Genomic DNA, 67,842 nt, shown 5'->3' with positions numbered 1-67,842 from the left:
TTCCTCTCCTGCTCCATGTGCACGTGCATGAACCCTCTCTCTGTCAGTGATTGGCTGGAGCAATGTTTGTTATGGTTCAAGTTATTTTTTAATTTACGGAAGCAGTGATATGTATGATGTATGTGTTTGTTTTTTTTTAACTGTTCCTGCAAATATCGTAGTCATTAGTTTTACGGTATTTAAAAAAAATATGTAGATATTTGCAACAAGTTTTTTCAAGAGCAGCAGGCTTGTGGAGCCAGCCATGTTTGGTGAATTTCTGGGAGGTCTTTGTCCAAGGACGAGCAGAACATTCAAAACTTTAAGATGACTCGTTCATGCTTTCGATCAATTATGCATATTTAATTCCTCTACATTCAGCCATTTCTTGCAGAGAAGTGAACAAAACCTCTTGGATTGGTCTTTTTTTATTATAGATTTGAAAAATGTGTTTCCATGGCAGTTTCTATTGAAAAAATTATATTAGTGTAAAAACATTTCAAGGATAAAAGGGAGTTTATTAGTATAACATTTCCTGTACACGACAATCTAAAGATCTTCACATAAAAAGATTTTTAAAACTGCATTAAAATATTTTAAATGCATTTAACAAATGAGATGCAAGAATAAAGGTTGTAGTGCATTGTGGGAGATTACTAAAATGCAGCAGTAAATAAAAAGGTTTCAGCACTCCTGATGCATTCTGGGAGTTTGTTCCACAGCTGAGGAGCATAAAAGCTGAACGCCACCTCACAGTGTTTTGTTCTAACTCTGGGTACAGAAAGTAGGCGTGACCCTGACGCCTGAGGCTTCTGGTTGGTTCGTACTGGACCAGGAGATCAGAGATGTATTTTGATCCGAGACCATTCAGAGATTTATAAACCAACAGCAGGATTTTAACATCTTTTCTGAACAGACAGGAGGCCAGTGTAAAGATCTAATAATTGGAGTTATATGGTCTCCTGGTCTCCTGGACCTGTGAGAACAGCGTTACAGTAGTTCAGTCTACTGAAGATAAAAGCTGGACAAGTTCTTCTTTTTTAAATATTTTTATCCCCTGATTTTTAGATTATGAGTACCAGTTCTGGGCATTGCTCCCCTCTACCAACCCCAGGAGGGCCTGCACTGAGCTCAAGTCTCCTCCTTACTTGAGGAGTGAGCAGGCCGCTTCTTTTCACCAGACAGGGTGGAGCTTCCCTGGCCAGACGTAGCGTGTGGAAGGATCACGTTATTCCAGCCAGATCCCCCCCCCCCTACCCCCCCATCTGGTGCCCCAGCTGGCCAGAGGGGGCAGTGTAGAGCCCAGGGTTTCTGCATGTTGTTGTGAGGGAGGGAACACGGGGAGAACATGCAAACTGTTCACAAACAGAAGGGCCCTTTCTCCAACACCACCTAGGGTGTGGGTGCTGACAACATGAGGAAGTAAACGCGCCCTCAACGCCCACAGTTTCCCTGGCGAGAATTGAACCCTTCTAGCCGTGAGGCCAGAGCCGGATTAAATAAATGGACTACACTAGGCAGACTGTGTTTTTTGGGCCCCCCTCCATCGATGTTATTTATGAATTGAAATCTTAAACTTACCAAAGTTACTAATAAAAGTTAATTCACATTTTACATAGCATAGTCATAGTCAAGTTGGTTCTTTGTATTCCAAAATAAGTCATGTGTTGTATATTAAACAGTCTCTCAGACTTTTTTTTTTATTTTTATTATTTATACGTTATTACACCGCTCTATTAAATGCTATTAAATTATCCTTATCTTATCGATTGCGAGTGTCATTGTTAAGGTATTAGTACCAGTAAATCACCAATAGGTGTCAGCATTGCTATGTAAACAGAGTAAAATAAGATAAATGTTTCAAGCTATTGCATTTTGCAGAAAATCTTAATAAAATGTGTTGATTAAATTGAACAGTTAAATAAGAAGTCAAATCTACAAAGACCAATAATATTTGCAGTAAGACAAAGTGTGCTGTAGTATGTATGTCTGTATGTGTATATGTATGTATGCGTATATATATGTATGTATACTAAATATAGTAATAATGCACATATGTGTATATGCCTTAGGTTTTTACCAGCATGGTATCAACAATAATATGTGTGCAGACAAAAAAAAAACTTTTTTTTTTCTTTTTTGTTTTTTTGTCCCTCTGTCTGGGCCCCTCCCTTGTCAATCGGGCCCTAGGCACATGTCTAGTTTGCCTTTGCATTAATCCGGCTCTGCGTGAGGCTGCTGCACTACCAACTGCGCCCCCCAAGTTCTTCTATGTGTTACTGAGACAGCAGTTTTTTAAACCTTTAGGTGATATGCTGACTTCACTACTGTCTTAATGTGGCTCTTAAAATTCAGGTCTCAGTCCACAATCATTCAGTTGAATAGTTATGGTCCTGAGATGTTACAGTTCATTGCATTTACTACTACTGCAAGCTCATCCAGCCCATGACAAAATATAAAGAAAGTATTTGTGCAAAACTGTTGATACGAAAGGATTTGGCCAATAATTTGTGAAAACTGTATGAACAACTCATTTCTGGAGGGATGGTCTTGTGATGCAATTCAGCCCATGATGCTGAGCCCTCTGGACCACCTCATAATAAAATATAAAATGAAAAATCAGTTTTATACCATTATATAAATACAGAAATAAATAAAATACCCAATGTTTTCATGATGATAAAAATATATATTATTAAGAAATAGTTCAACACAAAATTGAGGGCTTTCTTAATTTCAAATAATAATACTACTAGTACTACTAATAATAAAAATAATACTAATAATAATAATAAACGGTGTTACTTTCTATGTCATATGGCATTAAATGGGTTAAAAAATTGATTTCACTAGAAGTTAGAACCCAAAATTTTTCCAACTGGAGAAAAAACATTCTTCAAAGCAAATGTCTTTCACTGCTTTGAACCAAATCCATGTGAGCTGAAAAGGTGCTTTTGCTGCCAAAATCATGTGCAAAGTACCCTCTGATCAAAGAACAGATTCATGTGAAAGTTCGGTAGACAAAGGGGGGAGTTTCTGCAGCTTTTCAAAATATGATTTTTACAGGAATCCCTCACCATGAGCGTAAATACCAAACCCGTCTGCCTGGAACAGACATTAGTCATTAGACATCTCCGTCCAAGAAGACTTGCCTCACATGTCCCTCGAGTCTCTGTAGAGCGTCTTGTCGAGCATGTGATGCAGAAATTGTGACAAACGAGGTGTCCCGGTTCTAAAATTATTGCAGTTATTGTTTTTGCCTGTTGTGAAAGCTTTACTGTAAGGAAAACGGATCCTTTTGGTCCAGGTGGTCCTCTGCTGCAGCTGATCTTTGGGATATGAATCACCATCTCCATCTCTCCAACAGAAACCGCTATCAGAGCTGTGGTTGTAACTCAGCAGTGTGTAAGTGTTTATGCTTGCTGCCATATGCAGCTGATGAAATGCCAGGCAGCTAATGTCATCTCAGTATTTTTTAGGACCGCTGAAAACAAACAAATGAGTGGATCACACTTCATCAGTCTGCCAAGAGTGTTGTATTTTACATTACATGTGCTAATATGTACATAAGACAAGTAGAAATCAGTTTACATATTCAATGTTTGTCTTTTTACTTTGGTAAACCAATAACCGGGTCCATATCTGGTGGCATGTGGAGGAGCTGGGTGGACCTGTACTCTCAGCTGACAGATCTGTTTCATTCCATCAACATGTTGCTCCTCACATTTCACTTAATCTTCAGTATCACTTTTTCAGTCAAACATCAATGGAAACAATGAAACCTGCAACGCAACCTTTATTGCAAATTCAGTTTGATTCTCTTTTGCGCTAAAATGTCGCGGAAACGGGATGATTGTTTCATGTCATGTTCTGGGTCTCTTTGAAAGCACCTAAAGACAACTTGTATTGTACTGCCCACCCTGGCCAACTCCCACTGCCTAAACATGACTAGATCCATCCTCAAGGACACTGCACACCCTGCTCACCACCTGTTTAACCTGCTCTCCTCTGGCAGGCGCTACAGGTCAATGAAAGCACCCACCACCCGATTCACGAACAGTTTTTTTTCCCTGGGCCATACGATTACTAAATAACTCATAGCTGGTGGATACCTATGGAGCCAAATCAAGGCCAAAAGTTTTGCTAATTTGAAAATAAAATTTGAACCTGAAAATCATTTTTTACAGTTAAATTTTTTTTTTTTTCGGTATCAGATCTTTTTTTCAGTTTCAGAACTTTTTATTTCAGTGTCAAATCTTTTTTTCAGTTTCAGATCTTTTTTTTTCAGTTTTACATCTTTTTTTTCAGTTTCAAATCTTTTTTTTTCGTTTCAATTTTTTTTTCAGTTTCAGACTTTTGGCCCCGATGTGGCGTGGGGGGCGTGGCAACAACTGAGAGGGGCGTGGCATCATGAGTGACAGCAGAACAGAGAAGGCGGGGGACGTTCCTCAGTCATGTTGCCTTCAGGAAACGTAAGTTATCAGTAGAAGTATGATTCAACACTGTATATACACTATATTCACGTGATTGGCAGTGGAAAAAACGGATACTAGTGACACATTTCTGTTTAAAAAGCTGTTTTAGACCGTACTTGGCACCAATCGCAGTATAAAAGCAATAAACTATGCCAGACTGTACAGTTCAACAGCCACACTTTAAAGTTTGACATTTCCCACTTCCACATACTACCAAGTACGGTCTAAAACAGCTTTTTAAAGTGTTCCTGGATGGCACTGTCTGGACTTCATGGATGCAACTTCCTTGGTGGGATGGTTGTTCATCATTAATAACAGTAATTATAGTCTATTTATATTAAACAGCAAGAGTATTGTTGTCATGGCGAGTGTAGTAATAACATTATATGATGGCCACGCATATGTATCTCGTGGCCACGAGCGCGATGATGGAATGTCGTGGATGGCCTATGCTCAGTCATGAGCAATGGGCCTAAGCAAGAAGTAAGTAACATTGGTTATTGCTTTTATTTTTATCGAGTGAATAAATTAACTTTGGCATTACTATGCCCTCTGTTTCTGCTCCTGTGCATTTGCCAGGAGAGTTCCTAATTAATGGTAAGTGAGTTTGTACCCGGTGCTCCAACAATTGTAGTCTTCATTTTTATAATTATATGCCATATTTATACATAAATATAATGACAATAAATGTGAAGTATTCTAAAAGTATTCAAAGTATTCAGAATACCATCCTCTGGTTAGACAAAGTAACAGAATACATTACAAAACACATTTTAAGGCAAGTATTCAGTATTCAGTATTCATTGACTAAATACAATTTCAAAGTATTCTACCCAACACTGTGTATATCAACTCAACTCAACTCAACTCAACTTTATTTATAAAGCGCTTTAAAATAACCACAGCTATAACAAAGTGCTGTACATGAGAGGACACACAAGCAACGATAAAAGACAATAAAAACAATTAAATAAACAAATAAAATTACATAAAACCACTAAAAACAGAGCGAGGTCTCATACTGGGTTAAAAGCCAATGCGTAAAAATGGGCATATGTATGCTTTAATCTTCGTAGAAATATCTATGAGTAAGAATGCTTGTAACGAGTCAGATTGTTGTACAGTATGCTCTTATGTATAGATGAATACAGGCACTCAGGGTAAATATATAAATATACAGTGACATATAATAGCACATGACAATAATCACTCAGGTATCCAACAATAATATATTTATACTGTCTGAAAATTCTTACTATTAATATGTGTAACTTCTAAGTAGGAAAGATTTTTGATATCTGATAACAAGGATCCATCTGAAAACATAGTATTGAGTTCAAGGGGTAGGAGTTCATACGTTTTTTACTTCTTCTGACTCTTTTTAGAACATGTCAAGACTGTTGCTGCTACAAAAAAGGGTGTATCTTGCATTCCTTGTTTAAGTATGTTCAAGGACGTTTGTTACTTTACGCTACTATCATGTTCTAATTAAAACTTTTGAATTGATTCTGAATTGAATTGAATGGTTCATATGTCTTCATGGATATGGGCAGCTTTGATGTGAATAAGGTGCCTCTTTGCACAGTTGCTGTTCGATGTACCTCGAACAACTACTTTAAAAAAAGAGAGAGAAAGATCCCAACTTTCCCAACATTGATTTTATTTGTAATCAATCTCATTTTCTAACTAATTACTTCTGAAAAGACAGATTTGTGTGAAAATGTAGGCACTATTACGCTTGTATTTACAAATGCATTAAACGCATCTGAATCTTTTCATTTCAACGAGGTTGACTACGACGTTACTACTCTCTCTTTACATTCGTTCTCTACTCTGGATGAGTCTATCAGGAGTGTGCTTCACTGGCAGGATTTCTGCATTTGTTAACACAGTGTTGAGTGCTCTGAAGCATTCGTTGGCTCTAAATCCGAGTAATCTGAGTTTTATCTGACTGAAAAACAGAACATGAATTCACTAGAGAAGCTGGATTCCACATTTCAGTGCCAATCTTTCCATCATTTTGTATCAACTGTATTGTCTTTGTATTCACATCAGTGAGGTTTAACAATCATTACTGCATGTATATTACATGACAACCCCTGGTGTGATAACTGCCACTTGAAACTTGAGCTGTAGCTTGTTCCTGGTAACTTAGATGCATTCAGTTTCAGTCCAGAGATTCACCTAGTGGGAAAAACATATCATGCAGAGGTATTCATAGGTTTTTCCACAACAGCCAACAGGGTATTCATGGAGCCAAAAGTGAGATTTTATTTGGACAAGAGGAACTTTTGAAGCAGCGGTGAAGGTCCTCAAGACAGCAGACACATCTGGGCCTAATCCAGCCTTTTGGCTTTCATCAGTTACAGCACCGGCAAGTGAGCCACACGTGTTTCAAGTTCATGAACTGGAATGAAGTTGGGTTTTGGCATGTGCCATTCAAGCAACATTTGGTCCAAATTTCAGGTGCTGGTTTTGACAAGGTGTTTGCATTGTGAGGGCCACGTGTGGTCCAAAGGAAAGAAAAGGAAGAACTGGGCCATGTCTGGGGGACACGTGGCCGAGTTCAGGAGGCCACACTCACCTTGAGTCAGCGCTGTCAGTGAAAGCCGAATGTGGCCCAAACAAAACTGCAAATACAGGCCGGGTTCGGACCAATCATTCTTCACCACATTCAACATTTCTTTTTGAGTCCTTTTTAACTTAAAGAAATCACCTGGCTAAGAAAAATCAATATAAAAAGACATTTTAAAGAGGGGGATAATAATTGGTCAATAAATCAGCTGTGCACATACCGGTAATTTGAATTTGATCAGGGAAACTAAACTATCTTGGTAGCGTTGATAGATGTGACTTAAGAGTATAATGAGCTGTTCCTTTGTGGTTTTCTTCTTAAATGCTTTTGTGGCACTAGTGGCCTTTATTGAGAAGGTAGACAGGAAACAGGTAGGCATTGTAGAGCGACAGGCCGGGACTTGAATCTGTGCTGCCTGCACGAGGATTATAGCCTCTACAAATAGTGCCCATTGAGCTATCCAGGGCCCCCTTTGTTGTTTTCTTTATGAAAGGTTTGGATATTTATAATACATTTCTTAAAGGAGCTTGAGGCCGGATTGAGGCTGGATCTATGAAAAAAATCCGTATACATTTTAAGTTTTCTAGTAATAATGTCAGATGAAGCGTTCCAAACCCAAAAGAATGAGCCCTCTAGTGTATCTCTCCTTTTCCTTGAACAGGCTGTGTGCTGCAAAATGTGCTGCAATTTGGTCCCGAATTTCCCGCGCTGGGCTGCGGATGTGACGTCACATGACGCTGCATGCACGTTCTCCCCGTTCTCCCGTGCCGGCTTCACTGTTGGCTGCAGTACCCCCGACGGTCGTCGTGGCGAAGGGTGGCGCTAGAGAGTCTCATTTCTTAAAAGGAGCCTCAAGCTCCTTTAAGTTTTCCTTTTATCAAAAAATTGATTCTCGGTTGAGGTTTTTCTCTTTTTTCTGTCTTGGTTGTGATTTTAGACTCATCTTAACAGAGTGAAAGAACTATTGAACGTAAACTCTGATTTCATCAGATGTTTATTGCTGTTTATCTTTTTGTGCTCAACTCAGATTTTTTTATATGTATGGAGAGAGGGAGATGAATAATCTTTTTATTCAGATCACATCTTCATCCTGGTGCTCTCTTAAACGTTGCTAAGATCTACAGTATCACAAGGAAAAGTTTGAACATACAAACTCAGCATCTTTTTCTATTTCTGTATCATTTTAGCAAACTCGAGAGTGGAAAAACGACGCGTGTAATTTATCAGATGAGTAAAACGAGCAACAGAGCCATGAATGACTTTAGCAGAGCGGTGGGTGACTCATTAATGTTAGTGAAACCTTAGAAAATGAAACACTGACATGTTTTCCACTTTGAGCCTTACTGTTGAGTTCTTACTTTCCATGAATTTTAAAAAACCAATCTATCAGTCACTCAGAGACAAAAGCTTTGAAACTGTTTTCATCCAGCTCCAACAGGCTGTAACAGCTTCAGCTTTCTTGGATGAGCTGTTGAACACTTTTTCTTGACGTCACTGACCTTGAATTCGTTGCCTCATCTGTCTGGATCGAATCGGCAGCGCCTGCCTTCCTGCTGGAGATGCCGTCTTTATGGCACAGCTGGCAGCGTTTACTCCAGTCAGAGTTGCTAAGCCGAAGGTTTGGGCCAAGAGTCGAACATTAAGTTAAAACTTTCAAATGGACATCCTATTTTTTGAATAAAGGGTTGGACAGGCCTGGGTAAGCATAAACAGAAAACAGAAAACGCACCATTCTGCCATGAATCCAGATGCTCTGGAAAGCCAACAAGAAAGCAGACAAAGACCAGTGAAAGCAGCGAAGTCGCATTTAATCCAGGTGACATGGACTGAGGAGACTCATCTGCTCAAGTTTTCACTGCCAGCAAGAAATCTGCACCAAAATACGTCATTCGCTTTGGTTTCCATAAACTCGTCCTAAGGCTGTTGTTGCTGAAAGCTGGTTATTCTTCATCAACAAGCTCAAATGTTGGATTTTTTTTCTCATTTTTATTCCCCTCAATTTTATGATTGGAAAATCCCAAATATCATAGCCATGGAGGGGTTATTTACCATGTTCTGACTGCTGTTACAGCGACGGCAGGTTTCAATTTTGCATTCAACAATTAGGTCTCCAAAATCTTGTGTTTCTAGAAAACATATTTCCAGTAAAAAAAATACTTGTTTTATAGATAAGGAGATATTCTGGTATACGTTTACAGAAGTATCCAAGGTGGCCCAATAGTAGGCGGTTATCAAACAAGACACCAAAAGGTCAAATTACTAGTTTGCATCAAACAAACAGAACTACTGAGGAGATTCCTGAATCTACTAAAACTGGGTTAAGAACTGTCCTAGGTGTTATTAAAACATAGAATAATGGTGGTGAACAATCATCCTCCAGGATGAAATGTACCGTATTTTACAAAACGGTCTGGTAAGTCGAACTTTATTCAACTCATTCACAATAACTCAGAATATCGTTCAGTTGTAACTAATACAGAAAAATACTTTCACATTTTAAATCATTCGTCTTCAACTAATCCACCAATAAAAAGTGGCGGAGGTAAGCGTAGTACTACGTGCTATTCTCTGATTGGTTCATCGTTGCCAGCGATAGCGAACACCTGAAGTTAGTGTGAGGTTGGAACAGCGTTGTATTCCAACATTTGATTATAACTGGATTATGATATAGATTTAACAATTGGGTTTATGCTAAAAACATAACGTTGGATTGACGTCTAATTACAGTAAGGTGACGTTGACTAGATGCTGGATGATGGTTGCTTGCCAGTAACGACATAATTAGTTATCTAACATTGTCTGACGTTACAACCGATATCCAACCAAGGGCCGACTTTAATACATTGTACCCGTGTCAGCTGAACGGTCCGACCATCAATCAACCGGAGCGGCTTCGACGCTACCAATGTCACTAAAATATTTTGACAGATTTTAGGGTGCAGTGTAGCACATAAAATTTGTTCGAGGTCAGTAAGTACAACAAATACACATACATACATAAGGTGCACTGCAGATTTTGGAAAAAATGGAAGGATTTTAAGTAAATGGAGAAAAATATTGAACTATCACAGTCTGAGATTACGTAAATATTTGATTAAATGAAATGAAAGAAACTCATCAGTCAAACTCACAGCAATGTTTAATCAGGAAGGTAAAAACAGATCCGCGTGCAGTGTGAAGAGAACTCAAGGTATCAGGAATAAACAGCTGTGTAGCCAAAGAATAATTATTGTAACTGGAGAACAAAAAAAAAGAGAAGAAAAAATATTTACATTTTCATAAAAATACTTAGATTTACTTAGATGAAGTGATGCACCTGCTGAAACACGCCCACCTTACCTCTTTACCACGAGTTAACTATCTTTAGTGTAGCTTAGGTGACCTATAATGCTAACTAGCGTTAACTTCATTCATACTGAATCTGTCCATCCACTTTCAATTCAATTCAGATGTTGAAGCTAAACTGAAAACAAGTGCAGACTCAACTGAAAGGGAGCTCTGCTACGACCCTCGGCACACCACAGCCAACGAGCTGTTGGTTGATGGTACGGCTAGCCAACCTTGAAGGGTCCAGGCTATCCTGGAAGCAGCTTGGTGCTCTTCAGTTTGCTCGGATAGGAGCTTTTGGTCAGAGCAAAATTAGCTGCGGCTGGCTGCGTAGCCTCACGTTTGGAGCCTGCCCTAGTGGTCATTCAAGAAACTGCAGGTTCCACTACTTCCAACGGGCTCCAGATTAGAAAACTGGATGTCACTTGGGCAGTGCACATTAAGGCTCACTACTGCTAGTCCAGATACAACTGGGAGAAAGAAAAAGCTGCGTCTGTAACTGAATGGTACAGAATCCTTTTTAGAAGTTCATAAAAACCTGACAGGTTCTTATTCCCCTTTTCTCAGCTTTTATTGCAATATTTTGATTTATGTATTCTGGCACGGAAAATCTAAAAGCTTTTGTGAATATTGTTTGAATCTAATCAAACATCTGTTGGTTACAGCATATGAAAAAGGAGAGGGGAGCAGTGGTTTCAACAGGACGAAACACACACAGTGTGTGTTGTGTTTTAATTAGATTGTACGAACGACAACACCTTCTTTGTTCAAACACTGGAAGAAGTGTTGAAGCTGGCTGTCGGGGCGGCGGCTATGTCGGCCACCGTCGTCTTCACAGTGAGCTGTTGCAATAGTCTGATTGTGTTAAATGCTGTGGGAGTGTTGCCGTGGTAACAGTTTTGTGGAGTGTTTGTGAAGGTTTCCAGCTCCTGCAGGATTTGGAGGGGCTGTGTGTCTGTAAATGTGTGTGTGTGTGTGTGTGTGTGTGTGTGTGTGTGTGTGTGTGTGTGTGTGTGTGTGTGTGTGTGTGTGTGTGTGTGTGTGTGTGTGTGTGTGTGTGTGTGTGTGTGTGTGTGTGTGTGTGTGTAATTCAGAGTTGGCTGGAGCTGCCAGGGTGACCTAATGCACATCTGTGAGAGCTTGAGTGATAGACAGAGAGACTTTTTAAAGAGACTTTTCGAAAATTCTGCCTTAGTCTTTGCATTCAAGAGCAGAAAGGACCAACTCTCAACTTGAAACACAAATAAACAAACAGGAAGTAAACAAACAAGCTCAGTGCTGTGATGCTTGTGACTCCCATCGACTCCGATCGTGGCCTCCAGCTGCTGCTCCTGTTCTGAGCTTCCATATCTTATTCATAACCTGCAGAACAGAAACCAGATCCAACAGACTCATTAGTCCTCCAGCCTCACTCTCAGGCTCATATCTGTGTTTTAAATAGCTGGAGCAGGGAATTGCATCACTCCATCTCTGCTCATTAAAGCTCAGGTTTCCAGTGTGTTTATGACAATGCAGATTGTTTCATGTCATAATTTTCCAGATCCAGATTCAGATAACCTTAACAATCCCAGAAGGGAAATTCATCTGCAGCTCATTGCTATGAATGCCTCAGTCCATAAATAACATGCACTTGATAACAGTAAGTATCATTTAAAAGTACCATCATTAAAATAATAATTTAATTACCTGATAGCGGAACAAATAAAATATTTGACGTATTGATTAGTTCTCCTCAGAGGTACATGATAATGGCGGCCTGAAGCTCAGCGTACAGATGATCAGCCTTTTTAACCCCCTGATTCTTCTCAAGGGGAGACAAGTTTCTCTGTTTGGCTCTGATAATCCTGGGACAAAACTTCACAATACTTCCCAGGTTAGTCTTCTTAATCCTTAATGGATGATTCATTGAACCAACAGATAACAATGATGTATGATTAAAGTATGATTAAACCAAAACCCTAATAACTTTGACAGAATTCAGCTTAAAGCCTCTGTTGACCTTGTTTAATAGTGTGAATATCAAACTTCAGCTTCTACTCAAACACAGTCCCAAGATATTCAGATGACTTCACAATCTACACTTTTAAAAGAAAACGACTGTATGGACTGACTTGTGTTTGACATAAAGTTTTGTCTTTTCTGTTGTAAATGTTGAGGTAGCTGCCATGACACCATGTCAGTCATATAATTCTCTCAAGGAAAGGCTTTCCTGTTGAAAGCTTGAGTTTTGGCTGGGGAGGACGTGAGCTTTTAAAAGTGACAGTAAGCTGGGGCGAGAGTTCGGTCGTTAAAACTCAAATAATGCAGCACCATGACTGAACTCTGAAGGAACATGAGAACGACATCATCAGAAACTTAACATGTAGGTTATAGTGGTGATTTTGTAAGATTATTGTTACTATTATTGTGAAATATGTTGCCATTACATACTGTATATAGATTAGACAAGTCCCTTCTTTGGTCATTTTTTAGCCATTTTTTAAAATCTGCTATTGAGACCCACCTTTCTCTTTTGAGCTTTTTTACCATGTGTGAGATACTGATTTCATTGTTTTTACTCAGGTATCTATTAATATATTTATATTTATTCTGTTCTAACGCATTATATTCTTGTGTTCAGCACCTTGGTCAGTGGCTGCTGTTTCTAAACTGCTTTGAAGATAAAAATGGCTTGTCTTGGCTTCAAATTAAAATGTTTCCAGGTTTAGGAAATAATTTGTAGGTACAGATTAGGATCAGGGTTTGGTGGTGTCGGGGTTTCATCTCATGAAGTGGTCTGCTGGCACCATAAAGCGGGAATCTTCAGCTCTCACTGTTTTGCTGCAGCTGTGAAACAGTGGGAATGAGAATCAACACCTTTAAAATCTCAGGCCGTAGTTCTCAGAAAAGTCGCAGAATGTCCTCCTGTTCAGGTGAATGGGTGCACTGTGGGCAGTAGCTCCGACTCTGTGCCGTTTTTCTGTGGTGAAGAGTTGAGCCAAAATCTTAAATGCTTCCACAGATATTCGAGCCAGAATCAGATCCACGATATGGAAGTGGGGAGCACAACAAATCACTACAAGAAAGATTACAGCTGTACATCTCTGTCCAGTAAATACAGTATTATGTTCATTACCTGCTATTATGTAGCATTACGTGTCATGTTGTCTTTCAGCCACTGACGTTATGATGCATTGTTCTCTCTGTAATTGGCCATGTTAAAAGTCGTAGATGTGGAAAGTGCATTAAAATACTGAAGAGTCAGAAACTGTGTTTCAGATGCATTAAAGGATTCAGAAGTATGAAAAAAGTGGACACTTGCCAACTACGGTTACTCATGATGCTTGCACATGCACAAGCAAGTTTCCAAAACAATACAGTTTACTTATCACCGATGATTTAAACTCAGGAGTTTCTGACGTTCAGCTGTAGTCTTACTGTAAACCCAACAGCGTTCCAGTCCTTGTTTACAACTTTCCCTCACTACCTTTTAAAAAACAAAACAAAAAAAAAGGTTATCTGGCAACATCTTGGAAACAAAAGCAAAACCCTTACCCTTTAGGTACTGCTGCTGAACCTCTTGCTCTTGTGGATGTACTCCGGAGATTATGAGCATAAAAGGAACTTCTGCACTTTAATACACATTCAGTGATTACTCCCCACCATCCAATAGCTGCTCATCTCATCCTCAGCCCAGGCCCCCAGCCTGCCCATCAAAATGTGACAATCATTGCTGAAGCCAATCAGCGACAGGGGGAGGGCTTGTGTTCATACCCATGAAGGAGGAGCTAGTTCTCTAGGTTTTGTTTATGTTTCGTTTCAAATATCAACAGATGTGACTTCATCCAGAAATGCCTTACCCTACCTTTAAGACTGAGTGGGAAAACATGAAAAAGTATAATTCGGACACACGAAGTTGAATATACATTGTCCATTTGGTCTGACGAAGAAGTGAATGTTTACAGCAGAGTATTCTGTTTCAATTGTTCCGGTGGCGAAAACTGAAATGACCAAAGCATCTAACCGATATTGTGTTAGCCCAAGCTGCCAACTGTTTCACTAGGCTTCGTAGCAAACATGATGATTCATGAGGAAGTGATGATCAATAGCCATTGGCTGCCAATTAAATCCATATACTGTATAAATGAATACATGAATTTATTGCCTCATATAATTTTACCTAAGGTGGTACGAAAAAAATAATGACAAATTCAACTTTGATACACAATAAATCTGATGCCTGACTATGGAGGACCAAAACTGACATAATTAAACTATAATTACTACTACTAATAATAATGATGTCCAGATTTATAGCATATCTAAAGTAGTTTTTTTGTCTTTTTTATAATGTCCCTTTGACCACCCCAACACACCATAACATTGATAGACAAAAGGGTAGTGAGAGCAGCCTTATACATACACTTCAACGAATGGGAGGAGTAGGTATGTTTATCTAGTGTGTCACTGCCGGTTGTGCAATAGTCTTGATTTTGGCCTGATCCTGTTCCTTCCCATTTATTGACCAATAGCAGAGGAGCTGGACCAAGGAGGACAACCCTCCTCATTTGCATAGTGAGGCAGAAATGCATAAGGTCAAGTAAAAAGAGGAAATGAGGGAATGTAAAAACAAGGTATGCATGTATAATGATGAGGAAAAACTAAATATATATATATATATATATATATATATATTTCTGCTTTTATTTTAATTATGTCAGTTTTGGTCCTGACAGCGGGCATTTATTGTCTTACTTTACTGCATCTTGAGCAATTTAAACAAAAAAAGACCATGTGATTTCAGTATTGAAATCAGTTCGTTTTAATGTGTAAAACTTTGCAGAACACTGCACAACATTAGACTGTACACTATCTTTGTCTAAAGCAGTTTATGTCAGTGGTAAAAATTGAATATTTTCAGTTGTTTTCTTTGTAACCCAGAAGATAAAAACCTCATCAATCACCAAAAGCCAGCTTGACCTTTAATCCTTAACACACACGCTGAAGGGGATCTGGTGAAGTGTGAAGTTACACAACGATACATTTTAGGGAATTTTGTGACATAAATGTTTACACAGCCACAAATATGAGTCTTAAAATGAAAAGATAAACTCAAGAAATGTCCAAAACCTTTATTCAGAATACACAAAAAAGTAACAGATTCTTTATGCTTCAGCCTCTGATGGTCATAAGAGAGTCGGTACCTGAATGCACCAGGAACACAACCTCCACCATTACACTGCCAGCACAAAATACAACTCACATGCACACAATATTGTCACCAATCCTGTGTTATGATATCATCTTACATCCCCCTTGAGAAGAGTCACATGACCCCTGCTAGGATGAGAGTGGGGGTGTCAAAATGCTTCAATGAAAACCACATGGAGGGAGGGGAGCGCTGTGACTAAACAGAGAGGGAGAGGCCAACGTGAGCCGCAGAGACAGAAGTGGAAGGCAAGGAGAGCAGCTGCAGAGGAGGTCCAAGACTGCAAAAAACCAGGACCAAGATCAGATCCAGGACCACGGACCAGTACAGGATCAGCCCAGTCCACCATGTCAGAGTCCATCAAGAGACGCAACTCCAGCAGGCAGCTCCTGCAGAACCTCATCAGGTGAGAGGAAAATCCTTGTAACACAAGATTACCTCAGGTTCATTACCAGCAGGGTGAAAATAACAAGGAGCAAAAAGTTCCATCTAAAATACAGCTTTCATGCAGCCTGAGCCGAATAAAGAAGCACTGTTAAACCAGCAGTGGAGTGGAAATATGTTAAATGAAGTATATTTGCAGGTCACTACGTTGTTTTATTCTAATTTGTTCTCCACTTGTTAGTTTGGCAAATAAACACATACATATAGAATTGAGACCTTTGAAATTTCTTGCAGGAAAAAAAAACACTGTAGAAAAGAAGACACAAACACAACCAAGTTCTCTTAATTAATTAATTACTGATGAGTACGTTCTTGGGGTGGTTATGAAGAGGGTTTTGGGGTGGTTTTGGGGTGGTCATGAGTACAGTTTAGGAGTGGTTATGAAAAGGGTTTTGGGGTTGTTATGAAAAGGGTTTTGAGGTGGTTATGAGTACGATTTTGAGGTGGTTATGAGTACGGTTTTGGGGTATGACTGGGAGATTGCGTCAACTAAAACCCATCACTCTTTCTTTCAACCTCACATTCCTCCAGAATCTGGTGCATTTGCATTAATTTTAAGTTAATTTTATGTCTCCACTGAAAAAGGGTAATACTGCGAGACAAATCAAAAAGTATTACAAACATATAAAACCAAAATAAATACTGTTCTACAGTACATACCAATGGTTTAGTATTGATGTCGTAGTTATGGTTGGACTTTTTTGTACTGAAAGGCGTCTGATGATGAGCTTTTCCCATCCCCAGATTATTAAAAACACCTGTGAATGTAATAAAATTCCTAATAACACCAACAAAGACTTCAGGGTGAATTAACTTTAATGTAAGTTTAAAGTAAAACATGTTTGTGCAGATGTAGAACATAAAATGGTCATAAATAACTATGTTATAAATAGAGCTCATCACCTGCAGAAAACATGGTGTTAGTTTCTGCTCCGTCAAGCACTCTTTCATCTTTTAGAGCAAGAAAATGAACATTTGGAAAAACTGATGGAGGAAACTGTGTCATCATCTTGTGTGAATCATATCGACACCACACGAGCAGGTAAAATAAACATAAAGCAGAAAAATAGTTGGACCTGTGGGAGAACTTTATTTAAACAAAACACACATTAAAAATATGATCTGTGTGTGTTTAACACCATAATATAGAAAAATGCTGCTGCGCTATTGAAAATACACACATAAACACACACACGCACAAACATACACACATGCAGAAATTCCCACTTTTTCTTTGCTTTAGGGAGTTTTATGTCACTTTAGACAGTATGAACCAAACATATTTCTGGTTTTGTTTTCATATCAACTTTTAATTTGTTTCTACAGTAAAACCATGAGGCTTTTTTTATTACCACTTTGTAATGTTGTCATTCCTTCTCAGAACAGTTTGTAAGGTGTTCTGGCATTGAGGAAACAGACTGATGAAGCAGTTGTTATTTAGTGTCATTGTTCCTGAAAACCTGACAACTTAAATTGTGCATTTTCCATAAAAGAATTCTCACACAAATTCTTTTGGGGCAGGTCAGGATTATAAACAGTACCGTTACGCTTTTCTCACTCAGTTATATCCATGTAACATCTTCAGAAAGTGGTTTTGTATTGTTTCGAAGAAAAATGTAAACGTCTCTCCGGAAAAGATGACTTGTCGAAGGCCTTGTTGCTGAGGACATTCTGGGTGGTCCTTTATGCCTTTTTCTGGAGCCACAACACCTATTTCTTTCAAAGATCAGGGATACCGATTCACCTGGCCACACACGTTTCCACTGATGCAGATCCATCTGAGCCCTGAAACGTTGACACCGCCTCTGGACATGGTTAACGTGAGGCTTTATTCTTTGTACAGTAAAGTTTTAAATGATAATTGAGAATGTAACTCCAAATTGCAGTGCTTGACAAAGGTTCCTCCACAGTAATCCCTTGTTCATGTGGGTGTATCATCTACTGATAAGTGAAGGTTCTTGATGCAATACTGTTTAGTGTGTCCAGCTTAAACTTTCACCCTCGCTCTTTACACACTGGCATTCCTCCAGATTTCTTGAATCTTTTGATGATTTTATGTACTGTTTTGCTGTATGTATGTCTTTTTGATGTTTCTTGGATGGACCATTGGTTTTAAACATTCTAAGGTTTTTCTCATATAAATCTAGCACAAAAAGAAAGGAAATTTGTGTTTGATAGATAATTCTCTTTGTTGAAACAATGCTTCTTGGCAATACATCCTGTACAGTTGGAAACCCTGGTATTTCCCTTTTAAATGGTGCTGCATTTGTAAGGAACATGCATGTGTGGGATGAGCAGCATAGCTGAGTATGCGGGTTGCACCCATGAAAATTGTCAAATCTTCTCTGCCAATGCCAAACAGCTTATGTTGCTGTTGCTGTCGACTCTTGTTTTGAGTTTCTGGTACCCCAAGGTGCCAGCACCTGTGAACGTTGGGCCTGCTACAGTGGTCAGTAGGTTTCTGCTCCCAGAATCATCATGCCACGTTTGACTGATCTGCATAGGCCTGTGGCATCGGACTACTTCAAGCTGGTGTTCTGCAAAACCCAGTTACGGCATTGTTTGGTGTGAGCCTTGATACCATCTCTAAACTGATGGTCAAGTTACAATGGGGGATGTCAGAGACAGTGGGTGTCCCAAGAAGACGACACCCCAAGTAGACCCTCTCCTCACCCTGTCAGTACCTAAGTGCTGTAGTCTCTCTGGAACAGACTGCACACAGCCAATCTCTGGTCTGGTAGAGCTGCCAGGAGGCCTGCCATCAATGTCCCTCACCATCAGGACTATTTGCACATGTGGAGGAACATTATGTTTAGCGATGAGTCCATATTCTGCCTACAGCAGTTGGATCGTAGGGTCAAAGTGTGGAGAAGACGTGGAGAACGCTATCCTGATTGCAGCACCGATAGAGTAACATGTTTTGGTGGAGGCAGTGTGATGGTGGGGGGCAGCATCGCCCTCGCTGGAAAAAATTAGGCTCGTCATCATTGGAGGCAATCTCAATGCAGAGAGATATCAAGATGAGATTCTGCCAACGGTGGCAATCCCATATCTCCACAGTCTGGGACCGGAGTCTATCCTCCAAGATGACAACGCTCCTCCCTCACAGAGCAGGTTTATCAGAGACCTCCAGAATCTGGGAGTGGAGAGGATGGAAGAGCTGCCAGCTTCTGACCTCAACCTCATTGAACACTTGTGGGATCAGCTGGGGGGGATATTCGTGCCAAAGTGACCAACACAACCACGTTGGCTGACCTGCAACAAATGCTGGTTGAAGAATGGGATCCATCTCACAGCAGTGTGAGCAGGCTGGTGACCAGCATGAGGAGGAGGTGTCAGGCTGCCCTGGCTGTGTTTGGTTCTTCCACACGCTACTGAGGCTCCTGTTAGTTAAATGGATCAGTTGTTAAATTGTCAACATGTGTTGTTTCTTTAACCTCCAATCCGCCAATGCACCAAACACCAAACAAGAGTCAATAGCAACAGTAAAATAAGTTGTTTGGCATCAGCAGAGAAGATTTTGGTAAAGTTTTCATGGGCACAACCCGCATGCTCAGCTCTGCTGCTCATCCCACACATGCATGTTTCTTTCCAATGTGGCACCATTTAAAAGGGAAATAAACAGGCTTTCCAATGGTACACGATTTATTGCCAACAAGCATTGTTACAACAAAGAAATAATCTGCCAAACACAAATTAGGTTTCGTGTTAAGTTTACTTGTTGACAAAGTGCTGTGTAGCTTCTTTGATTCAGCCTGTCAGAGATTGTTTCTTTGTACCAAATCCTGATCATCTCTACAAATCACCTATAACTACTTACTTGCACTAAAATACTGTCCTATCCCCTTATTTGTAGAATTTGCTTCGGACCTGAGATATACGACTTGGTTCATGTAAACAAATGAACTGATATGTTGAGACAAAACATGACATATCTTGGGTTCTTATACCGTTGGTAATTAAATTAAAGTAAGAGTAGATGCATCAGTCACGCCTTTATATTTGATGTGCATATTCTGTACAGTCTGAACTATTTCTCATGGAGGTTAGGCTTAACAGAAGATTCAAATTCATCTCAGTTTATTAACAATTTCCAATTAGTCACTGAATGTTGAATGTTAATATTCTGTTTTGAATAACATTGATGCAATAATGATATAATTTGACTAAACTCAATGTTATACTGTAAATGTGATTCTGAAAGAGGGAAGCTGAGGGTAAAGGTTTGTATTGTCACCTTAATATCAACTAATATAAAATATTGTAATTTGGAGTGTGTGATCCAAGAAATTGAATTGTCTTAAAAACTCATTTATTGTACCAAAAAGTGTTGAAAATTGTGTGTTCCATACCTTAAACCTTCATGGTGTAAACGTATTAGATAATTTCCTTCCAAATTGAATGATCAAAGTATTAAATAGTTGGACAAAGCTAATTTTGTTTAAATTGAGAGATTAACCACTGATGTGTGATGCTCAGATGAGAAGTTACACATGGAGGAATCTAAAATCATGTGCAAATAAACCACAAATAGCAACTGCAATTAGATGAGGTAGTGGACATTAGTTGTTTTATGCATCACTGGTATTTAATAACATCAAAAGTGGACCAGATTGTCGGTCCTGTAATTGCTCTGGGTGGAAACCTAATAAGTGGACTGAACTTTCTCAATCTCTCTTTTTTCCTTATCGTTGCGGTCACTTTATTGCATCCTGGTCGCCTGTGGGCTTCCCACAGACTCACTTGGTGATTTAATACGGTCCCTTCTGATTGTTTTACCTCGAAGGTGACCATGAGTCTGATTGCTTGTTAAAGTTTTCATATTTGCACCTCATCTTTCCTCACTCTTGCTCCTCGTTGTAGTGATTTCCTGGCACATTGATGTGTAACTTCACTGAAAATGACTTTGAGCTCTGAGTTCAATAGCTTCTTTTATGGCTGCAACTTCCTTAATAGCCATGACATCATCTGGCTGAGTCCTGACCCCCCTCCTGCTTACACACCCACACACACACACACACACACACACACACACACACACACACAAAGAAAATGCCGTTCTCCAGTCCTCCATTGCCTCATTGTGTAAATGTTGGAAAAATTGATGGGTATCAGAGTGCACTCCTCCACCATTTCCTCGATTCACATGAAAGCCTCACAGCAACATGTTTAATGTCCCGGAAGACTCTAAAGACACCATGTCCTCCACACTGTCCTGTAGAGACGACACACTACGTTTTCACACATGTGCTGCAGTTGTAAACTATTTGCACATGTCCAAATCAGTCAGGACAGACATTAAACAGCATAAACCCTGCTTCCTCTATCATGCAAATCCTCTTTAAAGTCCACCTGAGCTCATCTACCAATAATTCAAAATATGCAAGTGATTCCCACTAAACATTGCCATGTCACAGCTTCAGGAAACACAGACAAATGTCCACTGTGGACTCTATCTGAAGATGAACTTGGTATAAGAATAAGAAAAACATGCCAAATGGGCCACAAACCACAGTCACCTGGTGGTGGTATCTAACTTACCATATGAGAAAATTCAGCAGTTCAAAAAAATGGAACTGATTTCCAACATTAATACAATTTAATGGAAGTATGCCGACTTTTTATGATTGTTTAGAGATGAGATGAGATTAATCTCTTCTTGCCTGTGGCTGCGCTACTTCATATTGATTTGTTTTCATTTGCAGTGGTTTTGTATAAACACAGACAAATGACATGTAAAAGTGCTTTTATTTATGTTTATGTGATGCACTGGCAGCATTTGATGCAAAATTGTTATCTTGTTATAAAATTCTTTAGATGTTATTAGAAACCAAAATGTTTCCTTGAGTTTAAGTCAGTGATGCTGTTTTGTAAACCCAAACCATGCGCTTCTTACTAGCACCATCTTCATCAACCACCTCTGCCAAATAAAGCACTTTGAGTTGCCTTGTTGCTAAAATGTGCTATACAAATAAACCTGCCATACTATATACAGCCTACATTTAATCAAACTGACCAATTCACTTATAACTAAGGCCCCATGTTTTAACCCCACCAACTTCATACATCTTCTTTTAAGGAGACATTTGCATTTGCAAAGTATTTACATTCAGGTCACAAGAGACCAAATTAGCCAACCAGACTTTGAATAGACGTCACCCTGCAGGCTCCAGTATGAAAATCCATTTGAAACAAAAAGTATCAAGCTGAACATCTTTCTTATTTTTACACACTTGGCCAAGACTGATTTCCATAAGTTATGTAGGATTCAGTTTTAAAACTCTCATTATGCCTTACAGAGACGGTTTATTTCACTGCAAGGAATTGTAGTCACTGGACAAACATATGCAACACATCCATATGCTCCTTTAAGGCTTTGATAATTCTTCCCTGAGCTACATTTCAGGCAGCAGTGATGATAACCAGACCAAACCTGATCCCCATTTGACCCAGTCCCCCCCCCCCCCCAAAAAAAATGGCCTGAAAAAGAAGCCAAAACAGTTCTGTCACACAACAAATTCATTTACAGCTAACTAAAGGCAGACTGTTGCCAAAATGGCCCCTAGTACATCTCTAAATCTAATGTAGGTCACTTTCCCACATAATAATGACCTCAGTGTGTTTTACTCCTTTCTTGGCTGTTGTCCCCACCCACAGCTTAAATATTTTCTTCAGCATTTTATACTTTTATACAATTTGTTTTATGGACATTGAAGATGTTTTTAATAATGACATCACCCAGACAAATTTCAGATAAATCAAGGCATTGACATGTTCAGAAGACAAATCATATTTAAATGTCTTGGTCGGAACTGATTCACACTTGGCCAATAGAAAAACAAATAGTGTCATGCTTTCGTGTTTTTCTTTATTGGAAACCAAGCTGAAGGCTTGGCCTGTTACTCTTCCACAATGCTGTGGCTGAGTTGGTGAAAGACTGTATTTATGAACAAAAGAACAAACTTTGGTCTTTTTTTTCTTTTATTGCAACCAACAAAGCATTCAAATATTAGGGCCCAACCAAAATTTGTATGTGAGCCTTTTTGAGATATAATTGGGATTTTTTTTTAAAGAAAACTCTCGTTATGGGATTATCAGTGGGATCCTATTGGCATGATGTCGAACGCCCACGTGGGCTTATTTACTTATGTGGTCACCCCAAGTGAGACCCATATGAGACCCCCATAACCATTGCAGGCAGCCCCCATGGGGCCAACATGGACCCACAGAGTGTTCAGGAAGAACTGGACAAACCCCTGTGACGTCACCCATAGGTTTTCTGAGTGGTTCAGTGGTTCTGAAGCCTGTTTTTCCTCGTGCTACACAGCGCCATGTGGAAAATAGAAGAAACAAACAGGCCTGAGAAGCAAACTGGAACACACCCACCTTATGTCAATCACAGTTATACGTTTTTTAACTTGGCTGACTGAGCTTATGCTAACCCAGTGGTTCTCAAATGGGGGTACGCCTACCCCTTGGGGTACGTGAAGGCACTCCAGGGGGTACGTGAGATTTTAAAATATACATATATTTAAAAAGTAGCATCCATGCAAAAATCCTTTAAAAATAAATATTTCATAAATAATTGAGGAAAATATAAGTCTAAATTCATAAAATGAATTTTATGTTCAGGAGTAGGCTATTCAATTTATTATCCTAAAACCGCAGAGTCTCCCCCACACCAGGATGGTTCCACCTAACCTGTCAATCACCTGGCTTCACCTGTCAGTCACTTGGACCAACGATGGAGTCGTGGTTGAAGCGTAGCAGCAATATTTTTTTACAACCAAAAGTGCTTTGCGCTGGTTAGGGGGTACTTGGTGGAAAAAAGACCAGCTATAGTGCTGCTTTTAAACTCTCATCTTTTAATGCATTTAAAAAATATTAGTATTAGTATTTTGAATGGTCCTGTACATGAAATGTGCTATAAAAATAAACTTGCCTTGCCTTTGCCTTGCCTTGCCTTGCCTTGCCTTGCCTTGCCTTGCCTTGCCTTGCCTTGCCTTGCCTTGCCTTGCCTTGCCTTGCCCTGCGCTGCCCTGCCCTGCCCTGCCCTGCCCTGCCCTGCCCTGCCCTGCCCTGCCCTGCCCTGCCTTGCCTTGCCTTGCCTTGCCTTGCCTTGCCTTGCCTTGCCTTGCCTTGCCTTGCCTTGCCTTGCCTATAGTTGGACAAGAGTTGCAGACTGATTGACTGGAGGTACCTGAAATGATCCATTCAGCTGATCCACCCTGAATCTTCTTTGTTGGCTTCAACCTGGAAGCCAACATAGAAGTTACTTGGAAGCCGTGGACAATCCCATATGGAGCCCCGTATTTGAGCCCATTAATATCTCAAAGGGACCCACGTACAGATGTTGTCTGGGAGGCTCATTGTTGCTTTCACATTTTTTTCTTTAGGAGATGGGAACGGTCAACTGGTCAACAACAGGGGGAAGATCTGTCGAGCTTGTGAAAAGACAAGACATGGTCCTCATTCCAAACAGCAATTTGTTGATGCCTAAACCTAACCAGAGAGCAGCTAAACACAAACTTTCTACCCAGAACATTTTATACCCGATTCTAACAGCAACAGATTTTCCAGAAGAATGTAAATGTCAAGCTCCCATGGGATTAAATAGCTTAACATTCACAAATATCTTCTTAGTCCAACGTTTTCTCCAGACACCCATCAGTTTGAAGAGAAGGAACATCAAAGTCTCTTGTGGTCATCCACATCATCTCTTCACCACCCCCTCATTTCTCTGTTTTTCTCAAGAGGCTGATATTACGTGAAAGAGCGCAGCAGCTGGCTCAAGCTCCTCCAGATGTGCTTGGACAATAAAAGCAGTCATTGTTATCTTCTGCCTATTAAACCAATGATGAGGAAGGATAACTTAATGAGCTTCTTCCGTAAGATGTCTTCATCAATATCTGAGATCTTTTCATTCATAAAATCTTTAACGTAGATCCGTTTTCTCAGCTGTGATGAATTGCAGGAGATAGGAAATGAGAATGATGTATGGTGGATGGATCAGGTGGTAAAGTTTATTAGTGTTTGATCTTTATCTTCACTGCATCATTACGAGTGTTGTTTTAAATTTAAAGCTTATGGGTCCAATTAAAATTAATTCCAACGTGACAGACTCAAGATGCAAGATTCAGATAGAGAACCTGTAGCACACCTGGATAGATGGATCGGACTTTTAGCGTGTGTAAATCTACCACGTGGTTCTGTAACATGTAATGTCCAGTACATGAACTGTTGTGCTGGTTCTGTCTATGCTTTTACTCCAGTGTGAACCTTCCATCTCAGTTAGAGTCCAGCAGCCGGTAGAGGATCTGCAACGAATCTTAGTTTTGTATGAGCCTCAACCCGAAAGATAGATGGTTGGCCCTTGGTGTCAGTTTAATGTTCATCAGGTCATACATCTCACTTCAAGGTTCTGGTCTTAAATTTTCACCATCCAAACAAGTAAAATCAACTGACAGTCTGTTGAGGTCCCACCCATCCACCTCTGTATGTTAAGTAGGCTCCAATTCTGCCTGCTTTTAAATATTGTCTTAGAACACATTTTTATTTGTTGGCTTTAAAGGTATTGTGACATGAAAAACAAATTTTTCTTGATTTTTTGTGTTTTGTTGGGTGTCTTGACATCAATTACACCCAAAAAACAACGAACTTTTAACATTCAGTGTATTGTGTGCTTTCTGGGATTTTCCGCATAACTGTGCAAAAACGGCTCATCTGGTTTGGTGGCGGGCCGTGACGTCAAGGCCCGCTAAATCACCCTGCCTCCTCTCCTCTCCAGCGCACCATAAAGGCTGATTTATGGTTCCGCGTTACACCGACGCAGAGCCTACGGCGTAGGGTTACGCGGCGACGCACACCGTACGCTGAACCCTACGGCGTAGGCTCTGCGTCGATTTAACGCGGAACCATAAATCAGGCTTAACACGGAGCTGTTTAGAGCCTCTTTTGTTCTCATCACCGGAGGACAACTGCTAAGAAGACCCGCGGCCACTGACTGGACTTAAGATAAGGGGACAGTGCTGCTTGCATGCCTTTATTTTTATGATTGTTTGCTGTGGTTCGCCCTGCTGCTTTTCCGTGCATGCTTCGCCTGTCGCTCCCGGCTTAACTCTCCGACGCCGCTGTGAGCGTATGGGTTGGGTTGGAGGAGGTTGGGAGGAGGAGCGGGGTATGATTGACAGGAAAGGGGGAAAAGGAAGCGTTTTTCACGGCGCAAAAAAACACTGTCATAAAAAGCCAGGAATGGAGTACTAGAGTGAAGTTTTTCTTATTACACTCTTTTAGACACATTTGAGGGATGTTGGCCAAGACTTTTAATAGTGTTAAAAGCATGTTAAAAATGATGTCACAATACCTTTAAAATCCATATGAAAGTCTTTGAACAAAATGACACGTGTTTACTTGGTGGACTTCGATTGCAACACTGTGCTCGACATTAGTTGATTCACAAATGTTTTACATATACGGTACAGTAAATCTGACTTACCTGGCTGCAGGGTGACGGCACAGAGGAGCCAGGAGGACGCCGAGGAGGTTGAGAGGGAGCGAAGGAGAAGAGCCAGGGACATGCAACAAGGAGACGAAAGCCCCCCCAGGCCGGAGCCCCCCCAACAAAGCAATCTCACACACAACACACAGTGAGTGCAGGGGCCGTTACACAACTGCATGATGATATATTTTACAAGTGTGTATGCTGGATAAAAATCTTCTTTACTGAACCATTTTAAGGCTTTTAAATGTCTGCTTGCATATATTCATAGGTTGATACTTTATTAACTTGAAATTGAATTTAATTGTATACTCTTAGCATATTTTGTTCTGTCACTGGGTTTTTTCTGTTCCAGGCCTGTAACATGTTGCAAAAAAAGGAAAAGAAAAATGTTTTTTACCATTTCATAACACTTAAAATACATTCGGGCATTGAGTGATATGACCTTTCAGTTGTTATTTTATCCCATTTCTCCATTTCATGGTGTGAAACATTATCCGATTGTTGTATTTTTCTTAGATTTTCTGTTATAAACAGGTCAGGACTGCAGGCAGGCCAGTCTGGCACCCGCACCTTCTTCCTACTCCTCAGTCATGCCTTTTCAATTTGAGGGGGAAAAAAAAGGATTTCCCTGGAAAAGATGGAGTCCTGAGACAGCAGGTTACTCTAAAATCCCAAAGTATTTTTCTGCAGGAATCACAGAGGTGGAAATGATCTATACCAGGAGGACTAATACAACTCCATACCCCCACAGAGATCTCTGCTCCACTTGTGAAAAAAGTTCATATAAGGCTTCTTTTTTCCACATTAAAGTTTAAAATAACAGTGTTGCTCAACATCTTAGGGCTTGACAAAGGTTTCCCAAAGTAATCCGGTGCTCATGTGGTCACGCCAGCTTTTGATGAATGACTTTTCTTGATGCAGATCCATCTGAGCGATGAGAGATCATGGCTGTTCCCGCCAATTCCTTGTGTACTTTAACGATAGCGCACAGTCTGGAGGTAGAAATGTAAAAGTCTTTCCCATTATTATTTAGGGAAAATTGTTTTTAAAGTTTCCCAATCGTTTGCTCACACTTTTCTTGACACACTGGAAATCTTTTGATGGAAATGTGAATGTAAGAATCAGAGAATTCTGGTTTGGGGTTTAAATCGGCCAGGTTCTTTGATAAGTCTTTCTTCTTGAGTGAAAGCAGCCTTTTCAGAATTATTTAGAAATGTCCCCTGACTTAATCAGATGGAGTTTATCATCTTTCAGCTCTTATCACCTGATGGATCTGGGCCACAGGGTTCTGAAGTCACACGGCTGACTTTCACTGCTCCACAGCGTCTGATCCTCTGGTCCACCGGGTTTTTTCCTGTCCTGGAAAACCACAAAAAAGTGTTGGTGACTCATTCTTTACACAAACAAACGTCTGTCCTTGATGATAATTTGTTCTTCATGAATATACAGTGATGGGGGTTTTTGAAAAATTAACAATATTCATACAAGATAATGATCAGACGTCACCAAAAAGGCTAAACATGTTCTAATTGGCTTCTGTTCGCATGCATTCACATAAAGTTGAACCCAGCTGGTGGGACGAACCATCTGGAGCATAAACTGGACGTTAACTGTCCCTAATGTTTACTGCTCAGCTTCTATCAAGTGGGGTTCTGACTGTGGGGGAAATACTTGTGTGTGTACGTCATCAACGGATTCAGGCCAGAAGAGAACAAGCTGAGAAAACTGCTGCACCTTCAGCTTTTGTTTGTTTGAGCAGAGATTTGAGTTACAACAGGACTCATCAAACACTGCACAGTTCACTGGCACAGCCAGTCAAAGAGTCACTGGACAAAGCTTTTCTGTTTAGTATTATTACAAAAAATGTGCTTTTTCTAAAGTCATTATTTTTCAACTCATAACAAAACTTAACTTGGTTTTTCGGTGGTTTATAGTACAAACATTTGAGTATTAAGTACAGTCCTGAGAGTCTGCTGAACAGATATGAGAAAAAGTTCAACGTTTTCAGGTGAAACATGGTCCATGTATCTCGTTACTATTGATGAGAATCAGTTTGTTACCTGAGCTGATATGAAACAGGTGGCAGTGGTGCCTCTTTGTTTGTTATTTCCATGGTTCCTGCTGCTGTTGCCATGGAGCTTCAGGGTGCAGGTCCCGTGAGCACCCGCAGCCTCGTTTTCAGCACCTTTAAAAACAGATTCTAAAGGCTGTCTGCAGCCTTTAGAAGCCTCGTTTACGATTTCAGCAAAAAAGAAAATAAAGGAAAAATTCACTGAATTTTTTTAATTTTCTGGAATCCATTTACAGGAAGATGCAAAAGCTTCAGCTGTTAAAAGAAAGACTGAATGAACCCTATTTATGAAAAAAAAATGTTTTGTAGGATGTAAATACAACATGAATATCATGATTTACATTTTTTAAAGTTCATGGAACCGAGGTTGTAATACGCATGTGCAGAGGAAGCAACAAAGTTCTTATTGTAAAAAGTTACATCTAACACTTGTTTCGGTCATTGTTGTTCCTCCCAGGTTTTCTAACCAGAACGTCTATCTTGGCTCCGGGTCACTGGTCTCTGCTCTGTTGGCAGGTCGGGTGAAGAGCTGAAGCCCGGCCGCTGCCTGGCCATGGAGGAGGACGAAGGCTTCAGCGACTGGAGCCACCGGTTGGAAAACCGGTTGGAAAAGCACGAGGCGCAGGCGCAGGCGCAGGCGCAGGCGCAGGCGCAGACGCAGGCGCAGACGCAGGAGGAGTTCAGGGTGAAGCAGCAGAGACCTGCAGCACCATCGGACTCCAAGGAGGAGAAACAACAGGAGAAACAACAGGAGGATGGAGAGGAGGCCAGAGGGAAGCCAGAACAAAGCTGCCAGTCTGAGGATGTTTCCACACAACCGCCAGAAAAGGTGTTGCTTTCAGCGCTGAGATGTTTATTGTCGTGTGTCAAGTCTGTAAAATAAAAACACATCTGGATATCTTTGCTGGCTGGGTGTTATCTAGTCAATGGTTGAAGCTCTAAAGTCTAAAGTCTAAATGTTGAAGCCCAACTCAGAATATAAGGAGATAATGATGTTAATCCTCAGAGTATTTCAATTACTAGAGATAGTTCTGATAAACAGCAGAAATGTTTTAAATGTTCAGTTATGTGCACTAATCTTGAAGAATAAAAGCCAAATCTCTGCAGCTACTTTTAAACCAGTTCTGGAAGGATCTGCAGAGTCTGGTCTTGTGAAAAAAAAGTATGTCCTCTCTCCATTTGAAGCTTTCACGAGTAAGTAAATAGATAAATAAACATGTCTGGTCCTTGGCAGGTCTTAAAATGAAGTAAACTCACCTTAGATGTAAAACATGGCATATTACACAACCCCCTGTATTTTTCTGGAAAAAGCAATAAATAAAATTAACAAAAATGTAGAAGTATGATGAAAATGGTGTCATAACCACTCCCAGATTGGTGGCCAGCAATAAATGCTTCTGCATTTCCACGTGGAATACGTGGATCGCTGCAGCGTAGTGGGTAGAATCAGTTGCCTTAGGGGATTTTCTGTTTTATGTAGCTGTAAGTTTTACCATCAGTACAGCTAATGCCCATTTCTGTATTTTCATGTTTCTCCTTTTTCCTCTGGTTGATTCCAGACGTCCCTCAGAAAACATGCCTTCAGGACGTCCTACAGCTCCTCAGTGTTCCTGTCCCAGGACTCCAGGCCGCAGCACGCTGCAGGTCAACCCCCAGAAAGGACATCGTACTTGGCGGCGGGGACGATGAGGCCCCGGTAGGTAGACCACCTATTCTCTGTCCTAACTGTAGGACAACCACAAGCTACCTAATATAAAGACTCTGGGGAAAAAAGGAACATTTTAGACACCAAATAATTATTATTAGGGCCCAAGCACTTACAGTGCGAAGGCCTATTGTATCTGTAGGAGTTTTTTTTTTTCTTCTTTATTTATTTTTCCGACGAAAGGAGGGCCTTTTTGCCCCAAACGTGCCCCAAAAGTCACCAAATTTTGTACGCAAGCCAGGCCTGGCGAAAAAAAAATGTTATTTAATGGTTTGCATTATTGGGCGTGGCAAAATGGCTCAACAGCGCCCCCTAGAAAACTTTGTGCCTCAAGCCCCACAATACGGTTTGACGTACATGCACGGAAATCGGTACACACATGTATCATGTCGCAACTTAAAGAAAAGTCTCTTGGGCGCCATGGCCGAAACCGAATAGGAAGTCGGCCATTTTGAATTAATCGTGTAATTTTGCCGCAATTTCTGCCATGTCTTCGGCCGTTTATACAGCCCGAACCGTAACGTGCACCCAGGTGTGTTATACATCAAAATGTGCGTCTCCATCCTGCGACGATGCACATTACTTTTCTCAGTTAAAAGCGTTACCGTAGCGACGATAGACTCCGAAAAGCGCGCCCCCCCTTCATCTGATTGGTCCATATTTGATAGTTCCTACTTTCTGCCATAACTTTTGAATGGTTTGACATAAAGAGTCGTGGGTGGTGTCATCAGACTCGGTTTTGAGTCCTTGAACATAATTGGTGCTAATTAGCCCCGCCCCTTCATCTGATTCGTCGATATCTGATAGTTCCTACTTTCTGCCATAACTTTTGAATGGTTTGATTGTGGCTGGTGTCATCCGCTAAATGTCCAGGCCTGAAGAATCAACATGCAAATCATACATACCACTGCAGCACGCCTGAACGTGCACAAGGGTGCGAGGGCCCGTTCATCGCTGCTTGCAGCTTTAATTACATTAGAATTACATCTTCATTACAGCCAATAAAAAAAGAAATAAATTGTTTACCAATTTCACATATTCAGCTTTTACTCATTTTAAACATCATGGCAACGATGAAGCCAGAAAAGTTGGGACACCAGCAGCAAGAGGCTTGAAAAGTAAAAACGGTAATTAAAAAAAAAAACAGTATAAAATCAGCAATTTTGAGATTCAGAGCCTCCCAAAGGCAAAGATGGGTAGCAGGTATGAAATTAAAGTGACTGTGGATAACTTATTATCTCCAGTATTGAATATCTAGAGTAGAAATCCTTGTATGCATGGACACGGCGTGTTGTTTTAGGCAGCAGAGGTCTTTGATTCTGTGTTGTTGTTTTGTTTTGAATCCGACTCTGTCTTTAATTGGGCCTTTAATCGTTTCTTTCAGTGTTGCATTTGTCATTTTCTTGTAAAGTAAAGTTCTTGCGTTTTACGACTGCAAGCTGCTGTAACTTTCACCCGGCATTTTTATTGCCTTGTCATTCTTTTCAGCTACTCGTATAGCCATCGCAGAGTCATTGTTAAGAAGGCATTTCTAAGAGGAAAAGTATGAATTTAAGTTACATTTATTATTTATAATCAATAGTATACAGTAAATAGTAGCAATATATTTTTACGGTTTGAAAAAGATTCAGTGTTTTATGTTTCTGATGTTTTAAATGAATCAAAATAAAAGTGAAATGATCTACAGAGGTACTTTTGAACTTTAGTTACAAAGCGCTTTGTCAGTGTTGTAGTTAGTGGATGTTGATGCTTTGTGTTTGGAATGATATCTTTAAACATGCATAACAGCTATTACATGAATAACTGTATGTAATTATATAGGTACAAATTACCATCATATGATGTCACTGACTTTTTATCACCAGATACCCTACATAAAAATAAAGGGCCTATAAAAACTTTCCAAATGCTGCGAATGGCGTAATTTTTCCTGATTGTTGGTATCACATCATTTTATAGGTCTGACAGGGTTCATTCCGCTGCTGCTGGTTTATTAGCTGCAATATTTGTGCCAACAATGTTGCAAAAATACTAAATCACTTTTGTGCGATGAGGCTGCTGTATTATACACAAATCTGGGTTTGGTTTGAGTTACTTTTTTAAGACATAAAAAGGTTTTTGGTCTCTGTTGATAATGATCAGTAAGACATTTTCTGTACAGGATAGTCTTTAGGCAAGTAAGGCGTCCCAATGCTCCAACTAAAACAAATGCAGAGAGGTTAAAACCTCAATTTTACCCACTGAAACTTACAGGAATTAAAGTTTGAAGCTTAAAAAAGTGGAGCACTTGTGTCTCACTCTCAACTGTAACTTGTATTACTGTTGTGATATTTTGTAAAAGCAAGTCATTCATATGTGATGAGTGCTTTGGCTCAGAACATTTATCTCCCAGGACCCTTAACTGGTTTTATGATCTCCACAGTGGAGGAGCCTGCAGGATGGACGAGGAGATAGAGCCGGAGAAGCAGAAGAAAGAGGAGAAGCAGAAGAAAGAGGAGAAGCAGAAGAAGGAGGAGAAAGAAGAGGAAGAAGAGGAAGAAGAGGAAGAAGAAGAAGAAGAAGAAGAAGAAGAAGAAGAAGAAGAAGAAGAAGAAGAAGAAGAAGAAGAAGAAGAAGAAGAAGAAGAAGAGGTTCATCAAACATTGCAGAGGGAGTCAGCTCAAACTCTGGACAGTGGCAGAGAAGGAGATGTGAGCTACATGCATGAGGAGAGGAAAGACATTCACGTCCAGAAGAGGCACAGTCCTGTGGTCTCAGAGGAGGAAGAGCAGACGATGGAAAACGAGGTGTGCAACAGCTGCGGCTGATATGATTTATTCCATGTCATTAAGTGTATTTGTATGAGAAAGAGAGAAAGCGAGACCCTTCCATCCATCCAACTATTAACATGCGCAGACTCTTGGTCCAATCACTGGGCCGAGCAGAGAGGCCCAGATCTCCCTCTCCCTGGCCACCTCCATCCGCTCAGAGGAAATAAGATATTCTCAGGCCAGATGAGGTAAATGATTCCTCTAGCGTGTCCTGGGCCTTCGCTGGGGCTTCATCACAGGTGGACATGCCTGACCCACCTCAACTGGCTCCATTAGACGTGGAGGACCAGCTACTCCAATTCCAATTGAACTTCCCACCCTAAAAACCATGCAAACCAACAGAGAAATGGTGCCAGGTTTGAAGCAGAGAAAAAGGGAACAAGGAGAAAGTCAAAGTTAATAACAGTAATAACACAAACATACTGTACATGGAGAGTAATGAGAGCCAACTGAAGACACTGGCAAGTGCATTATGGGAGGTCCCTGAGTAGTCTAGGCCTATCGCAGTGAACGAAAGAGATGGCTCAGGGTCAGCTGAGGCAGCTCTAACTATAAGCTTTATAAACACGTTTTAAACCTGACGAAGAAGCTGCCTGGATCGTGTGTACTAAGGGTGAGCTGGTGAGCAGCCTGATGACGGTAGGCCTGCCTCTGTGGTCCACTGTACATGTCATTCTCCTGCCTGCGTGTGCACATTTTCCAGGGCTTTTTCAAACTTCAGTTTTATGCGTAATATGTCAGTCACAGGACTGTACGTCAGCGAGGTACCGAGCCTTTGCTGATGGTTGATGGATAGCAAACAATCCAAATATTTGAATCCTGGGAACATCCTGAGAGAGAAAGGCATTGGAAGAAAGGGGGAGATGCATAATGTGTTGCGTTTGAGTGTGATTTGCTAGCGACCGAGTCACAGTTAGATTGTGTAGCACAGTATGTGACCAATCAATCAATAAACTCAAGACGCCTGATTACAAACCAGCGAGTTGTGCAATCTGAGCAGCCCAGCAATGTGCCAGCTCTGAAAGTCACGTAGTGTGAAACCACGTCAGCTCTGCAGCGTGAGAGCCAAGTCTTCTATTAGGATAACATGGAGCAGTGAGGTCATCATGTATCATCTAACCACCACTGACAATACAGCCCCAGTTCCCATCTCCAGGCGCTTTGAAAGCCATTCGCGCTTAATTTAGGGTGACCAAAATATCTCACATGTCGTAAACAACACTGGTTTACAAAAGGCCCAAACACCCACAGGAGTTAATGTTCCAACCCTCCAGCTTGTGTCTATTACTGTACAGTGAGGGGTGAGTCTGGTTTGACCTGACGGGGCCAATAAACCTGATTCTGATTCTGATTCTGATTTTGAACCTGAAACCGTCACGAGTCAGGAGAACTAAAGATGCCTTTCTGATGAGAGCTGAAACATCTTGAAGAACTAAGAACAGAAGTCCACTCAAACTCAGTCTTCAAGACACCGTGAGCTTAGTCTGGAAGGGCTCGAACAGCCGTGAGGAGAATTTCATCTTATACATTTACAGGCAGTCAAAGAAACCAAAGTTCCCCCTTTATTCTCATCAGAACATTTGCTGCATGGTGGCGTGTTTGTCATCTAAAACCTCGGTCCTTATGACCCTTTGTTGAACACTGTTTTCCAGATTATAATAACTGTTTGAGGATGATTGTGGCAGGTTGTTTCTTAAACTCTTCCAGTCTGTTTACACGTGGCATAAATTTACTCCCACAGGAGTAAAGTTATCACAGTTATTATAACTCTGATAACACAAAATAAAACAAACAAAACAGGCTTCCACAGTATCTGCTTCTTCATCCATGCTTTAAAGGAGCATGAGGCTCCTTTTAAGAAATGAGACTCTCTAGCGCCACCCTTTGCCACGACGGCCGTCGGGGGTACTGCAGCCAACAGTGAAGCTGGCACGGGAGAACGGGGAGAACGTGCATGCAGCGTCATTTGACGTCACATCCGCAGGACAGCGCGGGAAACTCGGCCCCAGCACTGCAGCACATTTTGCAGCACACAGCCTGTTCAAGGCAACGGAGAGATACACTAGAGCAGTGGTTCTCAAATGGGGGTACACGTACCCCTGGGGGTACGTGAAGGTACTCCAGGGGGTACGTGAGATTTTAAAATATACATAGGGCCTATATTTAAAAAAGTAGCATCCATGCAAAAATCCTTTAAAAATAAATATTTCATAAATAATTGAGGAAAATATAAGTCTAAATTCATAAAATGAATTTTATCTTCAGGAGTAGGCTATTCAACTTATTATCCTAAAACCCCAGAGTATCCCCCACACCAGGATGTTTCCACCTAACCTGTCAATCACCTGGCTTCACCTGTCAATCACTTGGACCAACGATGGAGTCGTGGTTGAAGCATAGCAGCAATATTTTTATGTTTAATAAATCAGTTGCTGATGGCACAGTGCTCTATTTTAGGTATTTTTTTTACAACCAAAAGTGCTTTGCGCTGGTTAGGGGGTACTTGGCTGAAAAAATATTTCACAGGGGGCACATCACTGAAAAGAGGTTGAGGACCACTGCGCTAGAGGGCTCATTCGTTCTGGTTTGGAACGCTTCATCTGACCTTATTACTAGAAAACTTAAAACGTTTACGGATTTTTTTCATAAATCCTGCCTGAAGCTCCTTTAATTTTAAAACATGTCCATTGTGCTGCTAACCCATGATTTACTCTGATAATGATCTCCCTATATCTGCTGTTACATGTGATTTTCACACTTAAAAAGTCTTTACATGCAAAAATGACCACTTTGTGAGTGAAAAATGCCTCTTTTTTTTCTTTACGAGCATCTGAAATGTACATTTGAAGTTTAGTCCAGATCTTTTACAATGCAGGGGGAAAAGAAGAAGGATTTTAGGCTTTAACTTCATCATATGATCCCCTGACTCGACTCCAGAACGCCGCCCCATTTCTCTTGTGTTTCATAAAAGACTCGAGCAGATGCAGGCTCATTATAAAAGTCATACTTTACAGAATTTGGCTTCAACTCTGAAAGTAATAAAGTAAAAAAAAAATGCTATTTTGGCCCAGTGGGAGAAGAAATGAAATGTAGCGTGAAGAAGGCAGCGATGACGTAAGACACTGTAACAAATTCCAGTTTTTAGCACCACAGCGTTGCCAGCTATTCATTAGTCCCGTGCCACAAGATAGCATGGAGAAACCCACATGAGAAAGGTGTAAAGCTCTGACGCGACACGAGGGCGAGATTCCCGCTCACCGGCCTCTGCGTCGGCGTTCTATCCAGCTGCCAAATCTGAAAGCATCATGCATTTATTTGTTGTAATGATGAAATGGTAGCTACGACTTAACACATGTCTGTGAGGTCTGAAGTTTTGTGGTTGTTTTTGTCTCAGAGGTCAGAGGAAGCCGGGACCTGGAGGGGCGAGGTGGTGAGCAGCAGGTCTGCAGGGTCTCTCTGCAGCAGCAGTGAAGGCGAGGAGTCGTTAAACTGCTACGGCCCCATGAGCCCCACATTCAAGGTAACTCATAAAAAAGCCGTCTGCAGAAAGGTTTTACTGGTTTTTACGAGGTCTCCTGCACAGTGCTGCGTCCAGCGCTCGTTTGGTTACATTCTGAAGGGGTATCGTGTCCTGCTGCGATGCCTCGCTGATGATAACGTCGTGTGACATGTCATTTCAAAATGCTTAACCTTTTTTTGTCTTTTTTATGCTCCTTGTTGTTCTTCCAGAAACTCCTCATACAGTTCTACCCAGTAAGTACTAATTCAACTATACTGCATGTCAGAATTGTGTTTTTAGGATGTTTTCACACGTGACAGGTTTAGTTTGGTCAAAATGAGCTCTGACGCTCACGAGACTCCCTGAAGAAGTGGGTTTCAATCTATTTCCAAACTAAATCGGGTGCAGTTCAACTAAAACGTGAACACAATGCGGGACAAAGACGTCCAAATGGACAGTACTCCAATTCCCTCGTTCTTCTAGATTCAGGAACGGTGTTTTTTCACTGCAGTTCAGAAGAAGCATCAGATGCAGTGTATCCTTGCAACATATCTTCTTTTACAACGCGGGACCAACTGGCACTATTTGAAGTTATACATTTCTTAACAAACAGTATTGTTTTGGAAGCTCCATCGCCAGAAGATACGGTCACATGAACATAAAGAATAGCATCTTCGATTTCTTAGGGTTTCTTTATGTGGCGTGACAAAATGAGAAAACTTCTGATTCTGAAGTCTTAGAGGAGTTGTTGTGCTCATCAGTCTGGGAAGAGTTACGAGGCCATTTCCATCATTCTACACTGAGAACGATTTTTCACAAATGGAAAACATATTGAAAAGTTGTCAATCTTCCCAGGTGCAGTTGTCCCAGCAAGTTCACTCCAGGGTCAGACTCAGAGAAACTTTCTAAAAGCCCAAGAGCTGCAACTCAGACTCTCCAGTTGCCCTGTTAAATATTAAAGTTTATGACAGTAAAAGTTGAAAAAGACTGGGAAAGTAGGCTATGCCTCGTTGGGTAGGGTTGCTAGGAAAAAGCTTCTTCTCTCTGAAAAGTGCATAGTAGGTTTCCAAAGTTGTAACACCCCACAAGAATAAAGGAAAGGTGCCCTTTTGGATGTACAGAACTGCATGGCAACGCTGAACCATAATGCACAGCAAAACGAGCCAGCGCTCTCTTTCAGGATGGATGTTTTATGCCAGCTGTCAGGCACAGTGGCGGAGGTTTGATGATTTGGGCCTGATACACAGCTGCAGAAACTGGGCACCCTGAATTTGATTGACTCCATTGAGTCAATCAAATTATTCTGTGTATCTAAGTGTCCTGGAGTCAGATAGGAGCCCATCTCTGTGATAGCTCCAGCTTGACCGGGGTCTTGAAACAGGCCAGGGATCACACACACACCAGCGATGCTGACGCAGTACGTGAAAATACAAAGAGTCGAGGTGTTGCACTGAAATGATGACAGCTGTGGATGAACATAAGGCACTCTGCTGTTAAGACGAGAGGGCTGAAATCCCTCGACAGTGATGTGGGATACTAATAACATCACACAAGAAATAATGACTTCAAGTTGCTGCTAAAGATGGCCCTAAAGGCCGCTGCATCATGGGGGCGTTCTTAGCTTTCCCACGCACTTCCTCTTAGTTTTTCTTTGGTAAATGAGATCATGTATGTCTCGTGTTGTTTGACTGAAGCAGTTTTTATGCCATTTTATGTAATTGTAAGACCCAGTAATGACTGGAAGACTTTTGAAAACAAAAAATCCTGATCCATAAGCCTTAAAGGAGCTGTATGTAAGAGCAATAATAAAACTAATCATAAAATGACCCCGATATGTCAACAGACATTTAAAAATCATGTTCATTTCAAATACTTATGTCACTGACAACAGCACTCAAGCCAGGATATTCCAGTTTAAAAAGAGGAGTTGCAGCCCTCAACTGATGTTTATGTTGTCATTTTTTGTTTTGGCCTGAAGCTCCACCCTCCACCTATCTCCCAATCACCAAGTCAGTATTGTTTCTGAAGCTCCACCCTCCACCTATCTCCCAATCACCAAGTCAGTATTGTTTCTGAAGCTCCACCCTCCACCTATCTCCCAATCACCAAGTCAGTATTGTTTCTGAAGCTCCACCCTCCACCTATCTCCCAATCACCAAGTCAGTATTGTTTCTGAAGCTCCACCCTCCACCTATCTCCCAATCACCAAGTCAGTATTGTTTCTGAAGCTCCACCCTCCACCTATCTCCCAATCACCAAGTCAGTATTGTTTCTGAAGCTCCACCCTCCACCTGTCTCCCAATCACCAAGTCAGTATTGTTTCTGAAGCTCCACCCTCCACCTATCTCCCAATCACCAAGTCAGTATTGTTTCGGCATCCGGGTTGCCAGCTCGGCTCTAATTATCGCAGCCATGGCAGCCTACGTTCCTGCTGCATTCTGCAGCCTACCTGGCAACCTCTGGTCGGGGGGAGGAGGGGGAGGGTACACGCCGCTCAACAGTATTTTGAAAGTGACTGCAGTACCAGTTTTGGCCATTTCTTACAGACGGCTCCTTTAAAACTTAAGGAGGATACACTTATTCAGACGTCTTTTACCAGATATTTACTTTAGCTGAATGAAAAACAACAAAAGTGTGAACAGCAGAGATTACCGGGACTAATTGGTACTTTGGCTGTAAAGTCAAGTGTGAAAACATCGGCAGTTTAATTGCTTTATTGTGACTTTATTGTGCAAGCTCATCGTAAAAGTTGTGCTCAGCTCGACTCCCTCATTGAGCACCTTGTTAGGAACAATTCTACCTCTTTTTCTTTCCTAAACTGTAATGTATGCAATGGTATTATGGGATGGAACATTTAGTTACACACATAGATATCCCAGAAAGCTTTTACACTTTGACTCTCTTACCCGAGTTGTAAAGCGTGTCAGAAATCGCCACGCTATAGCTTACTGAATTCAACCCAAAGCCCAAAGCTCTGCCGTGAGACGGCGGCCCAGACTGCAGCTGGTGGAGCATGTTACACCGGTGCACCGAGGGCCCGTCAGCGCATCAGTCACGCTGTGAATGTGGCCGTCTGTTCGAGCATCGCTGCTGACCACGTGAACCCATTTATCAGCCCAGTTTATTATCCTCAAATGCCACCTCTAGCACGATATCACATTACGTCACAACGTTACCTCCAGCTGGTTTCAGTGAGTCCGGGGGGCCTCGGGGGCCTCTCGGTCACACATCTGAACCCGCTACAGCACGTTCTGGATGTGTTCAAAAGGGAGATTTACAGCACCAGTGTGCAGTTGACAAGTTTACAGATGAGTGTGATTAATCATGTAAACATGCAGCAGAACCTCAGAGGAGGTTTTTCTTAGTCCCGTGGTATCCATGTTGACTGAGGCTGTCTGCGAGTGCCGAGAGGCCAGATACGAGAGTCACGAGATGGCTCCAAATAAAGTGCTCAGTGAGCGTACACCCTGTTGCTTTTTAGTTTGTTTTAAGAGACCAGACTGCTTTCTTGTGCACTGAAAAATAGTTGCTGAAAACAGATTTTGGTCAGGACGTGACTGTGTTGTTACCAGCCATATCCTTTTTCCTGTGAAATGGACCTGGTATCCCTCCTACTCACAGCCATTCCCACCGGTACAGAACATACCAAACCATTCGCGACTTGGCAGGGGCATGTTTTATGTAATAACTCATTCATGGGTGCAGAACTGCTTATAACGTCAAACAACAGTCATACACCAGCGTTCCTGCTCCTACACGCCATCTCGGAGGCTGTTTCTCAATACTTTGGTGTTCGCTTTGCCCCCACTTCACATGCCTCATTTCTCTGATTTGTTGTCTGTAATAGCATCTAGATCAGGAGTCGTCAACCCGCGGCTCCAGAGCCCTAGTGGCTCCCTGGAGCTTCTTCAAAAATGTTTGACCTTTTTTTCCTTTCTTTCTTCTTTTCTCTTTTTTTCTCTTTTTTTCCTTTTTTCTTATTTTTTTCCTTTTTTTTATTTTTTTCCTTTTTCCTTTCCTTTTTAATCTCGACATTTCGACTTTTTTCTCGAAATTTTGACTTTTTTCTCAACATTTCAACTTTTTTCACGAAATTTTTACTATTTCCTCGACATTTCAACTTTTTTCTCAACTTTTCAACTTTTTCTGAACATTTCAACTTTTTTCACGAAATTTTTACTATTTCCTCGACATTTCAACTTTTTTCTCAACATTTCAACTTTTTCTGAACATTTCAACTTTTTTCACGAAATCTTTACTATTTCCTCGACATTTTGACTTTTTTCTCAACATTTCGACTTTTTTCTCGAAGTGCATAATGAAAAAGAAAAAATCTTCCCCCAGTTATAACTAATATAGAAACATGCAGCATGTGTTGTCTTCATTCTAAGGCTTATACAAGACTTTTCATTTTTTGCGGCTCCAGACATTTGTTTTTTGTGTTTTTGGTCTGATATGGCTCTTTCAACATTTTGGGTTACCGACCCCTGGTCTAGATGCAGTTTCTTTTGCATCCTTTGGTACTTCTCCCTGGAAAACAAAGTCTTTCCAGCAGAACCAGTCTGATTCTTTGCACTCAAGTGGATTGTGATAAGACCTTGGATGGATGGCCGGATAAACTGTGATGCCAGCTTGTTGTACTTTGTCTAGAACTAACAGGTACTTGTCCATCCATCCATTATCTATTCCCTGGTTATTCCTGTTCAGGGTCAGGAGTACACCCTGAGCAGGTCTCCAGTCCATCGCAGGGCCACATAAAGATAAACAGCCAAACACCCTCCTATGGGCAGTTTAGAGACACCACACAAGCCACCGTGCTGCTCACAAACACTTGTTATAAAATTCAGCTCGTCAAACTTCACTGCATAACAATCCAAGTGTGAAATGGAGCACCTTTTGTGCACAGTTTAACACATTGTAATGTTTAAAACGATTTAGAAACTGGAAGAAGAGGAATTATTTACACCTCTTGTATGATTCCTCAGAAGGTTAGAAGTGATTAGCTGTGAGTATTGATTGTGATCCATACCTGGTTCTGGTTTTGGATGGTTTTATTTAGCCTCTACTGAGGTAATCACTCTGGCACTGCTTTCAGCTGCTGCTCCACTATAAAAGTATCCAAAACAGGAACGCTCAAGAACAAAAAGCTAATCCTACAATGTATTAAGAAAACAAAAAAAATGTTACATTGATCCACGCCCACATTTAATTGGTCCCTGCTTTGCCAATGTTCCAACCCTGTACCAATTTAGAGTGATTTAGAGGCTAATAAACGGACAAAATATGCCAATTATACAACCTTCTTGGTAGATGTAAAAACAACAAACTTTTACGATCTCAATAATTTAATTTTTTATTCATTCTGCGGCAGAGTAACCAGTCTTTGGAGTAATCAGCTGTCTGTCTCTTTGCAGGACGAGGTGAACAGTCGCGTCTCACCAGACGGAAAATGCACGGTGAGTTCTGCCGCACAGACAGTCAGGGTCAAAGGTCACCCTTCGCCTCTCTTCTTTTTCATCGCGTTAGGTCATTCGGAGCCAAGAGAACCTTCTGAGTCTTCCAGCAGCTGCGTCAGAAAGAAATGAAACTTGCAACTGCTGATTTGATCCCCCACAAGGGGTCCGCGGGTCTGAACCCCAGTCTCCGCAGCAATACGCCTGTTTCCTTTGAATTTAAAGGTTCAAAAGTCTATACCGTGAATTCTGTCCTTCAAATATTAAGAATGCTTCCATGTTTTCATCGTACGATTAAGGAGATATAGGTGAGATGTTTACGTACCAGAATACTGAGTTTTACCTTTGCTATTTTTGTTGTGAAAAGTGTGAAAGTTTGAATAGACATTTCATATTCTATATTTTTGCACATAATGTTCATTTTCTAAAAGTTTCTCGGAGAACACTGAGGGCCCGATTTACTAAGATCCTAAATAAAGAGTACTAAATTGCGTGTGCACTGAAAAAGTTTGCACGTGCTGTTGTTGTGTGTTTTGCGGGTGATCAACTAAGATTGCGTGCGCAATTGATAACAGGTGCAAACTTCAGTATTTAAATGAGGTGTTGCGCGTCTTACGGTTTGCGGCGCAAACTTTGCGCCATGGAGAGTCTGGATGGAAAGCAGGATATAGTCGCAAGCGCAAAATGAAATTTGACGCGGTGGAGTTAGAAATATTAGTGGAAGAGGCAAATAAACACATTCATGAACTACAGCAAAGACATTTAAACATTACCAAAAGAAACGCAATATCGGAGAAAATCTGCGATAGAATAAATGCAGTTATAAGACAAAAAGAACGGCAGATGAGGTTAAAACAGAGTCGGCGGCAGAACAGATCTAATTGGGAGGCACATAATAACCAGCGATGTAAATGCTTAATATGAGTTTGCCATCAACGATCACAGCAAACCAGTTTCAATTACACAACATACTGCAAAATCTCTTTTTAATACACACACACACACACAAGTGTGTTGTGCACCCAAACTGCAAAAAAACAAAAAACAAAGACGTACAGGCCACGTCTCTCCCTCCCTCCCTCGCCCTCTCCATCTCTCTCTCATACAACGCATACACATAAAAATGTGAACGGTGAATCTCCAAATTTAATTTGACGAAATTAGACAGACCCAAACATTCCACTTTGCGTAATAATAAACGCCAAGGCTGGCGCCATGAAGTCAATTAAATGCATGTCTCACCTTTAGAAGAGTTGCACATCTTAATTTTCCTATTTCACCATAGATCACACTTTGGGACGCCTTCTTTATATTTTAGCGTTATTTCCGTGTAGATAAGAGTGAGTTTGATGCTCCTTAACAAGTTTTGTCCGCGGATCAACATCAGCCCAGCTCCCCCAACCCCTTGCTCCCTGATTGGCTGATTTATGGTTCCGCGTCACACCAACGCAGAACCGACGGCGTAGGGTACGCGGCGACGCACACCGCACCGCGACCCTACGCCGTCGATTTAACGTGGAACCATAATTCAGGCGAAGCTGCAGTCTCTGCGCTGATACTGACACAGCGGGTCGGAGCGGATTTGGTCATGATGTTTAACCTGTGTTTTGTGATTAATAAGCACGGGTTTTAATTAAATGTAATTTACGAAGGATGATTTCACGTTCAATAAGATAAGTAATCAATAAAATACAAAGTTTGGCACAAAGGCTTGGCCTGCTTGTGGGCGAGTGGAGGGGGGCACATTAAAAGAAGGTGGCAAGATATAAAGCGAAGAACTAAAGAAAAAGTGGCCTTTAATAAAACTTGTGCAACCATTTTTAAAATAGCATGCAGCAGAATAAAGACTCTCTCTCTGCGTATTCTTTGATTTTGGATGTCGCCTCCTTGCCACAATAACAGCAGCAGCAGATTAGCACCTTCCTTTCAAACGTATTAAATACAGACGCAATCACAATACGCGCAATTACTTTCAGGCTTGGTAAATCTCATTGCGTGTGGTAAATTACCCTATTTGCATCTTCCCCTCCCAGTATTTAGCGATTTCTGGCGGGTACGCCCCATATTGATTATTCATCAGGGCAAAAGTACTAAATGAATTGCGTGTGCTATTTTGCGCATTTGAGAGGCGCAGTCCTCTTTGCACGCTGTTAGTAGATCAGCTGGCACTTTGGTTTGCGGGTGCTGTCAAGTTTGCACACGTTTTTACACACGCAAACCTTTAGTAAATCAGGCCCTGAATGTAATGCAAAAAGCATTTACATCTATGATATAAACTCCAGCTGCACGACACAAAAATGCACAAGTCATAAAAAAACAGAAACTCTGCATACTTGGATAAACGCTCCGTGGAATCGTTTACAGTTTTTACGCTCCAGCGCAGATCCTCTGCCAAAAACAATGTTCTGTTAAAGAGAAAGCAATCTAAATCTCTAACACTAATTTAAATACTTCTTCTTTTGCAATTTGGATTTGGTAGTTTTACAAAATGAGATGGACATAAAAGGTTTAACACAAATCAGAGTAAAAAGTCATTTTGAAAACTTTGAGTGAGTTTTTGACAGATGATTGCATATTCTTTTCACCAGATTACAGAGAGAACTGAGTCCCTGAGGAGAAGGTGAGTCAGAGCAACACAACACACACAAGAATAAACCAGCCTTTGACACTGGTGACTAGAGGGTGAAGCAAAAGTGAAACACACCACGAATAATCAGCTCATGCATGCTTTGTCCTGAAGTGTTGGCAGCATCAAGAAGACGGTGCCACCTGTTCCCGTCTCTAAGATCGACAAAAAGCTGGAACAGTACGCACATGCTCTCGAGGTAAAACCAGTCCTTTCCTCTTGGGCTGGCAGCCTGACTGTTTTCTTGTTCGGTCTCAGTCAGAGTTTCTTCTTCTTATAGTTTTTCTGATGGTGGTCGCCACAGCAGATCGTGTTTTCTACCACGTCACCAACCAACTCCATGTCTTCTTTCGCCGCACCCTGTTTGGTCATCCTCTTTGTCTTCCGCCTGGCAGCTCCATCTCCACCAATGTATAAACTGTGTCCCAACCACCTCAGTCAACCTAACCTTGGCTGCTCCTTCGATGTGCTGGTTCTTAATCCTTTCTGTACTTAATCCTTTCTGTCTCCATCTCAGATAAAATATCTTCACCTCTGCCACCTCCAGCTCTGTTTCCTGTCTCATGGTCAGTGCTGCCTGTCCGAGCCGTAGAGAAGAGCCGGTCTGCACATCATCTAGTAAACCCTTCCTTTTTATTCTCACTCCTACCTTTCTATCTCGTATATCTCCAGACTCTTGTCCACCCACTTCACCCTGCCTCCACTCTGTTCTTTGTCTTTTTTCCAAACCCCCGTTGCTTGGCACTGTGAAGTACGTACACTCCTGCAGCATCTTCACCTCTACCCCTTGCGTCCTCGCCGTTCTGTCTGCTTCCTTTTCGTTTACGCACCTACGCTCTCTTGTTTCAACTGATTTTTCTTTCCTCTCTAGCACTATATCTCCACCTCCCCAGGGTTCCTTCCACTTGGTCTCTACTGTCAGTACAGATCACAATGTCTGAAAAACATCATTGTCTGTGAAAAAAACATCCTTCCTGAATACTCAGTGTCATATGTTTTCCCTACATATACAACTATAGTGTGCATCTCCTTCTCCTGTACACAAACGTAGTTTCTGCTACGGTTTCCTAGCACGTCATTGTGCGTTCCATCAGCTGTAGACCTCAGTAGATGATACGGCGCGAAGAAATCACACTTCTTCTTAAAAACGGGCTCAAGTTCCTCCTGTTCCTCAAACGTTTAACTCTTTTAGTGCACCTCGCATAAGCGTCTATTTTGTTTAATCACGTGTACAGTGATAATAAATGAAATGGTATCTAATCTTTCAAGATTTAAGGCAATATTTTATTTATTTTCTGGCATTTGGCATGGATTTGACGTAAAAAAAAGGATATTTTTCAGCCTTGTAAAAACTCAGTATTTTCACAGATCAGTCTGACACTTTTTCAACAAAAATCACAACTTGCGGAGATATATTTTTTGTTTTCTAGTAGGCTCATTGTAAAGAACTAAATTCAAGCGCTTTATTTTTTCTTTTTGTTGAGTGTGAAGCAAGTATCTACAATGGAGTTTTACTGCCACCTTAAGGCAAAGAAATCAGAAGCTTTCAAGAATGAAATAGAAAATAAGCTATCATATAATGAAAATAGAGTCTTAGTTGAACATAGAAACACAAAATAAAATGACAACAATAAAGTCAAAATTGTGTGAGAAAAAAAGTGGATACATTAAGAGGATAAACTCTGCATTTATTTGTAAATTTGACACTTTATTCTTGTAATGTGACATTATTTTCATGATTTAAATATGGGGGACAGGATGGCCTTTCACAGTATTTCTTGTTTAGTATTTCTTTTCATCGCCAGTCAACTAAAAACTAATTGTAATTGTTTTGATATTTAAACCTGAATCTCATCTGACTTTTCTCAACAACAGGTCTCCTCGAAGGAAGGAAGATCAGTCTCTCAGGGCCTGACAGACGTGACGAGTCCCGCTGAGCCAGTCGCATCTAAGAAGAACCTGTTTGAAGCCGGAGAAGCCTGGAACCAAAACGTCACGTCAGTCACGCCATCCAAGGTTGGAAAGAAAAGACTTACCTCTATCAGAACTCATCAACTACTTTTTAGTGTTTGATGTCCACCAGGCTGGAAGCTTACCTACAAATGACATTTCCACTGGTGTTTATGACCCTGAACGATCCGTAGGGCCGCAGGAGAAAGAGGTTTTGGTTCAAGCAACTGCAGCTCCTGACCTGCAACTTACCTTTGTCTTGTCTGAACATTCGCAGATTTGTGAGAGGTTCATAAACAGTCAGCAAAGGCTGCATGAAAACCCTGAAACAGCTCAGAGTTAGAGTGTGGCCATGATTTTTTTTTTCATTAAGTCTAATTGACTGAAATATAAAATAGTTTCTGAACAATCAAAAAAGCTTTTTTATGCGTAACAGACAGAAGCTGGGGAGTGTTTTCTGATGCTATGTGAACATTTTGTGCATCATTGTTGCCCATTATATGAGGCATATTTTGTAGAAAAGGCCTCTGAGAAGCAGTTGTAAAGTTACGTTAGGACTTATCTTTGGGCTCTGTGGTACTAACACAGATGAAACTTACATGGATGTGCTTGTGTCTTAGGATGCTGATGGTATAAAAGTGGGCGTTGCTGATCTCATCAACCAGTGGGTGAAAGGTGGTGAAGACGAAAGCAGGTGCAGCTCACCATCCAAACCAGCGGTAAGTCTGGGACACAAGCACTCTATCTTCCTTTATTTGTATATTTTCCTTTGGTTCAGTCAGTGCTGGTCAGCTCCATAAATAAGAGGAGTGGTGGCAAAGGTGCTGAAACCTTGAGACTCAAAGCTTGTGCTTTGGCTGTCCACAATTGACATCTTCAGTCAGCTGCAGCTAAAATGCTAATTGATTGGTCATTTGAAACTTATCCCACCTTTGTTTACAGTTATCCTTGTTCTTTCTGAAATTTCATTGATCTCCATCAGGAGAAAATAACACACAACGTAGTCAGGGGAGGTTTGATAGCCATAAAGTGTTCCACATCCAGGCCATCCAGGCAAAGATGACTGAACATGATTCCCCCTCTATCTTTTTCTCTTTTCTTCATTTCCAGGAAATAAGACCTGGTGGGGTTTTGAATAAGAAAAATTTATGGGAGAGCCTAGGTGACACATTATCTTTGGCAGGAGAGGGGAAGGTATGCATGAGCTTTATGAGCTTCGTCTGCAAAAACTGAGACTGCTGAGCTGCAGGGTTGTGCTCGAGGAAACTTCCCTCTGAATTCAAAAGTTTAACCAAATACCTGAAGTTGTACCTAAGGCTTGAACTTTTCCTGTAAATTGTATTTTCTTTTGCAGCCCTGTCTTACTCCAGAATGTTGAATCTCTGTCTACAGTGCAAAAAAGCAGTAGTGTCACATTGTCACACTAAAAGCTCGGAAATTGAGAAATGGAGTGGTCTTAGTTTGCTTTTTGCCTTGGTGTGTGCAGGGAAGCAATGATGTGAAACGATTGTAGACCACATCCATGCTATTTCTGAAACTGACTGTATATTATTAACATCTAAACCTGACCAGTGACTGTAACACAGAAGATGAAAAGGCTGAGCTTGACCAGGCTTGAACTCACACACCACCAACCACTCACTTCTACCCCTTGATGAGCGTTTTAGTTGATGTGAAAAGTAGAAAACATGCATTTTGTGACAGTTTTACTTCACTTAATATGTAATGGTGTCGCAGCTTTTAAAGCCAAACACTGTAGTATTTTTTTAGCCCTGAAATCATAGTCATTTTTAAAGACCTTTTCCACTTTTCTGCTGTAGACCGGTGTACAGTAGGTATTCAAATATCCATTACCCTACTTTAAATATAAATAAAAATGTAATAAAATTAAAATCATTTGATCCTTAAAATGATGTAGCTTCAAAGATAGATTAACAGTCATTTACCACAAAAAAAGAAGACGTGAATATCAAGTATCTGCTCATGTCATACATGCTGCAGGATGTTTCTCTGGATGTCTGATGTTTGACTTGACAGAAAATATGAATTCTTGCAAACATGTTTCTAATGTACTTTTTCAACTGAACTTTAGGAGAACGCCGCTAAAAAATATAAATATGTGGTGACGGGTCACGGCAAGTACGAGAAGGTTTCTGTCGATGACGGCTGCAGTGAAGAGATAAACTACCAGGCAGGTAAGAAAACTCCTCGTACTAAAACATAGATGTATTTCTGATGGAGTCTTGATCAATTACAAGGGAATAAATGTACAACAGACTGAAAAGGTTCAAATCCACCTTTCTTCACTCACAAATGTTAGTAGGTTTTCTTGGCCTTGTCTTGTGTGTGCAAAGGTAGATCAAAATACATATCATTCATCTTTCACAAGACGCGACAAGTAAGAAAAACAAATGAGCTTTGTAGATATTCTTAATGATATTTTTAAGGTTATGACTTGATAAATAAAAAACAATTTTAAAAAATGTTTTAAATGTGTTGATGCATCTTCCTGTATTTAAGGGAGTTCCCTAATTTTGTCTCCAATTAGACACTTTCTTGAAATTTTAAAGGGACATTCCTGAGTTAAATCAACCCCCAGGTCTATTACTACTGTAGGTGGTAATGAGTGTAAATGCTCATTGAATTAAAGCAGTTTTAGGCTAGAACAGGATATGTTTAGAGAATAATGGCTGTTAATGTTAGCCCAGAGGGCGAGTAGTGACATCAGTGTAACATGCTATTTTAAGTCTATGACAAGATCATCCACTTCTGTGATATTGTGTTTAGGGTCGCAGCAGATGAGCCATGCTAAATTTAGCTTTGTAGTTGCACAAGCAAGTATATGAAAAGGACCGTTTGTAGTCCTACATTGGGATAAGTTTATAAAAGATGATTAACAATGGACACATAAAGACGAGAGTTCACGGTCTCTGCTTCTGTAGTAATTCCATATTTATGACAAAAGCAACTATGGACAGGCCTTTGATAGATTAAACTTATGACAAAGAAGCACATTTTCTTACAGTTATTTTTCATGTATGTACAAAGTTAGCATTGCATTGGAGACCCTATCAACAACACTGAAGTAGAAAAGATATTTTTAAAACTCGTCACAGGCTTAAAACAACACTTTATTCTGATGTCATTAATTGCCCTCTGTTTTAAGCTTAACCCTTTATAGGTCAGGCAATAGCATACTTGAAATTTTCAAATTTGCTGGTACCTCTGAGTATTTTAAAAAAAGAAGACATTTTCATATTTCAACTCTAAAGAGTTATTGGAAAATATTCCTTCCATCCATCCATCCATCCATCCATCCATCCATCCATCCATCCATCCATCCATCCATCTTATACTGCTTATCCAAGGGGGCAGCAGGCTAAGTAGGGAAGCCCAGACTTCCCTCTACCCGGCCCTTTTGTTTCAGCTCATCTAGTTTCTAGTATTCCGAAGCGTTACCAGGTCAATGAACAAACATAGTCCCTCCAGCATGCCCTGGGTTTTCTACAGGTCTCCAGGACTTTTTTTTTTTTTTACTTTGTAGCTTTTTATTTTAAACTTTTATAGTATATGACGGTTTGTGGTTATTTGGCCTGTAAAAGTGCTTCAATTCACATAGTTTGGTCCTCCTAATGAACGTTTACACTCATTAACATTGGGTACTAGACCTAGTGTTGGTTTAACTCAGGAACATTCCTTTAAAAATTCAAAATAGTCTTTAATTGGGGATAAAATGTCCTTGTTTCTACAGGAAATTTGTGACAGTTCAGAGCCAGGCAGCACACACATTGTAATGTAAAGGAAACATAAAAATATAAATTAACAAGAACAAAGACTGGGTAGATGTAATTAGTTGTCTTTTATAACTATAGGACTTCCTATTAGTGAAATTTAAAGAAGAAAAAAAAGAAAAATAACACAAGATTTACAGCATTTTATGAATTGTTAAAAATCACACAATGAACAAATACATGTTAAGCATCAGTGTAATAAATGGGGCTGTGTTCCGTTTACCATCAAAGAAACTATACAACATGAAGGCCATCTTAAGATCTCAGTTTACGAAAAAAAAGATCGATCACAACAACACGCCAATGTCTGCCGCTGCAGCAGCAAACATGTGAATGATCGCAAATCCATCCTCACTCCATTTCTTCCCTCCAGCTCTTTTCCCCATCATCATCTTCATTACCTACATCTCTGCTCTACATCCTTGTCGCAATCTTAAATCAGCAATCCAAACGTGTGTTGAACACTCAATCAGTCAGCCTCATATGTCACGTTTCCAAGCTTAAATGGCCCCAAATAAGGAGAGCGTTATGTTACGTTTACCATCGTTAGTTCCTTATCACTTCAGACGCCCAATAAATGCTCTCAAATACAAAAGAAAATTGTTTCATTGTTATTATCTCCCCTTCCATATTACTTTTGGTGGGACAGTAAGCTAGCTTTAGCTACACAAAGCTAGTATGCAAAAGTGTTAGCCTACTGTTATTCACAATATGACACTGTATGTCTGAGGCTGAATTAATGACATGCCGTATAACTGTATATTAGCAGGTGTTTAGTTATTAAAGCGTTGCCAAAGTAAATTCAAACATTTGCAGGATTAGTTCTCGTTTGCACAGAGGTGGTTAAGATGCTTCACCCAAAACCAAAAATGCCAGCTTCATGGCGTTAACTCGGAAGAAGATATCTAGATTAAATCTGTTCGAATTCTATCACAGTCTGTACATTCTTCAAACCTGAATGCCCATCCTCAAAACCTGAGATTGGTCAGATTGTACAGTTTCTAGCATGGCTCTAAGCCTCACACCCGTAGTTCACATTTATAAACATGTCTTTGTTCCGTACCGGTCAGGCCTACATCCTTCCATTCTCTGTGGCTATGGATTCCTGGTTGGACCAAATGGCACCATTTTTCCATGCACACCTGACTTTCTAAAATCACAATTTATTCCAGACGTCTACCTTTCAGTCAAATCTGTTCACTTTCTGTTAAAATCCATCTGCTCTGTTGATCCAGGAATGTTAAAGCCCTATTTATTACAGAGATTAAAATCTGCCTGCCAGCGGTGTACAGTAAAGCCTTACTTTGTTTAGAAAATTTTAAAAAAAAATGTGCTTTACATGCATTCTACACAAAACTTTCATTTTTCAAATTACAGAACACAAATCTACGTAATCTAAGTACAGCTGCAGAGTAAGCGATCTTCCTTTCGTTCTTTTTTGTTCTCTTTTTCCAGTATCTGATTGAATCATATTAAAAGTGAATAAAATAGCACCCTTGTATTTAAAATACAATAATACTAATAAAAATAATATGAATTTTGAATTTTAAGTGGTATAACTAAAAAACGTGAGACCTAAAATTTCTTATGCAAATATATAAATCTTCAGTTTATTTTAATGGACTTTGAATTATTTAAGGACGCCCCGTCTAGGTTTCAGTCTCCTGTCTCAAATCACCCAAAGTAACTTTCGATTCCCATCTCTATCTCGTGCAACAACAACGTATGGTTTAACAGAACTCCATCACACATCACTAATGATGAAACCAGCTCACAGAGATACATCCTGGCAGGGGTGACTAAGACACTCACTGAGAAAACACAATTGTGACTGTGTACGAGATGAACAAAGAGGAAATCTTGGCCTGTTAAAGCAACTTAGCCTCCACGCCTCTGGGGGGAGCCTCTGAGCTAAAACATTTCAAAAGTTCCTTTGTGACATTTCAAATTGAAATACCATACTGAGGGTCCATTAATAAGCATTGTGATTATTTACTAAAGAATAATATACCTTTAAGAATAATCTGCTTCCTTGTAGTGGTCTCAATTTTGTTATTTTTCAATAATTACGTATACTTTCAAATATCTTGATATAACCTTTTTACCAAATTCAGCTCCTATTATTTTCTATTTCTCCTTCACTCTTGCCCACTGAACCCCGTTAGATTGTGGAAAATCACAAATTAGATAAATAAATAAACTAAATCACCAATCATCCACGAGGCCCATCAGTTCCATCAGTAGTTTTTGAAGGACCAAAGGCTTTAGCTGTTCTGTTGAAATCCTTCCGTTCATCTTCGTGACATTTGCGTTTAATCAGTCCCATTCCAAACGCTGCTGCTATTTTGTTGAGCGGCTTCTCCGCTGCTTCTTTCAACTTCCTGGCATCAAACCGAGGGCTGTACAGTAGAAGTGGTAAGCGACTGACAAAAGAAGGAGGTTCTGCCTTATGGTCTTGGGGGGACTTTTTGTTTTCTGATTCTTTCTTGTTTTCATTGATCTGGAACATGATCTTCTCTTTGGTAGAGAACATTTGAAAGAGGAGTGCATCCCACATCTTCAGTCCCTTGGGGCCTTCTATGTTTTTAATGACTTCTTGATTGACAGGTTGGTCTTTGGCAGACGTGTCACCGACACGATCTGTTATGTCATCACTGCCACTGGAATTGACCTTATCTTTGGCCTCTGGGAAATTAGGTTCCTCTGGCTCAACGACCATGTGCTTTTTCAGACGTGTCCACCCACTGAGTTTTGCCTTTAGCCCCTTTGGCTTCTGGGCTGCCTTTGCCTCAGTGGGTGGTGTTGTCTCTGCCGTGATAGAAGTCTTATCAGTCACTGAAGATGCAGCCGATGTCACTAACTTCGTGGAGGGTGTGACTGCAGGAATTTCCGTCCGTCTCGCTGAGGTTGTCGTCTTCAGAACGTCCTTGCCTTTGAATCCAGTTTTTTGCTGAGATGGCGGTGATGTTCCTCCGTTTGGAGATGGAGCTTTGACTGAGACTGAGGCCTGAGGCAGAGAGGCAGGAGTGGCAGAGTCAATCACAGCGACTTTAACTATGGGTGGTTTCATCACAGTATCTGTAGCTGGATTTGCAGGGGACACGTTCCTTATTGCTTGCTCTGTCGAAGGCTGAACATTATTCAAGCTAACCTGGATTGGACTGGTGGGAGGCTTTGAGGATTCTGTTTCTACAACAAAGTCTTTCATTTCTACACTGGCTGAGGAAGGTGTTTGTTCTATCTGATTATTGGGAAGTTCTGCTTTTAATATTGGTTTACGGATTAAAACTGGATCAGTTTGATGGGCGGTCACACTACTTCCTGTGCTAGGTGAGGAAAGGGTTGGGTTTGAAGTTGGATTTGTGTTTATGTGTTGCATTGGGGAATGCACTCTTATCTCTGGGGCTGAAGTGTTCTTAGATGTGGGAAGTTTTATTTCAGGCTTTGAGATATTCTCTGTTGGCTGAGCAGGCTTAGAAGGGCTAAGAGGTTTATTGTTTTGAAACGTCAAGGGTGGGCTTGTCAACTCTTTTGCAGTAACCACTGAGGGATTTGTTTCTGTCAAATGCTTAAAAGGAACCGGTGTTTGAGGGGACTGGGGTAAGGTTGGAGTATAAGTTTGTTTAGCTCTATTAAATGCTTTTGGATCTGGTATAGGGGAAGCTCTTAATGCACTCCATGGTCTGGATCTAGTTGGTGGGGTGGGTGGGGCTTTCATATCTTTGGTAGCTTCACTGAGAGGCTGCACATTGGTTGGAGGGTGATTATTTAAAGTAGCATGTGAGAGGGGTGCAGGGTTTACGCTATGAATGTCACTTTCAAGAGATGTTTTTGCTTCACTGATGGAGCTAAGATGTTTCATCGGGGTGTCAGAGCTAAGTGAATTCAATTTAGTTAGGAGATTATCTTCAGTCATAGTGATTTGACTCTGCTTAATTTTTTGTGTGGTTTGTTGTTCAATACTGATTGCTGCTACTGTTTCTGTCATAGATGTTATTGAATGTTTTGTTTTAATTTGTGGACTTGATAAACATTTCTTTTCTGTAACAGGTGGGATGACAGAGATTTTCTCATTCACTGTGGCTTCGGTTGTAATTTGGTGCCTTGGTGTCACAGGTGATCTGTTCATAACAGGAGGGTTTTCAGTTGGTTTACCAGTACCTGGTATAGGGGAAGCTCTTAATGCACTCCATGGTCTGGATCTAGTTGGTGGGGTGGGTGGGGCTTTCATATCTTTGGTAGCTTCACTGAGAGGCTGCACATTGGTTGGAGGGTGATTATTTAAAGTAGCATGTGAGAGGGGTGCAGGGTTTATGCTATGAATGTCACTTTCAAGAGATGCTTTTGCTTCACTGATGGAGCTAAAATGTTTCATCGGGGTGTCAGAGCTAAGTGAATTCAATTTAGTTAGGGAAATATCTTCAGTCATAGTGATTTGACTCTGCTTCATTTTTTGTGTGGTTTGTTGTTCAATACTGATACCAAGGGCTTCAATATGCCCTTTGGAGATGGCTGCTACTGTTTCTGTCATAGAAGTTATTGAATGTTTTGTTTTAATTTGTGGACTTGATAAACATTTCTTTTCTGTAACAGGTGGGATGACAGAGATTTTCTCATTCACTATGGCTTCAGTTGTAATTTGGTGCCTTGGTGTCACAGGTGATCTGTTCATAACGGGAGGGTTTTCAGTTGGTTTACCAGTAAAGGGGCTGGGAACTGAGGTTTGGTTTATCGCAAGATTTGCTACAGATCGACTCTCATTTGTCTTCAATTTAATCTGAGGACTTTTTGGTGTGACATGCCTCATGATTGGGCTCGATGGCAACAAAGGTTTATTTGTCTGCATCATATAACATGGTGGTTTAACATTCTTAACAGGGTCATCCATTATTGGCACAACAGCTTCCCTCTGCAATTTGTCAGTGCCTTTGGTGTCAGTCTTTGAAATATTGTATAAACTGCTACCCAAACTGAGTTTGTTTGATTGTGCTGTACCACACTGAGTTACATTTAAATCTCCACGTTGTCCTGGTGAAACTATGTCTGTGATAGACTGAAGATGGTTTGCAGAAATTTTTGAGGCTGGTTCTACTCTGTCATTTGCAGTTGGAAGATATAGATGTGCATCTTTAGCATTAAGCTTGGTTTCCATTGCTTGTACGATCGGTCCTGTTGCTCTGTGAGAGTTTGTATGGAACCTCTGTCCTTGGACAACCTTACCTTGACCACTCCATCCTATGTTAGTCTGTGTGTTAACAGGTATTATCGAGCTAGTAGTGGTTAGCTTGTCTGGTTCTTTCATTGGAACATGTGATGCGGATGTCTCTAAATTAAAATAAACATCTGAACAATTTGGTGGTTTGTTTGCAGCGACATGTAAGGGTGGGACTTTAGTTTCTGCTGCAGGTGTATCTGATAACATAGCAGGTCCATTTAGTACATTCAAAGGAGGCAATTGATTTTTTTGTTCTAAAAATTGGGTACTGCTGAAAACTTCAGTTTCTACACTTGGTGGATGAATAAATGGGGTGCCTCGCCCAGACAAAGATACTGAGCTGTCACTGGTCAGTGCAGAACATACAGATGCTGTAACAGGCTCATGTGGCAACACAGATGCTGTGGATGTTATTGGTCCTGTAAGGATGTTTTCTGAGAATTGTGTTATAGCATTTTTATTGTCAAAGTATGCAGCAATGTTTGTCTGTTTTGGGAGAATGATATCATTGCTCACTTTAACTGGGTACTTAAAAATGTCCTTTTCTTTGTGTAAGATGGCTTCATTACCCACTTTATTAAAAAGCAGGTTTTCTAAAACTGGTTTTCTGGACTGTTGGATTCCAAAGACGAACCCAGCATTTATAATTGGACTATCTGAGATTTTGCGCTCTATCTGTGAAAGGCATGACCCAGCATTCAGGTTTTCACTGTTAGCTATGTTTCTAACCTGCTTGGCAGTCGGTTGAACATTCGCACCATAGACTCTTGGTGCATGAGGCAATTCCATTCCTGACTGTTCTTTTGTATTTGTAATCCCAGGTTGTCTACAAGATGTTTTATTATCATTCAAAGGTGTTTTACCAAGATAGGAAGTTTTATCAACAATATCCACAACATTTGCTTTATGCACTGCTTCTGCATTTAAAGCCTTCCCTAATGGCAGCGAAGGACTTGACAGACTATTGCTATCAGTTGCTTTCAGCCCTCCTTCCATAGATAACTGTGCCACACTCTGTGTGTGTACCTCACCTGCTTTAGGTATTGGTATTGCAGCCTCAGAGTTCAAAGCTTTTGGTGTGGAAACGTCACTTGTGGATTGTTGCAATGTTTTCTGAGTAAGGCCAAAGGGTAGCTCAGGTTTTATTGTGTCCACATTAGATGTTTTAAGTGACCGTGTTCCATTACTCTGAGCTTCAGGACGACCTTCCTCAGCGACATCTTTGCTACATGCGACAATCCTTGGAGCTAGAAGCTCTGAATGATGGGACTGTATACTGTGAACCGTAGAGGATGGATCCTCATGTCCGTTGGGATGTTTTTCTGTCTTGACATGTGATCCATCCACAGATACATCTGATTGGGTTTTGTCTGAAGGGGTTTCATGTATCTGGGTTTTGTCTGAAGGGGTTTCATCAGTCCTGGAGGCTACAGGGCTGTGAAGTGATGGGTTATTCCTAATTCCACCATAAGCAACATACTCAGCTGGAGTGAGCCCATAATATGTAGATCGTGATTTGGGCTTTGAGGTGGCTAATGACATTTGAGTCTCCAGTAGTGATGCCAGAGACTTGCGTGCCTCATTTACAGGAGGTCGATAGGTGGAGATCACCGGGCTTGGGCATAGTGGTGTTTGCGTTGGAGAAACTGGTACTGGGGTGAAATTCTTTGGTACAGATAAAAAAGATGGAACCTTTGGCAAAGATGAAGCCGTGTTTTCTGAAACTTGGTCTGTTTTGGGGTTTGGGTTACCTGATGTTGCAGGTTTAATAACAGTCACATCAGGTAGAGTCATCTCTTCTCTGTGATAAAGCTCAGTGTTGGCCAGGCTTAGATTTATGGTACTCCTTCGTATATTAGGAATCTCTATTTCTTTATCATTGTTGGGTTGGTTGATGGTAGTTATGTTACTAGCATTAGTTTGCTTCCATTCTTCTGTGGCAGGAGGGGGGTTGCTCAGGGGGCTAGTCTGAGCTGCTATTTTTTGTTCCAGTGCCTCTTTCACGATTCCAGGTACTTGGAAATCTTCAGAGGAGATAAGAGCAGGACCTTCAGCAAATAAAAGTGGGTTTGGTTTTGATGTTTCAGAGATAGGTGTTGACATTGATGTGTAAGAGGGAGTCTGAGGTCTCCCACTCCGTGCCCTTGGTGGGGTCAGTTTCTGATTAGTGTTGACCACTGATCCAATCATTTTCTCCCTGTTTGTAGCAGATAATGGTACTCCCTGGTAGGCTGGGGTTATCTCCATGAGATCTTGGGTAGAAAGTGGCTTTGAAATTTCATAAAATGTTGCTTTTGATTTATACATTTTAGCTTGGGTGGATTCAACAAGTGATATTTTTGAGGCAGTTATTTCAGAGGACATTTGGCGAAGAGCACAATTCCCATTGCTGGTGGATCTGCCAGTCCATGATGTCAGGTTCTCATTTTTTGAATTTGTGTTCATCTCCCTCTGGCTGGGAATGAAGGGTTGTGTCTCCGAGCTTGAAACTGATAGCAGCACTGGTAGAGGGGGTGGTTCTGCAACTTGAGAAGGTGCCGGGCCTGGGCAACAGTTGGGGGAGGCAGGGGATAGGGTCACTTTGTGAGTTGATATTTTGGGACTGGACTGCGACGTGGCAACTGTACAGTCTGTTGTGACTGACCCATGGGAATTTGGTGTCATGTTTAACCTGTAAGCAGAGGGAGGATGCAGTACTGGAACCTGATGTGGTAGTGATGTCGAAGGTGGCATCATGAAAGGGCTCACATCATCAAACAAGAAAGAGGAGCACTCATACAGCGGAGCCACCTGGCCCTCAGAGATCCTAATCTGAGCTGTGTGGGACGGAGGCTGGAAGCTGCCGTTCTGGCCACGGGTGTCTCTCTGAGGATGGGGGAATGCAGGCGCAGAGTGATCACAGGAAGAGCCAAAGGGGAAACTAGATCCTGAGACGTCTGCAAAGGAGACTGAATCTGGTGTGCTTGGTGGGCTGGTCTGGTCACCGTGCTCGAGATCTGTGCTGGCTTCGTTGACGGGCGACAAACAGGAGCGGAAGGGGATGGGCGTCTGTGAGAGGCTGCCTTTTTTCTTAGCTCTCTTCTTCTTGAGTTTCTGAAGCCTTGCATTGTCTTTGCCCGGTTTTGGCAGTAAGGGTGGAGGATACTGCTGGGAAAGGTCAGGCTCCAACCCATTACCGTAGTAGACCTCCATCAGCATTTCAGACTCCTGCAAGACACATAGCACACACCAGTTGATTTATCTTAACAAAAAGTAACAAAGGAGACTAAATGAAGCCAAATTTAGTTATCATATAGAATTCATATTATTTATTTAAAAGTCTTGTAATATTAGCTGATACAGGAAATGCTTTTGAAAATGCTTCCTCAAAGTTCTCAAAAAAGTAAAAAAAAAACCCAATATCAAACACAGTGGGTTGAAAAGATGTTACATGACACACACAGACACACAGACAAACACACAAAGGGCTGGTTTGGTATTGGTTTTGATTATTTCAGAACAAGATAATGAAAAAAATCAGAGCAGAACTGGAACCGAGCAGCTGGAAGTAGTAACTGGGAGCGTTTTGTTCCAACAAAGCTGAGCAAAATGAACATTTCCAGCAGTTGTGATCTGGGTAGTTATTTGAGTTGTTTTTATTATCACATGCAGTAAATATTTGATTGAAGTCATTCATTTGAAAAGAATAAATGCTATTTACAAGTTTTATTTTGTTTCGTTTTTGTCTTCACAGATGGACAGCTTTATGAAGATTTGTGAACCGGATGTTTTGGATACATAAAAACCACTTTCACTTCAGCATTCTCTCTATTTCAAGCTTTATGTTGAAAAGTACCTAAATTCTGTTACTTCCCCTGAAAGGTAGCGCAGTAAAACGTGAGTCTTTTCTTTGTTTAAAATGGACAAATCCTCATTTCATTCTGTGACCAATATCTCAAGGCACTTAATATATCTTTGAAAACAATTAAAAACATTTAAACTGATAAGCTGTGACTGATTCTGTAGTTCTTAACCTCTTGAAAAAAATCACTTTGACTTCTTTTTAATTAATAAGGGATTGTGTTTCCACCGCAACATAGACAGCTTTGAGACGAGTCTTGAGTTGACTTTAGAAAACTCTGAGCAATTACAACAAGGTTCATTGAGGGGCTCCAAAACTGTTGATTGGGTCCTGAAGATGTTGCATGGTTACAAGACAAATAGTTTTTGGGAATAGAATGGCATGTAAAGCTGCTGCTTAAGGCACTGCTACTTTGAAACGATGACAAACCACTAATGAAAATAGTCTCTCAAGGAGGCTGTCAGATTTAATACGAGCTCTGGGGACGTAAAAGTAAACCCAACGGAAGATGACAGGAGGGTGAGAAGGTTTATGCAGAGAGGAGGATGCTCGTACATGACTAATGCTCACGGCCGATGACACTTAAAATGTGAGATAAGATCCAAACTTATTGGGCGCTGTCAGAAACATAATTAACATGACAGTATATATACCGTCATGTACAAAAGTTACTATCCCCCTTTTTAATTCTCCTGGGTTTTTTCATTTTGGGTGTTTGGGGGATGTATATGTGTGTGTTTATGTGTAATGAAACAACATTATAACCCTGTTATACTGGACCTTAATGTTTGTCAAATATAATCTATGAAGAAACAATGTCTTTTTTTCCTCAGCAAGGCATTATTCATTTAACAAAAATGATGCCAAAAAAGTAATAACAATGTGGAAGTTCTCCAATGGTTCAATAGCTCATAGCTCGTAGCTCGTAGACATTTGACCAGAATAATTTAAAGTAGTCATTTCCTGTAAGACTCTTACAGCCTGTCACATCACTGGAGAGGAATTTTGGCCCATTCTTCTTTACAACATTATGTCAGTTCATTGAGAGTTCGGGATATTTCGTTAGGCGTGGTTCTCTTGAGCTCCCGCCACAACACTTCAGTTGGGTTGACGTCTGGTATTTGTCCGTCTTTATTTTTCAGATGTTCTGTTGAAATGATGATGAAACATTGTTCTCCAACATGCTGCTAGCCTTAAAGCCAGACCACTCCACTTGGGTCACATCTGCACATGGGTCGTTAGCAGATGTTTTGTTGTTTGTTTCGATGCAGTGATGCGAGCCTCAGTGGTGCTTCTATGTTCTTGTTAGACAGACAAGGCGTTCTCCTCCCAAACAAACAACACTTGTTCATTCATTTTCAAACTGTGCTGTCACACACTTTAACATTTAACATTCTCACTGAGGCCTGTGGGGTCTGACATGCAGCTCTTGGGTTTCTTTTGTTTTGCTGGAGCATTGCATGGTCTGACTTGGGTTACATTTGCTGGGGGGTCCCACTCCAGGGAGCTTTGGAAACTGTCTTGAATGGTAGATCATTGAACACCACAAAACACTTGGAAATTATTTTACAATTCTTTCCAAATTGATGTGCCAAACTTGCTTCTCTAAGACGCTTATGCCTTTCCCTTTAAAGGAGCTTGAGGCAGGATTTATGAAAAAAATTCGTATACGTTTTAAGTTTTCTAGTAATAATGTCAGATGAAGTGTTCCAAACCCAAAAGAATGAGCCCTCTAGTGTATCTCTCCTTTGCCTTGAACAGGCTGTGTAGTGCAAAATGTGATGCAATTCGGAGTCTGAATTTCCCGCGCTGTCCTGCGGATGTGACGTCACATGACGCTGCATGCGCGTTCTCCCCGTTCTCCCGTGCCGGCTTCGCTGTTGGCTGCAGTACCCCCGACGGCCGTCGTGGTGAAGGGTGGCGCTAGAGAGTCTCATTTCTTAAAAGGAGCCTCATGCTCCTTTAAGCATTGTGTTAACACACCCCTAAATGCTCCAGAAGAAACATCTGCTCTTATAGAGGTCTGTACACGTGACTAAAAGGGTATTTCATAATGTCTACATTATTATTTTTTTAACTTTTTGATCTTATTTTTTGTCAACTAAATAATGGCAAGCTGAAATCATTTTTTCCTTTTTTTTTAAATAAAACCTGATTTAAAGAAAAAGAATGATAACAACAAAAGAGACAGTACTAACTTCAACACAAATGCCTCCTGGAGTAAACAGGCAAATATGTAAATAAGCATGGGACAAGCAATGAGTAATGAAGCTGACTCAAAGAAACAGCTGAATCATTTGATTTACCGGGTTAGAAATTAATACAGACATGTGAATAGCTTTGCATTTGCTGTTACTTAATGGTGGCAACCGGAGCTGAATTGTTCTCTTCCTGAATATTAGAATGCGTTTGAGTTGCACTAGAAAGGATTCACAGTCTAATTTTAGACTGAGGGAAATAAGAGTAAATATCCTGACACCGAGCACCTGCTGCCTGCTGTCTTGGACTCGTTGAAATGGCTTCAGTTTGTTGGAAATAAAATCCCAGGCTCAAATCCTCTTTGAGCTGCTCCAACTATGATCTTATCCTTGCATATGGAAGCAATGTTCAGTTAAAATTTTTTTTATTCATGCCTTGCTCTGACCAGTTCTTTCTCAAAGGAGGAAATTATTGTAGTAATATGGATTTTCTGAAGTTCGCCCATACAAGAGCTGAATATTTGAAATACAATAGCAGAGAAAGACCTTTATTATTCAAACAGCATGATATGGTTTCCTGGTTTTGAGTGACTGTTTATCAGGAATCCTCATGGTGAAAGTGACTCGCCGTGTCAGTGACAAAAGGCCAGCGGACACATGAGACGTCCCCCATGTAAGGCTGTTGGGCTGGACATCTGGGAGGTTTCCACTGCGGCAGCAGTTCAAAAGAGGAAAGTATAAGATTAGCTTTGTGATAGAACTGGTCCACGACCTCAATCTATTTGGCTTTAGGAACGTCATTAAGCAACATGGAGGGTTAATAGCAGGCTGCTACATTATGAGTCTGAAACACTTACCTGACATGGGGATATGTGTTGCTTGTGTTTTACTGGACAGGCTGCAACAGAAACAACACACCAGTTACTAATTACTTTACAGTCAAGTTCATTAAAAGGCCGCGATTTTAAAAAAAACAAGCGTAGCCATTGTGGTGGTGTGCCAGTTTAATTAAATGGTACCTCACGCTTACATTAATCTGCTAAAATGATGCAGAAACATTCAGCATTTTAAACATGTCATCGCAAGCTCTGCTGATGATATACTGTAATGTCTGATATGCGGCATGCCCTTAAGATTAAAAGTCGTGCACGCGCTTGCCATCAAATCCTACACCCTTTTTTGCGAGTCAGCACATGGCCAATGTGTCAGGAGCGTGCCACAGATCCACCAGCCTGTCAATCAGCGGACACTGAGTTTGCCTGGTTTACCTTCAGTGAGCGGCTGACGGGACAAACTGCTCCCTGCTTGTTAATCCCGGCTCAGGGTGCCGCAGGGCCGTCTCATCCTGAAGCAAACTGGAGTCTTAGGGAGCGAACCGCCGTGCCTGCAACCGCTCCAAAAATAAAACTGTTGCCCTCAGTGAATGTTGCAAGGGCAGGGTGAGGGGGTTTCCAGGCCACCTGAGACAGCGGAGGTGCAGCCCCTACAGGCCGACGCCGGCCACCTCCACCTGGGGGAAGGTGGTCACCTCCGGAGCAGATCGCTGTGGAAAAGCCGGGAAGCCGACTCGTTCATCGGTTTGTCGACCTCAGTGGAATTATATTTAACATCAAAACCCCCACTATCACCCTGGACAAGTCATGCTCGTCTCTGCAGCTGGGTTGTTATTGTGAAAATAAATAAGATAAATGGCGTATAAAACAAGTTCCAACTCAAGCAAATTAACAAAAAACTGCTGATGAAATCGATGCATTAAATATCAGTCTCAAGACTTTTCACTGTGATACGTCACTTTTGCATAATTGTTTTATCACTTTAACGTACTCCTGCATAAACTACTGAATGTGGTAATTTGACTGATGAATGTAATTAGTTACTGATATACATTATGTATACTTTATACTGATTTTATCTGACAAAGAATATATAGTAGTAATATATCATAATTATCCACTACACATCATTTTAATTGGAGTTTGTCTGGAGTCACTTATAAATGTAATCTACTTTTAATGTTTATTGCAATACCGATTTATTTATCGAAACTACTTGCGTCATCCTACTGTAACCATTTATGGTCTTTACTAGCCCTGCAGTCATCCTAATTCTTTCCCAAATTCTAAAAAAGTTTCCTGTTCAGCACAAAGAGCTAGTCTGGTTCCTCTGGATTTGGTTTCCAGGGGGAGGAAGTACCAAAGGCGCAGTAGAAACGGGGTCTGGTTGCCACTGGAGAGGGATACCAGTCAGAACAGTTGAATATATGACGGCAGCCTGTTGCAGCCGGCTCGTTACGTTCTTCCCGGAGGAAACGTCTAGCGTCGGGAGGAGAAGCAGACCCACGGCTCAAGTGGCTGGCCAGCAGGGTAGCTGGCAGGCCTCTGGAAATGTTACAAAGAGCTCTTTAATCCAACATGACACTTTTCATGCAGCCGGGTGAGGAAGTGATGAATAAGCAAAAAACTGTTGGATTTTACTTTGAAACTACAAAAAGAGAAATAAATTAGAATAAAGGACAATGTCTTGGTGCAGGATGACCTCTTCAAGTGTATTTCTATTACCTATTTGAAATGTTTTTACTTTATATTTTACAACATTTTTAAAGCATCAAACTGGTATTAACTAATTCAGTTCAATTAGGTCTGTGTTGTATTTTGTCTTTCAACAAACGTGTTTTCAGGTTAAATTAAAAAAAGGTTGCATTTTTTCCCAATTTCTTTTTAGTTTTTTGCATATATATTTTTACCTTTGGCTTGTATAAATTGTCTCCATGGTGATACTCTATTGGTTCATGTTTTTGTAAAGTATTCAAGTGCATGTTTTGTTTATATTAATGTACATTCTGGTTAGCCTATATTTAGTGTTACGAATGCAGACTGTAAATATTGATGCGTGAAGATCCCAACTCAGTAACGGTTCCTATCAACATGGATTTTCCCAAAGAGCTCTCTTTACATCATAAAACTTTATTTCCTCTGGTGGATTTGTTTTCACGAGGCTCGGACTGGACGAGGATGTCACGTGCTGCTGGGAGGTTCGTGTCTGCAGAGTCACCCTGGCAGCAGGTCAGTACCATCCAGAGGGAGGCAGTGGTCACTCTGTCCTCAGAGAATGATGAGGGTCTATCCTTCGTGTGTTTTCTTTATTTTAATCAAAGTATTTCCTCATTTCCAACTTCATAAAACTGAATGTTGTGTCTGTATCTGCGACTGACAACGACGGCATCTAACCATAGAGGACGCTGTTGTGCAGCATTTTTAAACTAACCTCTGGAAAGCAACTTCTGTTGAGACAACAACTTTTGTACATTTATTTAAAAGTATATTTATCACATTCGGGGAATCATTTTTGCATTACTGGATAAATAATATTGCAAAACAAAAAAGAAGTAAATAGCTTCTTTCCATCCACAGTGAGATTAATGACACTGGAAAACTTAGTGACGTAGAGATTTCTTTTTTTTTAGTACAATATAACTTCCAACTAATATAAACTATATAGAGTTTAACTCTATATAGTTAGAAACTCTATATAACTATACAGTGATATCGATTTTTTTTTTTTTTATCAATCCTTAACAAAAGTGTCAAGATCCTTAGGGACTTGTCGTAGAGATTATTTAAGGGAACAAAGCAGGATATAATTAACTCATGCACCAGACTAAAACAACTAGGGAAAAGGTTTAGCTTTTCAAGGCCATTTCCACCTAAATAAAACCCATTTCCAACACCAAGATGCTTAATCACATCATAAAAAGACAAGAAGAGGGCCACTGGGTGGCACAGTGGCTGAAGCAAGCAGCCCATGTACTGAGGCTACAGTCCTCCTGCATTTGGCGCAGGTTCAAGTCCCAGCCTGCAGCCCTTTGCTGCATGTCATCCCCATTCTCTCTCTTTACCCCCTTCCTATCAACTCTTTTTTTTTTTGTAAATGTTTTATTGTTTTTTTCATTTATCCCAGACATGAAAAGTACAGAACATATGCATGACTTCAATTTGCACATTCATCACCAAAATGTAAAAGTGCATTGTTCAGGTGAAACATTGACACAGTGAGTCCACCATTCCCACCCCCTCCCACACACCCATAGGTTTACAGGATATAAAGCACACTTGAGGAGTAATAAAACAGAAGTGAAAAGGGGAAAAATAAAACAAAACAACAACAAAAAGAGGGGGAAAAAAAGGGGAGTGTTCACTGCTGCAATCGATCATGTGTGAGTTCCATCCTATTCATTGTCAAGGGGCTCCTGTAAGGAGTCATAGAAGTCGAGAAAGGGACTCCATATTTTGAAAAAACATTTGAGGATCCCTTGAGTGTGTTCGACTCTTTGAATAAAGGCCTATAACGGCTCGAGTGAGCCACAAAATCTTTTTTTTAAAAGACTAGTGGACAGTGTCCCCAGAGAGCTGCAACATGCTACAAGCACTCGTCAGATTTTTTTTGCCACGTACACTCATACAAGGATTCTCTGCTGGCAGTTGTTACTGCTTTATTGGTTGAAGCTTGAAATTACAACGATGCAGTGGTGTAGGGATGACCATTTTGCAACAAAAACTCACTCAGAAAGCACTTGAAGAACAAAAAAGAAACATCACGTTAGAGTACAGAGTACATCCTTTCTTTTTTTGATCCACGCTGAGTTTTGGTGCATCCTTGGCTATTGAACTGGTTCCACTGGCAATGGCAGATACAGTATACCCCTACCTGTTTACCTACAACACCAGTGGGATACATGAAAGGTCATGAGAACAAATGTTCATTCATGCATCTCTTACCAGCCATCCATCCATCCATTTTCTACACCTGCTTTATCCTTTCCAGGGTCACAGGAGTCTACTGGAGCCTATCCCAGCTACTTTCAGGTGAGAGGCAGGGGTCCACCCTGGACAGGTCGCCAGTCCATCGCAGGGTAATGTCTTACCATCTTATTCACATTTAGGGCCCCGGGGATCTGCTGAAGCCTACCCCAGATCTTTAATCAGTAAGCAGGAGTACACCCTGGACTGGTCGCCAGGCCATCGCAGGGCGATGGCAGGTATTTTTCATGTTGATCCCAGAACACTTATTACATTATTAAAATCAGAATATAAGGCAGTATTTATACAAATAAAACAGAATAAATGTTAAATGGAATAATTAACACAATCTGAGAGTAATGTGCTCCATTAGAGGCACATTCAGCACAGATGCAAAGGTCTGACATTACTGCAGCAAACATAAACACCCAACACGTCCCCTGAACCAACATTGCAGAGCCATTGGACACATTCTTTACAACCATCCATCAGCTCAGCGGGCTTTGGGACGCAGGCCAACAGCCTGAGCAGAGAAGCCCAGACCTCCCTCTTCCCGCCTTCCTCTTTAAATTCTTTCGTTGGGTTCCCTAGGGTTCCCGGGGGGTTCCCGGGGCAGGACACGGATATAGTCCCCGCCGTGTCCTCGGTCTGCCCCAGGACCTCACACAGATGGACATACCTGAAACACTTCTGCAAGGACCGCTCCAGGAGGGCTTACAACTACAAAGCACCTCAGCAGGGACTCCCTGATGCTGAGAAGCAGCAGAACTACTGACCAAACTCCTCACTTCATCTCTAAGAGGCCCGTAGACTGAGTGGTAAACCAGGAGTCTTGCTTTTGGCTCAACAAGCTCTTCCCCGCAACGGTCAGGCACAGATTCTGCACCAATCCACGTGGTGGTCTCCTGCTCGTCACTCAGGAACAACACTCAGAAATACTTAAAAGACTTCACTTGTGTGAGCATCTCTCCCCCTAGACAGAGAGGGCATTCCACTCTTTCACAACTAAGAGTGATGGTCTAGGATTTCAGGGGCTGATTCTCATCTACAGCACTTTGCACTCACCTACAAACTGCTCCAGTGATAGCACCAGTCAGTCGAGAATCACAGTTTGACCATCATATCACCCACAAAGATTCTGTGAGGGGTTTTGTGATGTGACAGAAACCTGCAAATATGATTGGCTCGCTGAATTACATGTTTTCCGACTCAGGCAGCCCAAACTACATGACAAGGTTGTTTCATGTCCAACTTTTCAGTATGCCTGTAACTTCAGACACCCAAATATATGATATCAAGCACAGAATTGTGTGTTTTGTTTTCATAATGTATCCCTTTAATAGAAACAAACATAGAATAAAAAGTATTGATCCAAACACAGAATCCTGTGGAGCACCA

The 67,842-nt window shown here is 40.9% G+C and overlaps 2 protein-coding genes across 3 annotated transcripts; one reads left to right on the top strand and one right to left on the bottom strand.

Moving 5' to 3' along the window:
- Positions 1 to 15,760: 15,760 nt before the first annotated feature.
- LOC133458426 (lymphocyte-specific protein 1-like) lies at positions 15,761 to 59,726 on the top strand. Of its 2 annotated transcripts, XM_061738307.1 has the most exons (15): positions 15,761 to 15,950; positions 26,494 to 26,634; positions 29,077 to 29,389; positions 30,120 to 30,256; positions 32,688 to 32,807; positions 32,892 to 33,051; positions 36,470 to 36,595; positions 36,805 to 36,828; positions 41,989 to 42,030; positions 44,616 to 44,647; positions 44,768 to 44,852; positions 46,529 to 46,669; positions 47,224 to 47,322; positions 48,696 to 48,798; positions 59,343 to 59,725. In XM_061738307.1, the coding sequence occupies exons 1-15, from the start codon at positions 15,892 to 15,894 to the stop codon at positions 59,366 to 59,368; spliced, it is 1,608 nt and encodes a 535-aa protein (XP_061594291.1). In that variant the 5' UTR covers positions 15,761 to 15,891; the 3' UTR covers positions 59,369 to 59,725. The 2 variants fall into 2 exon arrangements, with proteins under 2 accessions (XP_061594291.1, XP_061594281.1); XM_061738297.1 differs by having other exon boundaries at positions 32,688 to 33,051; positions 59,343 to 59,726.
- LOC133458418 (mucin-2-like) lies at positions 49,942 to 63,049 on the bottom strand. Its single transcript, XM_061738285.1, has 3 exons — positions 62,917 to 63,049; positions 62,506 to 62,546; positions 49,942 to 58,816 (listed from the first exon to the last, which is right to left on the bottom strand). The coding sequence occupies exon 3, from the start codon at positions 58,805 to 58,807 to the stop codon at positions 52,607 to 52,609; it is 6,201 nt and encodes a 2,066-aa protein (XP_061594269.1). The 5' UTR covers positions 58,808 to 58,816; positions 62,506 to 62,546; positions 62,917 to 63,049; the 3' UTR covers positions 49,942 to 52,606.
- Positions 63,050 to 67,842: the final 4,793 nt, after the last annotated feature.

This window comes from Cololabis saira, chromosome 2 (assembly GCF_033807715.1).
Source record: "Cololabis saira isolate AMF1-May2022 chromosome 2, fColSai1.1, whole genome shotgun sequence".
NCBI classification, from domain to species: domain Eukaryota; kingdom Metazoa; phylum Chordata; class Actinopteri; order Beloniformes; family Belonidae; genus Cololabis; species Cololabis saira.
The sequence above is the reverse complement of the archived record's forward strand: the minus strand, read 5'-3'. Positions and strand labels throughout refer to the sequence as shown.

Excerpts from the sequence above, each read along its gene's own strand:
- LOC133458418 (XM_061738285.1), bottom strand. The coding sequence starts at position 58,807 with ATGCTGATGGAGGTCTACTACGGTAATGGGTTGGAGCCTGACCTTTCC.
- LOC133458426 (XM_061738297.1), top strand. The coding sequence starts at position 15,892 with ATGTCAGAGTCCATCAAGAGACGCAACTCCAGCAGGCAGCTCCTGCAG. Across the intron at positions 44,853-46,528 it reads AGTACGCACATGCTCTCGAG|GTCTCCTCGAAGGAAGGAAG; the intron begins GTAAAACCAGTC and ends TCTCAACAACAG. Across the intron at positions 47,323-48,695 it reads GCTCACCATCCAAACCAGCG|GAGAACGCCGCTAAAAAATA; the intron begins GTAAGTCTGGGA and ends ACTGAACTTTAG.